The sequence below is a fragment of the Silene latifolia genome, chromosome 3 (genome assembly GCF_048544455.1).
Source record: "Silene latifolia isolate original U9 population chromosome 3, ASM4854445v1, whole genome shotgun sequence".
NCBI classification, from domain to species: domain Eukaryota; kingdom Viridiplantae; phylum Streptophyta; class Magnoliopsida; order Caryophyllales; family Caryophyllaceae; genus Silene; species Silene latifolia.
In genome coordinates, this window is record NC_133528.1 from 29,029,224 (window position 1) to 29,101,312 (window position 72,089).

General features: G+C 41.1%; 4 protein-coding genes across 16 annotated transcripts; 1 reads left to right on the forward strand and 3 right to left on the reverse strand.

Moving 5' to 3' along the window:
* Positions 1–628: 628 nt before the first annotated feature.
* On the reverse strand, positions 629–9,242 carry LOC141647471 (pentatricopeptide repeat-containing protein At1g34160). Of its 13 annotated transcripts, none has more exons than XM_074455671.1 (5): positions 9,039–9,242; positions 4,496–6,605; positions 4,098–4,234; positions 2,891–2,959; positions 629–2,165 (listed from the first exon to the last, which is right to left on the reverse strand). In XM_074455671.1, the coding sequence occupies exon 2, from the start codon at positions 6,433–6,435 to the stop codon at positions 4,591–4,593; it is 1,845 nt and encodes a 614-aa protein (XP_074311772.1). In that variant the 5' UTR covers positions 6,436–6,605; positions 9,039–9,242; the 3' UTR covers positions 629–2,165; positions 2,891–2,959; positions 4,098–4,234; positions 4,496–4,590. The 13 variants fall into 13 exon arrangements, with proteins under 13 accessions (XP_074311772.1, XP_074311774.1, XP_074311769.1 ...); XM_074455673.1 differs by having other exon boundaries at positions 1,000–2,329; XM_074455672.1 differs by having other exon boundaries at positions 1,008–2,297.
* LOC141648884 (cytosolic sulfotransferase 7-like) lies at positions 1,018–1,893 on the forward strand. The gene has a single exon (XM_074457592.1). It carries the CDS (start codon positions 1,018–1,020, stop codon positions 1,891–1,893), a length of 876 nt encoding a protein of 291 aa, XP_074313693.1.
* Positions 9,243–10,195: 953 nt separating the features above from the next.
* On the reverse strand, positions 10,196–11,038 carry LOC141648885 (uncharacterized). Its single transcript, XM_074457593.1, has one exon. The coding sequence runs from the start codon at positions 11,036–11,038 to the stop codon at positions 10,196–10,198; it is 843 nt and encodes a 280-aa protein (XP_074313694.1).
* A 525-nt stretch (positions 11,039–11,563) lies between these two features.
* On the reverse strand, positions 11,564–17,631 carry LOC141647473 (uncharacterized). The gene is made up of 7 exons (XM_074455678.1): positions 17,281–17,631; positions 15,417–15,719; positions 14,308–14,516; positions 14,167–14,215; positions 13,970–14,059; positions 13,658–13,720; positions 11,564–13,337 (listed from the first exon to the last, which is right to left on the reverse strand). Exons 1-7 carry the CDS (start codon positions 17,449–17,451, stop codon positions 11,787–11,789), a joined length of 2,436 nt encoding a protein of 811 aa, XP_074311779.1. The 5' UTR covers positions 17,452–17,631; the 3' UTR covers positions 11,564–11,786.
* Between the last annotated feature and the right edge of the window lie 54,458 nt (positions 17,632–72,089).

Sequence of the window (72,089 nt, forward strand, 5' to 3'; positions counted from 1 at the left end):
TTTACAATGATATTGGTAATAACCATTCAAACTACTCTCCAAGTGAACAATGATTTTACTAATTACTCCCTCCGTCCCGGTTATTTGTTGTCCTTTGGTTTTGGCATAAAGACCAAGAAAATAAGAGGGTAAATGACAAGTGGAATAAATTGAGTGTGAATGATCAAATTAATCATCAAATTCATTCTTAAAATAGAAAAGATTACAAATAATTGAGACACCCTAAAATAAAAAAGGATAACAAATGATCGGGACAAAGGGAGTACTATAGAGTATATACTAACAATGAAGTCTCAATCTATACATTCGAACTACTCTCGCAAACTTAGTCTCAAGTTATGAGATTTTTTTTTTTTCGGGAACGCACCTATAGCGCAAGTTTGCATATTTAGAGAATGCCCAAATTCTTGTTTGAGCAGAGTTATCCGTTTTATAGTTAAAACGGGTCAAGTATTACCTACTTGCATAAATAGGACGAGAATAAACATCTAGGGAATCATAAAAGCTCGTCTCATCTATCTAAATAGTCTTGTACTCGGCCATTTTAGTTATAAAACGAATACCCATGTCTTAAGTTAGACTAACTTGAGGGAATATTGTGATATTAAATGCATAATAGATGATAATAAAGTTATATGTCGGATTGTTACCTCATTACTAAATGTTGTTCGGTATTTATATTGTTTGGCTCACACAGACATTGGATTCATGGAGTCATGGAGCGGTGGAGGGAGTTACGTTTCGCATAATTCGAAACCTATACACAATTCAAGTGAATTTGCTTGGAACTTGTATTTCTGCGAAACAACACCTTACTCTTCATGAATAGCATGAGATATATGAGGCCCCTAGATCTTATGGCCGGACCGAATTAGCAAGTCCAAGTAGAATAATAGGTTTAAGTTCACAATCTGGGTTTTTTGACCCACGCCCTTGTTTCCTGGGTTGGTTTCCCTTGTCCAAGTATAAAAATCCCGTACAGAAGCAATCAAACAACCTTATCTGCACATGCACTAAATGGTACGAGATGTGTACTCCGCTTTCAAAGTTCCAATAGCCATGGCAACAACAGAAAAGGAGCAGAAAGACGATGCACCAAGTTTTATAGATGAACTACCAAAAGTGGGGCCACCCGAGAGGGAAGCAGATCTAGTGAGATGGAAAGGGTTCTGGGTTACTATCACCCTCCTTAATTACCAGTTTCATCCTCTTCCCTCTGATATTATCCTTGCTTCCTTCCCTAAAACCGGCACTACTTGGCTCAAGGCGCTTACTATCACCCTCCTTAATTACCACAATATAAAGCAAGATTTCAACTTACAAATATTTAATCCTTTACAACAACAAAAACAAGGCCTTAGTCCCAAAGTGGATGATCCTTTGCTAACAAAAAACCCACATCAAATTGTACCCTTTCTTGAGCTAGAGTGTTTTGGGGATGACTCCAAGTTTGACACAGACACTATGAAGTCCTCTCTGAGAGTATTCAACACTCATCTTTCATACTCGATGCTTCCTGACAATGTCAAGAAATCCGGATGCAAACTGGTTTACATTGCTCGCAATCCAATGGACACCTTCGTTTCTTGGTGGCACCTTTTCCACAATAAACCCAGTAGTGATATCACCATGAATCAGTCCTTTGATCAATTCTGTCGGGGTGTTGTTCGTGGTGGGCCCTACTTTGACCATGTCCTTGGATATTGGAGAGTTTCTGAAGAGAATAAAGGCGGTGTGCTTTTCCTCACTTATGAGGAGTTGAAGGTGGATTCTTGTAAGCATGTCAAGAGACTTGCTGATTTTCTAGGCTGCTCTCTTAACCCAGATGAGATTGAGCAGGTTGTAGGGAAGTGTACTAGTGTAGTTTTGAAAGGCTTAGTAACTTGGGTGTGAATAAAAAAGACAAGTCCAAACTTCATTGGACAGGGTTGGATTTCAGCACCCTTTTTCGGCGTGTAGTCGATGATTATCAGAATTATCTGACACATGACAAAGTGGAACAAGCTCCAGAAGGTGGTTAGAGAGAAGTGGTCGGGAACTGGTTTGACTACCTGGTTCTCTGCTCTATCCGACCATGTCTCAAAGGCGCCTTCCCATGGAGAGGTAAAGGGGTTCGAGGGACAAAGCTCGTGTTGAAAGCACAGATCGGCTTTTTCGTGATGAACCTTAATAAAATTTGCATCATCAGACTACAACATCACAATACAACTACACAAGCAGCAGTGCCACTGAAGCAAGTCTTTTGTTATATTCCATAGTATTCCCATGTCTCAGAGTAGTGAGTCTTTGCTTTACCTCTGCATGTTTCATGTTATTTTAAGCATTTTTCCTGCTAATTTGAAACCTCCAGGTTTTAATCAAGTCAATAATCTTTGTATGCATTTGGTAAACTAGTAATTATCAATAAAACAAATCATAGTTCCCTCTGGTAAGCAATCCGTCCGTAATTGAACAGTTCATGTTGGTTATTCCAACTCTCTTGGCTATAAGTTGACATGACATATATTGTTCAACAAATATGGTCGTTAGATACACCTGGACCACAAAGATGTGTTCTTACATGGTACTGTAATTTTTTTTCCGCCCTCTCCCGAAAATGGAAACACGTAGACAGCTGTTTTATTAAAAAAAAAAAAATGTAACTTGTAGATTAACAGAAGTACATGAATCACATGGCCCGATACGCCTCTATATATAGCACATGCAGTTTCTTTGGAAAAAGCTTACATTTACCAGAAATGAATAGATATGCCATAAACACTAAATGTGCCTGAGGATTCATCAGCACAACTAAACTAGGGAACATTTTATAAAGCAATTAGGCAGGATATTAAAGATTTATAATGATGCCTACAGTCGATGTGGAAATTAGTAATGGGACTCAAAATACCTGCGATGCAGCATTGCATTTAAAGCACGCCATATTTCCGGCTCTGCCATGGTCCAAGACAGCAAATTTCTGAAGAGAAAAAAAATGATCAGCAACAAAGCATCCCAAATAAAACTGTACATCATGCCATAAACAAGTACACCAATATTAATATAGTCCAAATAATTATTTCAGGTTTCCATCATAATTCACAGAATTCCATCCAGAGGCCATAATGCATAAGTTCTGAAGGTCCGTTGGTTGTCATAGAGAAACTCTCAACTTCTTATTTACTGAACCCATAGTTGTACTGCTTAACATTCAAATCGGAGATGAAATTTGAGTTTAACATGTCTTCCTGGGAAATATAGCTGACAAGAACCCGCCTCTCTTATATCAATACCTTCCCCCAGCTGACAAGCTATTGAGTGCTACTTCACGATTTTCTCATCATATTAGCATTGTCAGTGGATTTCGGAGAATAAATTTTAGATTCATTCAGTCTGATGTCACTGAATGAGCTAAGACATACATTCTATTAATCTATTCTAATACAGTCATACTTATACCACAAGCATACAAAAATGTTACACCTGTCATGTTAAATCCATCTTACTTCACATGAAATTCAGCCCAAATCAAAGTTCAACAGTGATTGGGAGTATTTGATTCCGGACTCAAATGTCTCATACTCTCATATCAGTGGGAACTGGGAAGTTAGTAGGTATTTTCTACATGAACCACCACTAATCTGCCATCTAAAAGTCAACAAAAAATATAGATGACAATTGAGTGTGAACTGTGAACCGGAACCAAAACTGACTTAACCCGAAGAGTAAAGTCCGATCCAAACTATCTTTTTTGTTTTAAATCTACACCTGAACAGCATTTTTAAGAAAATCCAAATTAAATCCAGTACCAATCATTTTAAGCTGGACCTGACCCGATCCAGAACTCAAAATTTTAGCCTTCTGTAAGACTTCTGAAATTTTATTCAAAGAATCTTGAAAAGAAAAATGGGTTTCATACAGCCTTTAGGATAATATTTCAGAACGAGTTCGGATTTATATTACATGAAATTAATCTTGGATCGGGTTTGGGCAGAAGAGTCTTGGTTATGGATTGGGGTTGTATTTGGATCGGTGATCCAATAAGAAATTGGATTGCGTTTGGATCATGCTAAATCCACACTGATCAATTGCCATACCTAAAGAAAAGAAAAGACCACCTGCATATTAGGTTTCTGCTAAGAAGCGCACACTCCCTCGTGTTGCAGATATCGTCAATGTCAATGGCATTACTTTTGGTAATGTTCCACTGACTAAATTCATCTTCAGGGACTTGCAATAAATATCGTCTTCTGCGCTACATTTAGGAGTACCAAAATTAGATTCATATAATGACATGTGCATCATGTTTCTAACTATATGAAAAGAAATAAGGCAATCTTCATTGTAATGTAAAAGTAGCAACTACAAAAGCTCAACGACCAACTAAAACGTGCAGGACAATGTAATCTCTATGAGATCAACCCAGTTACCCGTGTGTAAAAATTAGCCCACAAAACTTTTGACATGCACAAATTGGAAAGGGATTAAAATACTGAACCAAAAAGTTGGGACATACACAAGACATTGCAATAGCAGCCCGATGACGTACACAAGAAATTCCTAGATAGCAGCTGTATCAGTATGAATTCTCCAAGGCTCTTCCACTGAATCTCACCAGTAATCCCTGCAAGAGCAAGTTCCCCCCTTGAATCTATGAAACCTAGCTCTATCCCTAACGATGATTTCACGATCATAAATCTTTGACACAAGCTTAATTACTGCATGACAATCCACACAAATCCGGAGATTTTTTATAACTTGAATTGGAGTTCCCTCACTGGTTTTTAGCAGAGCAAAGGCAACGGCCAATTTTTCGCTATGATGTGATAACACGTTCTCTTTATCCTCCTCTCCTATGTCATGCAATACAAATCTGATCTCAGCCACATGCCCATGCTCTTTTATCCTGAATATGATTTCATCCAACTTAGCATATATCTCTTGGCAACAGGGGTGGTTCTGATCACCATTTATAAATCTGTGGAAAACCCCATTTACTTCAGTGTAGCTAAAACCAGGCACCTTTTTTACATCCGTAGTTTTCATCGCAGTTCTCACCCTTCCTACATCATTCCATCTCCCATAGGTAGCATAAACCTGCGATAAGAGCACAAAATCTCCACAGCTATGTGAACCCAACTCGACAAGTTTGCGTGATGCAATCTCAGCCAACTCAACATTTTCATACGTTTTGCAAGCACCGAGTAAAGTCTGCCAAATAACAACATCAGGCAAAACAGGCATTGAATTGATGATATTGTACGCCTCTGTGAGCTTCCCTGCTCTTCCTAACAAATCAACAACTGCACCATAATGCTTCACATTCCGTGCAATTCCTTTTACCTCCATCATACTAAACAATGCATACCCCTCGTCAACCATACCAGAATGGTTACACGCGCATAGTGCCCCTAGATAGGAAAGCTGATCAGGCCGTACCCCAATTCTTTCCATTTCATCAAGAAGTTGAATCGCTTCCACTCCATGCCCATGCATTCCAAACCCCATAATCATCGAATTCCATGAAATAATACTCTTTTCACACCTCATATTCCTGAATACACCATATGCTTTATCCACTAACCCACATTTGTTATACATATCAATGACAGCATTACACACCGAAATCCCCACATCCAAATCCTCCTCCTTAATATAACCCCAAATCTTGTCCCCTTCCTTTAAAGCCCCCAATTGAGAGCAAGCAGAAAGTGCTCCAAGCACGGTCACATCATTCGCCTTCAACCCCTCCCTACACATCCTATAAAATAACTCCAGCGCCTCACTCGGACAGCTCCCTTGAGCCAACCCACAAATAAGCGCATTCCAAGACGCAACATCTCTTCTCGGCATTTCATCAAACACTTTGTGAGCATCCTTAAACTCCCCTACTTTAGCATAACAGTCCAACAACGTTGTTTGCAGCAACACATCAGTCTTAAACCCACTTCGCACAACAAGGGAGTGAATCAAACGTGCCTCCAGCTTCCTCATTGCACGTGCGCAAGCTTTAAGGGCGAATGAGCATGTGAGTGCATCAGGTTTCTGCGGGGCTCGCAGCATGTAGACCAAGAGGGAGAGGGCAGTATCGGGATTTGCACTCTGTGCGTGCCCTCGAATGAGGACATTCCAGTCATTTCGTAAAGGGTACTTGATGCAATTGAAGAGTTGGGTGGCATAAGAGAGATCGCCGTAGGCGGAAATGGCGGTGACCTCGAGGAGTTTGAAGCGGGAGGAGAAAGAGTGTTGGAAGAGGCCAGTGGTTAGTAGATGAGATTGGATTTGTTTAATGTGAGCGAATGACTTGCATTTTCTGAGTAGCGTGTTGATGAAGGCAACAGTAGTTGATTGGGTAGTCATATAATCATACGGAAGTGTTTGTGCCGGAACTGTTAAATTCCATTGATGTTGGCAGGTTAATCTGATAGGTAAGGTTTTTGCATTTTGGTGCCACATGGTAGGCTATGTGGATCTGTCAGTATATTTCGGCCTCACTAGACACGGGTGCAGCCATGAACTTCATGGCTGGACTTTGTCTTTTATTATGACCGGAACTCTGGTTTGTACGTCGAAGGCAATAGGGTCCGGCTGTATTTTGCTTCTTCTGCGATGGACCACAAATTAATCTGTAATGAATTAAACACACAAAAGAACCCTAAATCAGAAGAGAACCTCAAATTAGTTGCTTGATTCAGACTATCTTATCACACAAAATTGATCTCAGGGTTACTAAAGAACTAAGTGTAACGATGATCTAGATTTCTAGTTAATCTATTCACACGATTGCACCAAAAAATTTGTAAGCTTTCTTTGTATTTATTTAAAGCAATTTTTTAGGTATTTGGAATTACCTTGCTTTAGAACAAGTCAACAAATCAAGGCATTAGCACCACATCCCCTCTCTATGAGATGTATCAACGCTCCAATCACCAAGCATAATCTACTCTTTTTTATCACTATTATTGAATAATCGATTTCTATTTCGCAGAAGCATATAATTATTTAAACTGGCTTATATAACCCTTTTATGACTCTAATACGCAGCGTACTCAACCCTTAATTCACACATCAATACTACTTCACAGCACGCACATAACATCACACCTGAACATTCCAGGTTACAAGAGTCCATTGCAGATCCACCCAGAAAGAAAAGCGGAAAACATAAAAAAAACAACCACCACGCATCAACTAACCCATTGAATAAGATACAATGACAACAAACATAAATAATTTAGAAATAAAGAGTTTTTCCGCACACTTTAATAACTAACACTCTTTTTTACCAACTATCAATATCAAAATCTTTCATAAACTTTCTATATCAATAGCTTTCACAAAATTTCATTAACCCTTTATTTTCTTGTTCTTGTTGACAAAGAGGTAATGGATAACTAAGCCAGACACTTATGTGCGCACCCCGGCCGTCGAAGGAAGTATAAGGACAAAGGCAGAGATTGAACACCAACTTTAAAACATCACGAAGGGTCACAACCTGGCCCATGTTGAGGAGAGGCCTTGAAACATGACCTATGTTACTCCGACTCGACTACAACTATCGTACACGAGGGTGTCGTAGTGTGAGATACAGTAAATTTCTGCAAAGTTTTCAATTTTTGATCTAAAATGAAGCGTCAACGTGTCGTGTCGGATATTTGAAGTGTCTGACAGTCTAACACACGACATGTGACCAAGGTGAAATGTCGAAGACACATTGAAACTGACTACGAGTCACAATCAACTTTTAGAGTGGCACTTAATCAACATTACTAAGGGGGTAGCTGGCGTACTAGCATGAGTGGCCTCAAATACTAAGAGAGTAAGAACTGAAGCCTGACCATTAAAAACTACGAACAGAAGTGCTACCAGGCTACCAGCTCATCAGAGTGGCCATAAAATATCTTAAAGACATCAGCTCTGAAACTTACGCTTTCTGATTTACTTTGTATAAATACATGGTTGTTTTTGAAGCGTATTTGATAATTAGTAGCCTGTTTGATTTACATAAATTTGTCATAAGCTTTTTTTAAATATAAATCATCTCCATAGACGGACTGTCATATGCGTTTATGCAAATAGATAAGTTAAATCTTGCCTTGTTCTTCAAAGTCCCACAATAGCTCAACATGTCAAAATGTATCCAATGAACTTGATTTTTACATAAAATATGATGCTTTGTAATTATATCGAACACTCCCACCCACCAGATTCGCTATAAATATGCCCTTGCCGATTCGTGATTCGCTCTTACAGAATGTGTATTATGTGTATTTTTATTAAGTGACAAGATAGAATTAAGCTCTTAACGATTCGCGGTTCGTAGGGTACCCAAGCAAATCCGGCAACCCTGCTCCTACCTATACCTTTGCTTATACGGAATTCGTGAATAAAAGACTTCATTCAGTCAAACTCACTATGAATAGACATTATAACTCCTGAAAATATAACATTATATCGATCTAATTTAACTAGCATTTATCGATTATTATCAACTAATTTTCACGTCTTCTTTTTCCTTCCGAACTAAATTAACCATTGAAGCTTTCATACTACTACGACATTCTCATCTCATGTACTCATTCTTGTCAACTAGGAATTAATATCACCAACTACTAAAAACTACAATATTCGAATTGACGATGAATCCTCCTCAATCATACGAGAAGTTACTAACATCTTACAACTATAATCATACCAAAATTATCTCAGTTTCGGATTCTCATAAAAAGTCTACTTCATACTTACGAACCCTAACTTGCAATTCAGTAGCTCATTCCTAGGCTAACCCTAGCTAAAATCATCAGTAGAATCAAACTACCAATTCATTCCAGTTCAAACCCTAACTAAAATCTCCCAATTCACTAATTCATCAGCTTCTACTCTAGTTTATATTCTAAAAAATTGAGAATTCAAAAAATTCATATTCGAGGTTCTGTAATCACCAGAATTATAGAATTAGAAGAAAACGGAATATTATGAATTAAAATTGAGAGGACTAAATCATGAAATCAAATTCGAAATTAACGAAATATTATGAATTAAAATTAGGGTACTGATACCTTCAAAGAAATGGAGGAAATGAACCCTGGACACTCGAGACGGTCAATGGAGACGGCGTTAGACTGGAAGTTGCGTCATAGGTGTTTGTATTATTAAATTCTCGTATAAAACAGTTTTATACGAAACGGAATATTAATTAAATAACTTTGCTTTCATATGGGGGCTGTGAACTATTTGTATTTGTATCAACCATCAATAAACTCGTCTTACATAATGTTTATGTAAGACGGTATATTACATGAGAATGACTTGAAGATTAGTGGTCCGTAATTAGTGAAGGCGGATTTGTCGGTCGGAACTCGGAAGTCTAAAAGAGTCGCACACGAGCTAGCTCAGCTTTGACTATTGAGTCGTTGTTGACCTTTTTGGTTATATGTTACCTAGATATGCTGCGGATGTTGCCGCAGTAGATTTAAAAGAAATAAAGTAATCGTGATACGAGATTTTATTAGAAAATTAAATAGTAAATCGGGGTTAAAAGAAATACTATGAATTAAGTAGTACTCTTATTAACATTCACCCAAAATTTAGATGCCGACAGGTTTAAGCCTATTCATTATTCACGTACATCCAAATCTTAAACAGCTCGATCATGGGGAGTCTTCGACTTACAATTACCTTGATTTACATAATGTCATCCATATTAGCATGTAATGCAATGCTCATGGGAAAAAAAAATCAATTATTGTATATCTTAAAAACTCCAACTGAATGATGATATATCATCATATACTGAATGTGATATGAGCGCCTATAGATTTAAGGATGCATTTGGAGTGAGTGCAGGGGCGGTTTTGTCCGGTGATGTTGTAAATATTAACCGACAGATTTCGCAGAAGTATGATTATAACATTACTACAAATCAGTGTAGTGGTAATTGCGATAACTACAAACAAATGGCTTGGAATGCGACAACCAGTATCGGTAGTACGTTTAAATGGTGTATGTTACAAACCGTGCATTATTTTTTTTGCCAATATTATCCTTATGTTAATGTCCCAGAAGAACGTCCATATCATGTCAAAAAAAATTAGATTTGTATTAATTTGTCAAATAAGAGAATTGAATGAATCTACTATGTTTGGTTTTGTCTTCGGAAATTACAAGGAATAATACTTTTTTTTTTTTTTTTTTTGACAGTTGTAAAGAAAAGGTTTTACAATCGCAGGGCTTCCTTAGCCAGCCCATGCGCTAAGCTATTAAGACGTCGCGGAATAAAATTAAGACATAAACAATGAAAGAAACTAAGTCGTTCACGAATATCCTCCAGAATTCCAGCAATTATGTGATCTTCCTTGTCAACTCCTTCAATCTGGTTGATAAGCTGCAAACAATCAGACGATAAATTAATGTGTAGAATCCTCTGCGCTTGTGCCCATACCAGAACCTCTCTAACCCCGAGTGCTTCTGCTTGTAAAGCCGACTCAGCGCTGATGCGCACCTGTCTTCTCTCTATATCCTTCCCCGTATGGTCAAAAACCACCCAGCCGACCGCTGCTTCGAAGTTTCGTACCCAGCTAGCATCCACTTTGACCCGTACCGCAGCACAACTGTTATGTTTTCCTATAAGATTGACGCGGTGACCATTGTGAATGGCCTCTCTGTCCTCATGGTTCGAGCCTTCATCAGAACTTCTCAGCATCAACTGGGGTGGCTTAGTCTGTGAAGAGTTACATAGCATTTGCACCTTCTCCCGAACTGAATTATAGAAGCACCCCATAATCGTATGTGGGTTCAAATCCAACTCTTGAAAGATGACATTGTTCCGTAACGTCCATAAACCCCACAGAAGGGCCACAAAAGTTATCGTTTTGCCTTCGCCCCCCTCACTATTGGACAAGTATCTAATCCAATCATAAATCCATTCCGAAATAGAAATTCCCCCTGCACTTTCCACTCTGATTTCTAATACCGAACCTGCCCAGAGCCTGCTAGCAAGACCACAATCACGAAAAAGATGTTCCGAGGTTTCTAAACTCTTTTGATCGCCTCCACACATACCGCAGAACGGCTCAACATCAATCTTACGTGAGGAATAATACTACATCTCTTCATAATTTTCACAACTAAGAGGTTTCAAAGCTAAACAATAACAGTAGTTAGTAAAAGAAGATTTGTCGGTTGGAACTTGAAAGTCTAATAGAGTTGGACACGGATCTACACTAGTTATTAAAATGAGATTTGTAGGTTGAAACTTGGAAGTCTAATAGAGTTGGACAAGAATTAGCTCAGCTTTGACTATCGACTCGTACTCGACCTTCTTGGTCATACATTACCTAGATATGTTAGAGGACTTTGCCGCTGTAGAATTAATGATAGGACTCAATCCGGATGTGGGGTTTATTAAAAATACGACTTACTGAGGTATGGTACACATATTTTACCATGCTCTGGATCTAACTTGCATATTACATTGAGCATTTCCAACCTCCAACCAAACGTTGTTTAAAGATTTTTATGTCGGTAATTTTTCCATTATAATGCTGTCATAGTAATCGAGATTCGAGAACAGAGAAATTATCGGTGATTTTAAACTACCGTCTATTGAGTAATCCTTCATAATAACAGCATTCAAGTTTGTCAGGTTAGCTCTCTTCCTAAGTTGACATGTATAGTTCAAGAAGGCGGGTTCTCTATCCAGTACATTCACATACACACCGAGCACAAGAACCCCAAAAGTCACAGTATACTCTTTCGCTAGGTAAGCTGATTACTCACTAATATTCTGCTACTAAATCTCATGAAAGTCAGCGAGTGCAGGGCGATGCCTCAGTTATATTCACCAGTCTCCTCCCTCCATTACTACGCCAAACACCACGAACAGAAGCGAGAATTGAGTCTTGACTAGGCCTCACTACCATCAGATCAGAGGGTAAATCCCTGATGTTCAGATTTTGAACCATCGATGCTGAACTTTCACCAAGACGGTTCTTTAGGAACTTGGAGATTTTCTTTACTTTCTTTCCACCTCCACTTGCAGTTGTAACTGGACCATAGTTTGAGATACCACCACCATTTGACGAGCCAACAGCGTCTTTACTAATAGAATATTTCACAAGGGTCTCTCGAATTTCAGTGACAGCTGAATTTTTGGCCATAACTTGACTCTGAGAATCTGAAGCAGGAATCTTAGGCATTTTAGTATTTGCAGAAGTATTGGCTACAACTTTACTCTGAGATTCAGCAGAATTCTTGGATTTCCCTTTGGCTGCCTGATCCACCCCATTTGACGAGGATGGTTCTTTAAAGGGTTTGGCAGTCACCTTCAGCTCCTTCATATGATTCACTATCCCATCTGCTGACGCATCGCTTTTACTGGTCTCAAAATCTTCACATTTTTCCTTTCCTTTCTTTGTACTCTTACGACCACTCTCTCTCGGCAAGCAAGTTTCCATAAACCCGCCAAACCTGGATTTGTATGTTTCCATGAGCTCCTTTCGCTTCTGTTGGTCAGGACAAAGCCTAGCTAAGTCCAAAATGAGATGTTCGAGGCCAAACTGGTTGACATAGGAAAGATACTCTCCCGCCCCAATCTCACCATCAAGATAATCTTTTGAGATTTTTTTGAAGGTAGCAAATTTGTCTACATTGAATTCAAGAGCAGCACGTATATTGTCGACCATTGACTTATTAGCAGCCTGAACATCATCTCTGTTCGATGAAAGCTCACTGCATGCCGAAGGGGCTAGAGATCCTCCGTCAACAAACTCAAAAGCAGCTGATGACGAGTCGACCTGATTAATGCAACTGCTGGATAAATTGTCAGAACTAGCAGAACAGACCCCACTGGACGACGAGTTTAAATGGTTTGAAGGGTTCATAGAGCTGGATGATGGATAGTGACCAACTGTTAGGGGCCCACTTTGAGGTAACACTAGTGGACCAGAATGTGATCCATTTCCAGTATTTAATGACCCTAAAGAATGGGAAGAAGCCCTGGATAATGATGCTGGGTTTTGAAGCAAGTCCAGGGCAGTTTGACCTGCTTTCCGTGGGTTCTTTTTGGGTTTATACCGTCTTCTGTTTGATGAACTTGGAAGTGGAGGAAAACTAGGACCATTCAGAAGTACACCTCTGAAGTCCATAGCATTACCCTGACATCCCAAAGGTGGCACGGAGTTTGCAGATGAACTCATATGAGAAGTCCCAATGTTGCCATGAACATTTGAGCGGGTCTCTTCAGTATAAGAGGAAGTGGCAGAAGAGATTTGAGTACTTGACACCCTTGGACCACTAGTATGCGTTCTTATGCTGTATCCTTCTTCCTCCCTCTCCCCAAAATGAAAACACGTAGGTGGCTGTGATATTAAAAAGTACAATACATTATCACAAGAAATAGAAGTAAATAGCCCGATAAGCCTCTGTACAGGCATACAGTACATGCAGTTTTCTTTAAGAAACGTAAAAAAGTCGTGCGTTGACGAGAAATGAACAGTCAATTCCTCGAAAAACTCGATGCTTCGAAGTCAATCAACAGAATAGCAAAACAAACTTGCAGAAGATCCACCGAAGTGTACGAAAAAACTCCTAAAGCAACTAGGCAGAATAAATACAACCTTTTTTTTTGGTTTTGGGAGGAGGGGGGATTGCCTATTCTATATGGGAGATTCATAAGTACCTGCAAAGAAGCATTGCGTTTTGAGCGAGCCATATTTCCACCATGTTCCAAAGCAGCATGTTCCTGAACCAAAATAAAATAAAATAACAGTGATTAGCTGCAAAACTCAATAATTTAATCCCCAGAAACTTCTAACTAAAACAGAGTGACCATCATGCTGGATCGTGAATACTCATGTGTCAATGTCACACAATCCGTATTCCCAAATCACAAGACTGAAGGATGAATAACTTAAGTAATAAAAAGAATTGAAACAAAGTAAACTAAAAGAAAAAGAAAAGCAGTAAAACACAACATATTAGAGCATGAGACCTTTAAGTCAGCTTCAGTGGCAAAAACAATGAACTTCTTGTCAAGGCATTCATCATCCTCGCAAAGAAAATGAGTCTGGCAAAAGTGAATCTGAAAACAAGCATTTCTCCTTCATTAAATCACAAACAAATTACAACTAAATTAAATTCACTGCAAAACAATGTGGGATGAACATGACATGCAACAAAAGTCGGAACCTCTAAGTCATTGTAGTCTTTGTAGTATTCATACTGTGTAGGATGTTCCCTGAAATTGATGCATATTGGACAAGGGTTGGTTCACTTAAACAGAAAGCAAAAGAAATCATCTGTTTAACAGTATAAAGAATCTGGTTCTACCTCTCACATATGTGGCAAGTATAATGTTCAGTAGACATATGGAAGTAAAGTTCATTATCACCATAAAATGGTGTCTGGCAGAACTCGCAATATGGATGTCCAGAAAACCCACATCTTTCAGATTTACAACCATCAACTTCAGAATCACCATATCGCATATGCTGTCTTAACTGTACTCGGCTATATAGCTTCTGCTCACATATGAAAACCTGATTCACATAGTAGAAAGCATTAAGGTACAATCAATTACAACTAGAACTTTGTTCCATCTTCAAATAAATTAGCATAGGGGTTCATCTGAAAAATATTCACTACAATAGCAATTACAACAACAATGGTTCGTGAACCATTTTGCTCTATTATCACAACTCTAAACAACGAATAGTGAGACATTTGGGGAAAAAAATCATACTAGACTATATCTATAACAAAAAGTCATTATCCAAACTCTACAGTCGATGTGGATTTACCAATCTAGTTGTAGATAAACTTCACTTGCAGCCTCATTTCAAAAGTAAACATAACTAGGAATGGAAATCTGAATTGAAATGACACCACGTAGTCTAAAGTCAACAAATGAACCATAACATACAAACACGGAGACATTCCATAGCAAGTACCGTAAACTTATGAGTCAATTGAAGTCAAGCTAACAGCTTTAGATCTCTGATCATTATAAGAGGCAATACAACAACATTACCCCCAGTGCCTCACTGACTCCACAAATTGCAGGGTGGGGTTGGGTCGGGTGTACACAGCCTTACCGTTGCGTTGACAACACAAAGAGACTGTTTTCGAATGACCCAAGATGAAAATTGGGTCAAAAACCGCATCGAAGGACCTTCACTTCACAAGAGAAAGAAGCGCAACCACTTTAGTTAGCCATTTTGATTTATTTCATCATAATCCAGAACCAATGTACCTACCGAGTCTTTGGCTGATTGGCTCCATTGGAAATATGGAATTATTATAAAATGACAATAACTAAAAAATTTCAATTCGTTTTTACCCTTTTCGACCCATTTGTAGTCTCATACTTGTCAATTTACAAATATATAACAAAGCGAGCATAGCATGACAAACATACAAGTTACTATAATATTTATCACCTTCTTATTGGCTAGACAGAGGCTGCAAAAGAAAAGCTCATGCCGGCGAGTCAAATGCTCCTTAAGCTGCTCAATGTTCTTAATTTTGTTTGTTTTCTTGGAAGTCTGTTTGCCTTCTGCCTCTGATTTATCGCAGACAGTGCATGAAAGCCTACACATATCTTTGACAATCTTGTATGCATCGAAATCGTCAAAGTAAGCTTGTATGCCTTCAAGAAACCAGTATGAGCCCAATTTACCATCTTTTAAATGAGCTGGAAGAACTGAGAAGTCATTTATCACACGTGTGAGGGATCCTAATGCCTGTTATAGGAAGAAGCAGAGTCACAATTAGAAGATAAAAAATAAATACCACATCAAAATATTATCAAAGTCTCTCTTTGTTCCCAACTCCTAATCAACATTAAAGAGATTCAACACATAAGGTTCCCAGCCTTCTGTTAGTTTACTGGCTCAGTTACAAATGGTCTATCACAACAGTCCGAGATACTATAAACTGATGAAATTTGTGAGGAAGTGCATATTTACACGAAAAACTATAAATCAAAGCTCGTAAGCATTTATTCACAAATTTGAAAAGGAATGTGGGAAAATTAGCTGACATATCACCCTCTTTCATCTCCTTATCTAATTTCAAATGCACCTGTAAAGCTTCTTAGGCATGTTAGCTGGTCCGTCAAGCTTACAATCTCAACGCTCCAGCCAACTTCTCATTTTCTCCCTGGATCACATAACTTGGATACCGATCCATGTGTATCTACATTCACTCGCGCATATGAAATCTCTACTCAACATTCCCCTACAAAGAAGTAAGCCACTTCTCTAATCGTCCTAACTCCAAATATGGGTTTCATGCTTTGGATTTCAGCTTTTCCCTACTTATTGCTACAGAATTAGATTTCTAAAGCCAAATATCATCCCTAAGCTCTACATCCCACAGTCGTATTATTCCGCCCTGCCTCCATGCCCGTGATAAACTGCTTTAACAGGACCCAATGATAAAAGCATCCAACATTTCAAGGTTTCAATCATCTACAAAATCCAGCATACCCATAAGTCCATAACACACTCCATCAGCTTAACTTAAACATTTTGCCTTCACAATTGTCCTCAAATTTCGCCAACATAAAATCCCAACAATTACCCTGATTCCCACAACATAAATTAAAGTCTATGCAAATACTACAGCATATAATTTTTACATTGTCCGACAACACAACAAAATTGGTAGCAACATTTTAGCACAGCAACTAATCGGTGTTAAATTCCCGACAATTACCCTAATTTTCCCTAAATAATTCCAAAATCGGATGCAATTCACCAGAGACTAAATTTTAGGGTTCAAAATCTTGCCAACTTTTTCGTCGAATTCAACTCAAGAATCCTCCTTTACCGATTACATGATTTACATCAAACTTAATATTCCCCAATTATTTATATAAACAAAGTAATTTTTTCCGCCATATAATCCAAGAATCGAAGATGCATGCAATTTCCGACAAGGCAAATTACCAAGATACCCCTAAATAATCGAAAATCCACATAAAGATTCTAGAAACATACGGCATAAAATGCGTCAATTTGGTCCCCATCACCAAAATTAAAATAAATAAATAAATAAATTAGACCGACAATTAATGACAAAAATCGCGTGTTTCTCTAATTCAGACCGAAAACATTCTCATTTTTCGCTAAATTTAAGGAAGATTAAATTTTATTGTAAAATAAAATAATAATGAATGAAAAAAATCAGGTCTTTCTTAGAAGGAAACCTAAAATATTGGCGAACAAATTAAATAAACAGTGACGGAGCAAGGGGGTTACAATAAATCCGCAAGAAAAGGTAAAGGGGAAAAGAAGAGACCTTAGTGACGAAGACGAAAGGGGAAAGAGACTTGCAAATGCAGCAATGGCGATCAGCGCAAACGAATCTAAGGCGAGCGATGCAGATGGCACAGACGTCGAGGTGTCCGCAATCGCCGTACGCGACCCAGTTAACCGTTTCCGCACACACAACGCATGTCACCACCTCCATTTTTGTTGTTATTTTGTGTTGTTGATTTATGAGTTGTTGTGAAACTGACGAAATCAGGAGATGGTGGTGGGGGGGTTATAAAGTGGAGTGAGTAAGTGGAGTGATGATGTGTGTGAGAGTTACGGAGTATGTGTTTATGAGAGAGGAGAAATGTGTTTGACTATTTATTGACAAAACTATGACAAATTGACAAGTGTGTTACTGTGTTTAAGGTAAGTAAGGTGGTTCATGGTTCAATACTTCTTCTAGTGGGCCTTTGTTGCGTTATTAGGCCATTTAAACGGGTTAATCTGATCGGATTTGAGCGTGGTCGTTTCGGGTAGAATAAATTCAAATTGCAAGAGTTTGGGTTAGATGGGGCTTAGTTGTATCATTTTTAGCAATTAGGATACTCTCCATTTCATTTCTCTCCATTTCCTCTCACAAATCCATTTAATAATATTATCTTCTCTATATTCTATTAACCTTATATTTTTATGCATAAATCGTGAACCGTTCGATGTTGATAGAACACAATCTCGTCCGTCGAAAGGAAATGGCCTCTCCATTTCTTTTGAGGAAATGGAGAGGATTTTGACACTCCATTTTTAGATGTGTTGTTATCAAGTTACTAGAGATAAATAATTAATACGCGATGATAGGCATTTTTTTTTTGTTACAAGAAGCGGATTTTAAGCCCTAAAGTAAACGGAAATTAACTAAAAACAACGAAAAAGCATAAAACAGGACCATCCTAGACCACGAAACGCTCAAATCAAGTCGGTTTGGTCGGGTTTATCTACCATTGACAATAGTGAAAGTGTGAAACATTTCTTACTTGTGAACTTGTGGGGGCTCTTACGAAAAGGTAAAAGGTCAGCAAAAAGTTTACTTCATTCACTCGAACAAAGATTGAACTTATGTCCTCGCGATAAGGTGAACACACACTAAGGCCCTGTTCTTTTGGATTGAAAATGTCTGAACTGAACTGAACTGAACTTAATAGAACTGAACTGAACTTAATGGATCTGAACTGAACTGAACTGAAATAATAATAAAAAGATTACACTACTACTAATAATAATACCAATAATAATAATAAATATTATAATACCAATAGTAATAATAATAATAAATATTATAATAATATTATTCATTAATAATAATAATATATTAATATAATCTAATTATAATAATAATAATAATCTAATAAGATATATAAAAAATAAAATAATAAAATAATAATAAATATAATAATAATAATCATATATTAGTAATATAAATGATAAAATTAATAATAATAATATAATATATTAACAATAATAACTAATAAATAAATAATATAATAATAAAAACAACAGGTCTAATATAGCAACTTATTAATATAATAATATTAAATAATAATAATAATAATAATAAATATGTGATTAACAATATTAATAATAATGAATACAATATAATAACTTATTAATATAATAATATTAAATATAATAATAATAGTAATAATAATAATAAATATTTTATGAATAATATTCATTATAATGAATATATTAATAAAATAATAAATAAAATATAATAATAATAATAATAATAAATATATTAAATATAAATATAATAATATAAATAATATCAATTAATTATTAATAAATATAATAGTAATATAATAAATAAAAATAATATAATAATAATATTAATATCAATAAGAATATAAAATAAGAATAATAATATTAATGTTGAAATAAACTAATATGAACTGAACTGGACTGAAATGATTTGAACTGAATGGAGCTGAACTGAATTTAATGAAGCTGAACTGAACTGAACTGAACTTATTAAAATTGAAATTAAGTATAAAAAAAACGGGCCTAAACTAAACCAACTTATAAAGCAAAAACCTTTGTTTTGCATGGAGTCACTACTCCTAAAATATTACTTCAACCGGCGATAAAACTTTTTTTAAAATCCAAGTTGCTTAAAGCTCAGAAAAACAGAATGCTGCAGGTCGATCGTATTCTCCAATTGCAAGCGGCTTAGTTTGATAGTTTATAAATACTCCAATGATTCCATTTTTTTTCAGCCGTAAAATTATAGGTTAATTACAAGTCTATTGCTGAATCTAGGGGGGCTAGCAGGGGCAGTCGCCCTCGCTGGGGATCGGAAATTTCAAAGTTTTTAGTTAAAAATTTTCAACTTTTTCCGAGTTTCCCTTAAACGATTAACCATTCTCTCCCGTTAAGATTTTTCACCCCCGCTGGGATCAATTTCTTGCTCCGCCACGACTATTGCACTTTTAGCGAGATTATGGGCCACCTTATTTAAATTGTGGGGAATAAAACTAAAGCATATACAATACAATGGAAGGAGGAGAGTAGACAAGCAATATCCTTGAGAATATCATTAGTCTTATGATGAGATTTCTCCATACCCGCTATTTTAAGGAGGATCTGGAGGCAGTCGGAGGAAATGTCAAAGTGAATAAAATTGGAACTAATAGCCCACTAAAGTAGATTCCTTATTCCAATCGCTTCTGCTTGTAGAGAAGTTTCCGCCAAAAACACATGCGGCATGCTGTTAATACATACCCCTTTATAATTGTAGACTACCCAACCGCACGAAGCTTGGAACGATTGCATCCAACTTGCATCTATCTTAACCTGGATAGCTTGAGAATTACCCCCCTCCCCAACATAAAATAAGAAATAATTCCTTCGTCCCGGTCAACTGTTGTCCTTTTGTTTTGGCACAAAGACCAAGGAAAGAGGAGAGGACCAATAACTAAATGACAAGTGGAACAAATTGAATAAGAATGATCAAATTGCTCATTAAGTTCATTCTTAAAATAGAAAAGACAACAAATGAGTAAGACACCTAAAAATGAAAAAGGACAACAAATGATCGGGACAGAGGGAGTACTATTTTTAATATTATCAATAAGAAGGAAAGTAGGATCAAGTTCACCCTTCAGTCTACCTTATGTTATATTGTTCCTCAAATCCAGAGTCAAAATAGCAGTTTGCGCAGGATTAATTAGTTTTCAGGTTCAAGAAATGATTTGTAGAGAAATCAGTGTCCCTTCAAAAGAGCATGATTCCTAAAACGCCAAATGCTCCGTAAGATGGAAGAAAAGAAATAATAGGAATAGAAGAATTATCCATCGAAAGAGAAATATGAACACCACTTGATGATCCAATCACTAATGTCCGCATTTTCCAGATGATTCGCATTAATATCGAGTGAAGAAGAAGCCCATAATCTTTTACACAAATTCTCATTTGTGACGGACGTTATCCGTCACAAGGGAGAGACGGAGCGAATAGTGCTGTATTCCTAGGAAATGGGGCGGGTTAAATGCAAGTGGGACGAGTTGTTTAATGATTATTGTTTATAGGATTATTGTTTATTGTATATAGGTTTGTTGGTAGGGTATTATTTTATTGGCAAAATACAAATCCTACCTCAACATATCACATTTCATTTTGACGTGAGTCACTTCCTCCATCAGAATGCTTTTTTTGTTAAAAAATGCTCAACCTCCAAATATTCATCTTCATCTTCATCTTAATCTTAATTAAAGATATTTCATGTAAAATTCAAACAACAATCCACATCTAAAATTGCACAAATATTATTCACTAAAAAAAATGTCAGAGGAACAACAATCTACGTCTAAGATCTCGAGTGCTTGGTGGTAATTAATTATTGTGTTGGTTTTTTATTTATGTAAAAAGTTTCAATCTTTATGTCATTTGTTACTAAAAGTTGATAATTTTATTAGGTTTTTGTTTGATTTATGTTAAAAAGTTTGAATCTTTAGTGTGTTGATGTGTAGATCCGGGGTTGTTTTTTTATTTATGTAAAAAGATTCAATCTTTATGTCATGTTTTACTCGAAATATTGGATTTTTGATTGATTTATGTGAAAAAGTTTGAATTTTTTGTGTTTTGATGTCTAGATCTGGGGTTGTTATGGCCAAAAAATGAGGTTTCTATCCAAATCAATTTAGAGGAGGAATTTGCTTGAATATTAGTATGATGGATTATTTCGAAAATGGTATGTTGTTCGTTCCTTCCCACTGTTCAATTTTAATTCAATTTCGTCATTTGTTTATTACGGAACATCATATGTTTAAGAATTCGTCTTTTGTTTTAAGAAAACCATGTACCCATGTGTGGTTTACAAAATGGGCAAACTTACTGTTTCTACGATGAATTCATGACTAAAGTAATTGTTTTACATACTGTTTAATTTGGTAAATAAAATGTGTTGCGAAAATAAGCAATTTTCGTCTTTGATCGAAAAACTGAGAACCACATGTATAAGAGACATTTTATAATGAGAACCAGTCAAAATGTTACCATTTCACTTCATTATGTCACCAGTTTAACAAGAAGAGCAAGAAACAGACATCTCCGCTAGACGGTATGCGTGTAATCTGTAATATACTTGTCTTGAACATGGAACATGTAGCATTTGAAGGGCTGATAATGTGACCATATTAGCTGAGTAATGTGCCTATGAAGGGCTGATAATGTGACAATAGCTAATTCAAAATTGATGTTACTTTGATTTTAATACGAACTAACATTTATGTGTAATCATTGTGACATATGTAATATGTGACTATTGTAACTGAGATATGTATCAATGTTTGTTATTTTTTGAAGATTATAAAAATGTTTGTTTTGGTAACATAAATGTGTAGATACCTCATTTCTGCACCTCCCGCAAACCACCCGGTGATGATTGGGCCGCATGTTTGATACGCGGAACGATTTGTGACAGTTCGTAAGTTTAACATCAAGTGATCACTCAAATACTTGTGTCTACCTCTTAATTGTCATCTACGCACCGATACGGTCGTTTTGGCAGTAATTAGAGTACATTTGGAGTCCGGGCCTAAAACCGTCTTCATTTTCTAATAACCGTTAAAATGCCGACTCAGAATGTTCTGAAATGTTCCGGATATTTCTATTCCATATTTTGAAATCTTTTAATCTTTGGTAAAGTATTTCCCGTAATATTCACACAAAATATTAAGGAAAACAAGATTAATCCGTTATTTCACAAACAAAACACGGAAATCTTTCTTCCGCAGGAGGAAACCACTTGGGAAAGGACGCAGCAAGTGCTGCGCCTCTTCCAAGAGACGCAGTGCCTGCTCCGCCTCTTCCCAAGTCCTTTTCTGCGTATTTTTCGTATCTTTTCATATCTTTTCAAGATTCACTTCCAAAGTTTCTCCGAAAACCCTACTTCCTTCGTGTGATTAGTATAAATAGAGACCTTCGGTCTCACATATTTCTCACGCGAGTGTCCGCCCTTCTCTTCTCCTTTTGCATTCTAGACCACGCTCTTACTTTTTGGCGTCTACGTGCTTGAACTTTCGACAAAGTAAGCTCGGATATTTCTGAGTACCAGCCTCGTTTTGCACGACCGACCAATTTGACCAACTCCACAATTAATCAACTTTAAATCTAGTTCGTTTTCCTCCTAGAGGGCACTTTCGTCGTACATTCGAGTCGAGCATCACTAAACGTTAACTTAGTTCATCTCGTTTCGTCAAACATGTAAGTCTGAGGGTGTAAAATCGTTCTTTTGTTTATTGTTCTTTATTTTTGTAACCACAATTGTAAGATTTATGTCGAAAGTACACTTAAAACCGATTTGTAAAACCTTGTTTTAAAACCCTTTTTACGGATTATCAGAAGGCAAACGTCGAGAAAGGACGCAGCAACTGCTGCACCTCTTCGAAGGGACGCAACACCTGCTGCGCCTCTTCGTGAGGCTGCCGCAGTTCCTGCTTCCTTTCTTCTTCCTTCGTCTTTTGTTAATTCGTTTGTTTTTATTTTGTTTTCATTCGTTCTTTGATTCTTTAATATAACGATCTGAACATAATAATTTGACATGTAAATTATTTATCATTATTAGTATTTAATTCGTCATTAAATCCCGACTTAAATCCCAAGTAATTCATACTTGCGGGTTTTCGTCATTAAAATCAATTCGGGTTTTAGAGGTTCGATTCATCCATATTGAATCTCTGGAATTCATCCTTTGATATATTTGCATCTGTTATTCATCATCACCATCGTTAGTTCGTCATTAATTACTTGTTTAACCTAATTAATTTTGTTTAGTTTGTTTAAATCATTAATTAACTGTGTATCTTGTATTTAATTCGTATTAATTAGTTTCGTTCATGTTTTGCTGTTTTATCACCTTAATCATATGTAAATAACATGTTAATCACTTTCATCTGAGTCAATCATTCATAATCGAGCATTAAATCACCAACGAATATTAACAATTTGCAATTAAAACTCACAAATTTAATCGAGCCAAGGAATAGACACACGATCTGCTGCGCCTCTTCCAAAGGACGCGACTCTGCTGCGCTGTTGTTCTGGTTGAGTTAAATCTCACGAACTTCCGTTTTTGCCTTGACCTAGTTTATTAATTACGTATTAATTAACTATTATTCGTTTTATCACCCTTAATATGTTCGTTTATTTATTTATTCTTTCTTTTCTAAAAATCATCCGTTTTAAATGTATTTTCGACATAAATCAATAAATCCAATGTAATTATTGTAATTTTCTTTATTGTATATTTATTGTATTTCTTTTATCGTATTATTTGTATGCCTTCACATGTAATCAATTTAAATTTCTACCTTGACATTAATTGTATGCTAAATTAATTGTTCACCGACTTAGTATTAATTCTCACATGTTACGATTAAAACGTTGGATGTTGCATTGCATGCATATAATCGACAATATATCGAGTATAGACAATTTCCCTAATCATTAGTAGAGGCCGCTATCGAGGCGGGCGAGATTAGGTGTTCGATCAAAAGAGCTTCCTAATACGTACCTTCACCCCTTACTCCAAATCTCTGTGAACATCTGTGTTCATTGGCATCCACGAGAGTCATTCTAGACATAGAATGCTAAGGGTAACGAGTGCTTGGTGTTCATGTCACTATTTTGTGTCTTGACATGACACGAGGTATTCGAACGGTTTCCAATTTTCCACAATAAATTGGTGGCGACTCCACAATGCTCAAAAGCTTGCTCGCTTTTCGCCCCCGTGGGCCCGCGTCCACAGTTTGGCGACTCCACTGGGGATAATACACTTACTTGTAGCCAAAAGAGTGAAACTTGAACAAGGTTAGGGAATAGTTTGTACAAGACAATTGTCGGTTTTCATAACTCGGTTTTCCTAGATCGTTTATTTCGGCCTTCCTAGGCCCAACCCAACCCATTCGACCAATCGTCCCGTCTAAACGGTCCTAATTCTTATTTGGGCCCAAGGATGGATAGCGATTGACGTCATCCATACCATGGTACTTACTCTTGTTTGTATCAAGGTCTTTCACTACTTGAGGAAATGGACTAGGAATCAGCCTTACTCTTGTTTGGTACGAGCCTCTCCACAGACTTCGGGTTTGATTGTTCGGTGTGGCAACCCACCCTTTAAACCAAAACCCTTCTAAATGCACTCAGCATCCCGTTATAATGCCTGTATAAATGCTTGTACCATATGTGATCACCATTTCTAAACAAAACCATGACGATTTTTGTAAAATCAAAATCCCTTTTAAAATGTAAAATTTCGAAATATAGGCCTAATATTAGCACAAAACAAGTCGAAACTCTGTCCAATTCTCGAGTCAAACTTCGGGCCTAGGCCCATTTCAAATCTCACTTCGAGTCCACTCCTACAACTACACTACAGTTGACTAGGACCAACATTTTCAAAATCTGTCCTTTCTTCAAAGCTCACTTGACACAAGTGGCACACACCCACTTCACAAGTCAAAACGTTTTCTTAGTGAGTGAGCTAGAATGGTCGATCGTGTTTTGATTCGTCGTCGATCTCTTATTCAGTTTCCCAAGATGCCTGAAACAAGCGACTTGAGCAACGACCAACCCCAGAATGGTAATAATCAAATCCTAGCCGCACTAGCTCGTCTCTAAGTCACTCAAGACCAAGTGTATGATCGCCTTGACACAATCGAAGGCCGAATATATGCCGTAGAAATGAGGATGCCTCCTCGAGAAAGTGAAGTGTCCGATGACTTTGTGAACAACTTCGGGGAAGAAAACCCTCCCATAGGTATGACTGCAGCTGAGAAACGACTTCAATATTTGGAGGAACAATTGATGTATCTCAAAGGAGATGATATTTATAGGGAAAATAATCGCAAATATGAAGCCGTGAGCTCCAAGTTGCCAACCAACTTCAACATGACGGATATCCCTAAATTCAAGGGGCATGAAAACCCTTTGAATCATATCCGTGCTTTCAAAGATTACATGTCTATCAAAGGCATTAAACCCGAGATGTTCTTAAGGATCTTTCCTTCATCTCTTGACACCATCCCGAGACAATGGTTCTATTCTCTAGAGCATAAGAAGATCGCTACCTGGGACGATGCCGCAATTGAGTTTGCCAAACAATATGCGGATAATGCTGAAATCCAAGTCAACATGCGCACTTTAGAGGTTCTTACCCAAAATGACAAGAAGGTTTCACCGACTTCCTAAGTAGGTGGAGGAAGACTAGTACCCAACTTGTTGAACGTCCAGATGAAGCTACCCTCGTAGAGAAATTCGTGAACAATCTAAAGCCCATCTATGCGAGTCATTTGAGGTACCAAAACATCAAGACCTTCAAGGACTTAACTGTACTAGGAACGAGGATCGAAAATGACATCCGTAAAGGGCTCTTGTCCAAAACGGTAGGTCGCGGATATAAAGGCTTAACAAGTCGTTCTTACGGCTCTACTAGCAAGACTGTTGAAGTTAACCTTCTCGAGCCATCTAAGAAGAGTACCCCACCAAGGAAATTCACAAATCTTGGGGACACATACTCCAATGCTTTAAAAAGGTTGATGAAAATAGGCAAGCTTCAACCCATAGGCCCTACACCCGAACCAGAAAAGAAATCCAAGTTCTAGGATGAGAATTCTTACTGCGAATATCATAGAGGTAAGGGACATGACACAAAAAAATGCTACAAATTGAAAAATGTGCTTCAAGATATGATCGAAGACGGTCGCCTAACAATACCGCCGGGAGGTAAGCCTAACAACACTCAGAATCCTCTTGGAATTCTAGTGATTACAAGTGAAGAATCTACCATAGATTGTTCACACCTCATTTCTCCACTCGAAGATGAAATTCATGCAATAGAGAACTACTCCACCATTTCCAACCATCACCGATTTCATCGCATGGGCAAGAAGTGTGAATAGGCAAATCATGGAACTAGAGAGTGTAGTGGCAACCCTACGTGACCCCAATGCAACACTTAAAGAATGTACGCCACTAATTTTCTCTCAACATGCTACCATGCAAGAAGTAGTAGCCATGGTTGATGAGCTAATCGACCAAATTATCCAAGTAGAGGCTGAGATCATAAGAATGAAGGAACTTGCTACTGTCAATGGAGTATGGGCCGATGATGATGAAGACGAGTATCTCATTGAACACCATCTAGTCAAAGAAATAGTCCAAAATGGCGAAGATCAAGATGTGGACCACCTTACTCGTTCGGGGCGTCCATATCAAAGCACTCCTCAAAATAGTCCAACCAACATTGTCACACCAAATGATAATGAAGATGACTTCACTGACCATTTGCTAAAGCAACTATAGAAGACAAAGGCTGATCTTTCAGTCTGACAACTAGTGGCGAGCTCATTCCCACATTTCCAAGCTTTACTGCAAGCCTTGGCCAAACTAAATGTGGCACATAACTCCACGCCCGACGACGTAGTCAACTTGGTCTTCCAAGAATCACCAAAGTTAAGTAATCCTATTACTTTCTCAGATGAAGATTTGCCACCCTTCGGTGCAAGTCATAACTTGGCTCTTTATATTGTTGGAGTATTTGTCCTCCACAATAGTGCGAGATAATATTATTAAATCTCATTAAGGAATATGCATGGGATATTCATTGGCAATACTAGTCAACTGATCAACGTATATCGGTAACGGTTGGCCAGCTAGGGTTTGACGTTACTGTCGTGAGACGGCGGTGTTCAGCTGATCCCTTTCGGTCACACCTAAAGGAACGAGCCCCAACACGAAAGCTAATTAATTGTATGAGATACAGTTTAAATTAGTCCCTTGATTAAATTGACTAAGAGTTAGTCAATTAAATTGATTTAGAGAGATATCGAGTTGTGAACTCGAGGTGCGGAAATTATTATTTAATTATGCGATAATTGAATAATAAATTATTTGAGACGTGAATTAATGATTAAGTAGTTAATTATTAAATTAGTACTAGTTGACTAATGTGATTAGTATTAGTACGTAATATATATGTGTAGCGGTATACGTATATTTACGGAGTGTTTTGGACGAAATTAATGCATTTAAACATAAAACGATGTTTAAATAAAATTTACACGTATTTGTGCGACAAATATAAGAACCAAAATGGACCCGTAAATGGGACATTGGACCATGTAAATGGAGTGTAGTGGATGATCATAATTGTTTCACTTTGTTTATTTTTCTTCCATAAGTTGTCATATGTTCATTATGCATGTCATAATGGATTGGACAAAAATAAGAAAATCACTCCCTCACTCCACATACTCCCTCTAACCGTCCTCCCACTTCCTACAACACTTTTGTGTTGTTTATTTTTATACATTACTTCATTTGTGCTTTTTCATGTGAAATGGTTGTTGGTCTTTTCTCTCTAAAATAATAAAAACCCATAATTTACTATGATGTTAGTAAACAAAATTATTACTAAGATTGTTAGTAATATTTACATATTATCAAGGGTAATCTTATTAATATCTAGTTAATATTAGTAAGGTTGTTGGGTAAGTTCTTAGGTGGATAAGGAAGGAGACCTTCTATTTTGGAGGTTGGTTTTTGGAGGATCTTCCATATTCATATAGCTCAAGAACAAACTAGATAGGTGATCTAGTTTGTGCCCATTTTTACCATCAATATCAATGTAAGGACATTGTTTTTCCTTAAACTTTCATTTTTATGCTTTTATATTTGCATGCAAATTACAAACCTGGCTCTGATACCACTTAAAAGATCATAGTTCCTAATTAGACACTCTAATTAAATGTCAAATTATCTCATAACTTGAGTTTATGTGATCTATGTAACATGCATGCAATATAAAAGCATATTAGATAGCCTTAATAGCCTTAATGACTCCATATGAGATATGGGTAGGGAGGGTCCCTAACTTGTCATTATTATACATTTGGGACCATAAATGTTTATGTTCAGAACCAATTTATGTATTTGTGAGGGTTATCCAAAATTGAACCACTTGGTTTTTACTCCTCCAAAACGAGAACAAAGAGTTTGTGGCTCGTAATGCTGTCTTTCCAGAAAGATTTTCATTTTCTGGAAGACAGAGTGGGAGAAATTTTGAACTTACGGAAGTCCAAGACCCACAAACTGAGTACAATGCAAGAAGACGTTCTTTATTGAGGCTCAGTGGTGAGTACAATGCAATAAGATGTTCTTTATTGTGGCTCAGTGGTTATAAGGAGATAATTTTGCGATAATATTGCGTTACTTTTCAAAAGTGACGAATCTTAAACCCTCATCAAAGGCTTTTCTATAGCATGAACTCTATGTGATGACGTGTCACCATGCAATTTGAATTGGTTTCCTTACACAAGATGTGATAAGGAAGGAAACACGGGATGTTTTCGAGACTTGATTTAAGGTGAATACTTTGGTAGGTTACCTTGATCTTGTCATAAAGGTTACATAAGATGTTTAAAATTTGGGTTGGTTATAGAGAGTTTGTTGATACGGTCGTTTCTGTACCAAAAATAAATACCTAAGTACAACTAACAGAAGTCAGCGGTAAGTAGGGTCGATCTCCACAGGGAGGCGGTCACTATCTACTTGTCTATTCAGTCAGTCTACGGTCACAAGGTGGGGAGTTTTAAATATTTGAACTAAACTAATAAGATTAAGGAAAGAGAAAAATTAATAAGAGAAATTAACAGAAGAAAGAGGAAACTAGGATATCGGCTCATCAATGAATGTTAGTCAATTGCAGTCAAGGTCACATATTAGTCGATGTGTCGGTCTAAGGGGCAATGAATATCTCCTTTCGGTCTCAATTTGCCCTAAAATGCTATTAGCTTAACTTTCGCCCTCACTAAAGCATCCTATTGTTCACTGCGAGTCTCACCCATTCCAACCTTTCGGTCCAGGTCAAAGGTTACCAAAATTAAAAAGCTAATCGCATCGATTCAACTAGCAGGATACAATTAAAGCGGTGATTAACAACATAGACTAAAACAACAACGACAATCTATGAACCTAATTAGCAATTAACATTCATTCATTGAATCACCTAATCCTAGCAGAGATAATTAGCTAAACATAATAAAAGAAAGAACAGAAATAAAAGGGAGAGAAATAAACATTAAATAAAATGAGAAAAAAAGGAAAAAGAAAGAATTACAGTTGATCCGGAAATAAAGAGAAGAAAGTAACAGAAGAAAAAGTAGCCTTCGATCCAGTATTCGATGATAAGAGGTGAAGACCGGAGAGCTAAATGACGTCTCCCCTTCCTATTTATAAGAAAAATAGGATTTTATTTAACCTAATGACGGATTAAAGCTAAAAAGCCCGAGCCCATAAGAGAAACCACTCGATCGAATAGAAAATCTACTCGATCGAGTAAATCCTAAAATGCAACTACTCGATCGAGTACTTTCCAGCGCACAATTTCCTGCTTTGCGCACTGAACTTCAAATGGCTGCCATTTCTTCGTTACTTGGGCAAATAGGGCGATTCCAGTGGCATTGGAAAGCTAAGAGGACAAGCTTTTATCTTCAATTGGAATCACCTAAATATCAGTTGTAGAACTCGAGTTATTGATCTTCAAATTAAGCACTAGCAATTTGAAGTTCTTCCTTTGCTCGCCTAGCTATCTTTCTTCTTTGCGCATCTCAAAATAGCTACATTCCCGCTCCAAATTCACTCTTCCTCCAAATGCATGCTAAACGGACGGTAAAAGGCTCGATTTCACTACTTTCTGGTTCATTCCTGCAAATAAGACAAAACAAACCAAAGTAGCATATTCGGGGCATTTCGTAGCATAAAACTATGATAATAACATAGAAATACGTGCATAAAAAGACCTAAAAGGACTATATAAAATGCACGTATCAAATTTCCCCAAACCAAACCTTTACTCGTCCTCGAGTAAACTAAATGCAAACTAATGGAATGGAAAAGAAACTCAGAGCTAGCTATAACTTGTCTACTTAAACCAGTTTAATGCAAACTAAAATCAACAGTTACAGCTACAACGGTCATTACGTAAACGAAAATCGGACTCTCACGTGGTCACTCTTCTCTCATGAAGCAAAGGGTGAAAGTATATGTATAAGAGAGAAAGAGAAAACAGTCACTCACCTAGACTGCGACCTACATAACATGCATGCAACAAAAATGATAGACGATTCAAGTACTACACATACATTCCAACCAACAATGTCCGTCACAGCTGAGGGCTTACAAATGATATGGGAAAGTGAGGTTCAGGTGAGAAAAGGCAAAACAAATTATGGAAATGTGAAGGTAAAGCGTCAAGCTAGTTCCTAAACAGGACCATATAAGACCATCAGATATTCATCATTTTTGAGAGAAGTGTGGGAGGGACTAATGATTTTAATGATGTGTAGTGCTTTAACTTAGTGTGGGGATAGCAATTGCCTAGGCTATTCATGCCTTTGTAGTGCCCCTACAATGAAGAACACGGGATTTGAAGAATGAAAATGACACGGGTTATGCAAGTGCACGGATGTACCTGAATCCGGGTAGACCAGGTGGAATCCGAGCGACTTCTGGATAATCCGCTCGTCTTATAGGAATCCGAGCGTCTGTGGAGGAATCCGTCCGTCCAAATGAGCTGCAAAATCAAAAATTTTGGTCTGTAAGAGAATCCGAGCGTCCCAGCTGAGAAGACGCTCGTCTGAAACTGGCCGCTCGTCTTTGTAAAAAGACGCTCGTCTTTTTGCCAGTGCAGATTAAGAAAAGTTCCTGTAAGAGAATCCGCTCGTCTTTGAGGAAATCCGCTCGTCCTGAATTGCAGGATCCGCTCGTCTTCACAGAAAGACGCTCGTCTTTAGGCGAGTTTTCCTGAAACCAAATTGAGCAGAATCCGAGCATCCCGACGGGAATCCGCTCGTCTTCCCCCTGCAGTTTTGAATTTTTCGGGTGTTTTAATACCCCTTCCCACATTCATTTCATTCATTCACTCATTCAAACACTACCCATAAACCCCAAAACCCTCATCCTCTCCATCACCAAAAACAAAATTTCCTCAACCAAATTCAACAAAATCAAATCCAAACTTCCTTACAAGAACAATTAATCACTCCTTTTGCAATAATAATCAATCAAAGCACCAAAATATTCAACCTTTGAGTCGATTTTTGAAATACAAAGACGAATCCTTTCATCTTAAATCGATTTTGGTATAATTAGAAATTGAAGATTTTCAATCTTTTCTTGGTGTAATCAACAATGGCAAGAACAAAAAGAGCAACAAAGGCACTCAAGGCAAAGACACTTTTGAAAAGGCAACAAAGCCTTCAAGCAAAGAAAGCTTCAATGGCTATGGTGGTTTCTAATGCAAAATTGGAAGTTCAACAACAACAAGATCCTCCCTTGGAAGCAACAACATCAACAACTCCAGAAATCGCTCAATTATCAAACTATCCGGAGGTAATTTTCATTTCTAGCTCCCATAGGGATACATTTTCCAAGTATGCTAAGAAAGCCTTTTTGCCCACCAAATTCATTTGTGAAGATGCCTTGAACAAATTGGGTGTCCTTGAACAAACAAAAGCCTTCTTTGAAGCCATGGGGTTGGGTAAATTGTTCACTCCAAGAGAATTGACATACCTCTCCCTTACCTTGGAATTCTTAAGTTCATTGAAAGTGACTAAGGTAGAGACTAGAGAATACATCAAGTTTCGCCTTGAGAATGTGAATAGGCGCATCACCTTTGATGTTTTGAGTAAGGTATTAGGCCTTAGTGATACACCATATTATCACAAGATGCCCGAAAAGTATGACCCCGCTCCTCTTTGGGAGGCGATTTCCGGGAAGAAATTTGTGAGCTTTCATGCTTTTCGCGCTCTATTAGTCCACCATCCGGGTATTAGAGTGTGGCACAAGGTCATCGAGAATACTATAATAGCAAGAAAAGGCACTAATCACTTTACAAAGCTCGATTGTGTTCTACTTGAGTCGGCCTTAAATGTCGGAAGGGAATTCACTAAGCCCTACAATGCTCTAAGGCTTTTGATGGAAAGATGGCTTAATGTTGATTGTGGTAAGGAAGGCACCGCTCATATTGTAAATGGAGGTCTAGTTACTCTCTTGGCCAAGCACTTTGACGCAAATTTCAACAAGGATAACACCTATGTGGCGATCAAAGGGGGTCATCTCATTGACATGGACGCCATGATTTACAAGTACAAGTGGGTCAAGCATAATTCTCTTGACACCAACTATGGGTGGCTAACTAATGATGCTAGATCTTTCACTTTGCCTTCCAAGATTTGCCGGTTAAGTGCCCATCGAACAAACTACCTTCTTCCACTCTCCAAGGACGCTGAGTAAATCATCCGTCAACCAAGGGGCGAGATTGAAGAGCCCTCCTCCTCCATTGTCACACCACCCTATCCATTCAAATATCACGAGTTCAAACCCAAAGATGTTGAAGTGGGAAATGACTACATGACTCTCCTCATGAGAGAGATGCACAAACAAGCTTATAATGATCTAGTAGATGCATACTTGGCCCAATATCCACCCCTCCTTCATTTAGCTAGGCAAGGACTACTTGATCCATCATGTCCTTTGCCTAGTAGGGCGGATAGGGAAGTATTGTTTCCAAGCACATCTAGGGGCCGGGTGAAAGACCGGGTGAAGATGAGAATGTCGATGATGAGGTTGTTGATAATGAGGGTGTTGATGAAGTGGTAGATGAAGAAGAAGAGGGTAATAAAGATGATGAAGGAAGTGAGCAAGATCAAGGAAGTGAAGAGGGGAGTAGAGATGATTCCGCTTCTATGGAGGAAAATGATGACAATGATGATATGATGGAGGACTAGCAAACTTTGGAGGCTCCTACCCTCTTGAGGTTTGTCTACTTCTTTCTTTGTTTTCTTTATTTTTATCTTGATCATAGTATGGAAAGTCCTAGCAACACGGGGACTAACACCTTGGCCCCATTGAGGTGTTCTTTTTATTGTTCCCACTTGGAAAAATCCAAAATGACAATATATAGTTTCATGCATTGCATTTTGTGTGCATGAACTACCCCAAAATTTAAGACACTAGAAATAATGTCTATCTCGGTTTGGGGAAGTACATGCATACGCAACGGGAGGTAATCTAAATTACGCTCTCCGTCATAAACAAAACCCATGCATCATGTAGTGTAGCTTAGTATAGCTTGCATTTAGTATAGAAATCATGCATCATACTTGCATAATTTCCTATCATAATGGCCATTGAGGACAATGCCCATATTAGTGTGGGGATGAGAAATTCTAACTTAACTTTTATTCAAAAAAAAAAAATAAAAAAAAATCAAAAATTTCGAAAAAATCAAAAAAAATTGAAAAATTGAAAATCCAAAAACATGTTCATTTCCTTTATAGTGTAGTCTTGTATATATTGTTTTGTATATATTATGTTTGTCTATCCTTGTTCACATTGATCGACTACGCCACATCCGAGACATGAGGATATTGAAGACCGCATGGTATAATCTTTCCAATCTCCTTTTTCCTCTTTATGTTAATGACTATGTGGCTTTATTTTGATTGATGCGGTACAAACAATGTGAATTTAGGACTTGCATTTAGATTATTTGGCATTTTAGTTGGTAGAATCTGTTCCGGGTGTAGATTCCGGAGCAGTCTTGTTTACCACGTAAGCTTGGTGAATGGAAGTCCTTCCTTGCTTTGACTCTTCCTCTTGGTCTCTCCTGAAACGATGAACAAACTGAGGGCTCGGCTTTGCACCGAGCGTACTCACTCCGACGCTCAAGTCAGTGAACTTAAAGGGATTAAGTTGTATGTTACTTGACAAAGTATATTGTAGAGAGATAAGGGAGTTTATACCAGATGAATAGTGAGTTTTAGGTTAGATTGTGGATCCCCTTCTCAATGAGAGAAGTGGAGTATTTATAGACCTTCACCTTTTGTCACGTAGTGGCCAAGTGGCCAAGTGGCTAGCAGGTGGAAAGACTGTTCTACCCTCGGCCGAGGGACCCATGGCAGGCCGGCTGACTCCATGTCGAGGGGTCTTGGATATGAGTACGCGGATATGTCTCCCGGCTGGCTGATTGCCCAGCCGAGACCCAAGTGACCGGCCGACAGGCTGCGTCGGTTAGGCGGTCTAACATGTTGACTTGCTGTCTCTTGATCCTTGACCTTGCTCAATATGTTGACTCGGTCAGGGGGTGCAGAATATGCCCCATCAGAAAAGATAGGTGATGGGTAAAAAATGCAAGGATTCATAGGCTCGCATTTCATCAAACGTAACATGTGCATAAATCGAGATCACAACAAGCAAGCAAATAAACTATGAAAACATATTAAATTAAGCATGAATCATCCCCCATGTTGGTTTCCCCTAATTACCCATTAACCCTAGCTAAGAAAACTACTCACTCATTATCATGTTGAACATGATAGCAAGGTTGTCAATCATACCAACAAAGTAAAACATGATGAATAAATGAAAATGATTAACAATAATTGAAAAGGGATTAAGAGAATTATACCTACTAATGATTCCAATAATAAAGCAAAGAATAATAGAAGTACTTGATGATTGATTGAAAGGTTGTCAATCTCCCAATAATAACCCAAATAATCTTCAATTACCCAAAATGAAATATGAACAAAAGAGAGATTAAGGAAATGAGATTTGTATTAAGACTTGATTAAAAGTTGATTACAAGATTTAAAGAGAGATTAGAATGATATAAACTACACTAAAGATTGATAAGAAGAACATGATAATCTAATTAGACTAATGGGGTATTTATAGTGGGGATTAGGTACACAAATTAGGGTTTACTAAGGGCTTAAATGATGATTAAGTCCTTGAGGAATCGCTCCTCTCAGAAAAATTTGCGAGTCTCCTTTTTGCTAGTCTTTCCCGAGGTATGCGCATCCTTCGTAGAACAAGTAGAAGACGGGATAGCTGTCACACAATCCGAGCGTCCAGGGCACGGGACGAGCGGATTGTGGGTCTTTTGGACGAGCGGATTTGTGGGGTGGACGGGCGGATTGTGGTGGTTTTGGACGAGCGTCCCTCTGAGGAAGACGCTCGGATTCCTTCTCTTGGACGGGCGGATTGTGGGCAATCCGCTCGGATTCTGAGTCAGCTTCCTCCTTTATTCTTTTCTTCCTTTTTCTTCATACAATCCTTGAGGATTTCGTCGGGGATGCAAGAATCTTTTCTCATAATTGCCCATCGACTACAATATGTACAAAGGCCTTCTAGTCTTGTCTTCTCTTTGATGCTTGGTCATTAAATTCAATCAATTTAGCTCCATTTTGCCATGAAAATGCAAGGTTTGCACTCCTTTCCTACCAAGGGATCAAAACCTCAAAGAATATGCAAAACAAAGGACTAAAGACAATAAATGACCCAAATATGCACTAAAAAGCATGGGAACAAGGCTAATTCGGGGACTAAATATGCTCAAATAATGGTCACATCAAATATCCCCAAACCAAACCTTTGCTCGTCCCGAGTAAAGAGGTGACAAAGACTAGGACCATTTTTTAAACTAACCTAATAGCATAGCCGACATGAGACAATTAACGGGTCTCACTCCGCCCCTTCAACTCACAACAAGACAACCATGAGGTAGGATGCCTTCTTGCAAGGCAAAGTGGGTCTTGCCAAAATGGCGACACATCCAAGCATTAAAGCACACAAAATCAAGTAATGTATGCATCTACAAAAGAATAGCCACTTTCCTCATCTAAGTGGCGGAAATTATCTACAAGGGAAGCAATTCAAGGGTACACACTCCTTCATAGATACAATTTCTTCAAACTACTAAGCCTAGAAGGATACCAATAAATCACCTCCAAGTTGTGTCAAGCTAGGGTACCTTTGTCCTCAATCGTTAAATGCTTTTGTCAAGAGTAGACTCCCTATGGTGTTAGAAACACTGAATTCCCCCTCTTGCCTAGACAAGAAGAAGGGTCATCCCCTCTCTACCAAGCACAAAAATGGATACGATGGATAAAGGGATCGATAGTATTTGAGTTTCATTTGGGAGTTTGCTTTTGTTGTTGTTTTTCCCCCCAATTTCTTGTGGCATTTGACATTTGAGAACACTTTCTTTTGCCATTTCTTTTAATTTTTGGCAATTCAACACTTGACAACTTTCAACTTTTTGCATTTTTCTTTTGAACATTTTCAAAGTCACCCCATATGTAGTGAGGGTGCCTTATAATTAAAGCTTTAGGAGTCTATTTTTGCTCCTCTTTTCATTTGATGCATTTTGCAAACTTTCTTTCACTTTTCATTTCATTTCTTGAACTCAAATCAATTTCTTTTTGTGCCCATTCCCTTTGATGAAAAAATGTGGTAGAACATGGATGAATGATGGTTGCATGGTGACCCTATGCATGGTTTCAAGGGTCACCTTGGAATAAGCGGTAGCCAAGGAGTTATCACACCACAAGGTACTCTTGACTAGGCCTTAATCCATGGGTCAAAGGATACTAGCATGACACATCCTAGGGTGTTTTACAAGTATTCTAACAAGCAAAGTCTTAAGAAGAAAAAGCATCTACTAGGGCCTATATACACTTGTCAAGCTTCCCAAGTAGACGGTTTCGCAAAAATTTTCTCTAACATGCAAACTACATGCCATGATGCAACTAACATATATTCATCCTAATGCATACGATTCTAGCGCCGTCTGTGGGAATAAGATACTAGAAGCTAGTCAAATCCCTTACAAAAAAAAAACACAAAACCCACCCAACAAGCTAAGAAAATGTCAAAGCAACAAGAAATAGTTGTGACTGACGAAACCGAATTCTGCCAGGATGATACAGTCCACAATTCTGGGATTGGGCAGTCCCCCACCGGCCGAGTAATTCAGCCGGCGTACGGGATGCCAATAATACCAGAAACACCGTTGCCCGCCGGCCATGTCACTATCATGGGACATGTGGTCGATGCAGCAAAGCTGAAGCTACTCCTGGACCTGATGGGTAATACGCCGATCACCCCCGCCGCAACGCCGGTGACGGCAGCACACCCGCAGGTGACCAGGGCCCATAAAGTGACCCCGAACAACTTGTCCGAGGCAATGCAAAGAGTGGAGCATACTAGGACGCCGACGGTGCCCGTGGTGTCAGTGGCCGACCAAAGTCCTTCCCCCACGCGAGGGAGGACAGCGTCGCCGCGGCATCAAAGAGGCCACCCCCGAAGAAATGAAGACAGAAGTCCGACTCTCCAAAGTCGGACAACAAGAAGCCCTTCCCGCCACGGGGAGAGAAGCCGGACTAGGGCCGCGAGGAGCCGATCGCCACGTGCCACTCGGCACGTGGTCAGACAGCCCCTCAGCACCTACGTCCTCGAGGTTCCGGTGCCGAGTAAACTAAAGCTTCCACCCCTATCCTACAAAGGGGACAGCGACCCGACCGACCACGCCGAGGCTTTCGAGTCTTACATGTCGATGTGGGAGCAACCTGATGAGGTTTGGTGCCGAATCTTCCCAACAACCCTTCATGGGATGGCCCAAAGTTGGTACAAGGGGCTACCCAATGGCTCGGTGTATTACTACGCCGACCTAAGAGACAACTTCATAGCCCAGTACTCTTGCAACAAGAGAAGGGCCGTGGAGACATCCGATCTCCTCACTATCCGAAAGGGGGAGGACGAGTCCCTCCGGAGCTACGTGAAGAGGTTCGACGCGAAAGCTCAGCAGATTCGGGAGCTGAATGCCGAGCTGGCGGCCTTCGCACTGATGAAGGGCCTCCCGAAAGGCGAGCTCAAAGATGAGCTGATCAAGTGCGGGGACCTCAACCTGGACTCCGCCAGAAGGATGGCTGACCAAGCCATAAAGGTAGAGGACTACCACAAGACCTGAGTCAGCCACAGTGAATCTGAGCACTCAGGAAGGAGGAGCTGCCGAGACAATGAGGATGAAGGACGCCGTGACAGAAATAGGTCACGGCCGGAAAGATCCAGCAGGAAGCAAAACTCGGCGGACGCTGGGGGGAGTTCGGGACCATACACCCATAAGCGGTACAGCGGTCCCACCCCTCTAGTCAAAACACCGGCCGAGGTCTTCGCCCTGAGCAAGAGCGAAGGGCGAAGTGGACAAGACCCCCAAGATGAAGAGGGAAGGCGACGCAAGCCAATTTTGCGATTATCACGGCAGGCCGGCCATAAGACCGACGATCGTAAGAATCAAGAACGCCATTGAGGAGCGATCCAAAAGGGGGCCCTCAGCAAGTACGTAGCTGGGAACCCAGAATCCAGCTCCGGCGGGGAAAAGAGGAAATCAGTATTCCACAGGATGGGAGTGATCCACGTTGTCATCGGCGGGAACGAGAATGGTGGGTCCGCTAATGGGCACAAACGGCACCTAAACGAGCTTTACCAAGCCATCAACTTTGTGCCCACCACAGCGACCCCCGCTCACACCGTCCCCGATATAACCATCGGAAGAAAAGACTACGAAGGAGTCGTAGCCCCCACACGACGACCCGCCGGTGGTCCACCTAGACATAGCCAACCACTTGGTGAAGAGGTGCCTAATTGATACAGGCGCCTATACCAACATCATGTTCAGGGAATGCTTTCTCAATCTCGGCTACCGAAGATTGAGGACCGAGCCCCGCACCAACCCATCGTACGGCTTCTCCGGGGCCGGCCTGGTACCCCCGGGGTCTATCGGGATCCGGTGATGTTTGGCCAAGCCGATGCGGCCAAGAATGTTTTATCTGAGTTCGTGGTCATCGACGGTTCGTCTGCCTACAACGTCCTCATAGGGCGAGTCACCTTGAGTGAGGCCGATGCTGTAATGTCCATCCGGGCCCTGACATTGATGTATGTCTCGGACCGGGGGGAAGTGCAAAAGCTCGTCTCAAAGGACGAGAGGGACGAAGTTGTCAATGTCCAGATATCTACCAGAGGGTGCAACATGCAGTCCCTCAAAGTGGCGAAAAAGTCAGAGAAAGGGAAGAGCCCATCCTTACAACAGGAGGGTGATCCGATGAGCACCTACCACGTCGGCGTGGTCGAAGGAGCTGAGACCGAGCAGATAGAGATTGACCCGGGGCGCACCGTAACTATCGGTGTCGGCCTGGAGCCAAAGTTCAGAGCAGATCTCCTAGACCTGCTGAGGAAGAACAAAGACATCTTCGCGTACTCAGCCGCCGAGATGCCAGGCGTGAGCCGAGAGGTTATCGTTCACAAGCTGAACGTACTCCCCAGCGCTCGCCCTGTGAAGCAGAAGATGAGGAACTCCTCGGCCGAGAAAGATGATGCCATCAAGGTCGAGGTAGATAAGTTGTTAGAGGCGGGCTTTATCATGCCTTGTACTTACCCTGCGTGGCTAGCTAACGTTGTAATGGTGAAGAAGTCATCAGGGGGGTGGAGGATGTGTGTTGATTTTACAAATCTTAATAAAGCATGCCCTAAAGATTGCTATCCCTTGCCTCGAATAGATAGCTTAATAGACGCAACGGCAGCTACACTATCCGAGCCTGCTCGACGCCTTTTCTGGGTACCATCAGGTATTCATGGCCGAATAAGACATGCCTAAGTGCGCATTCATCACCATACACGGCACATACATGTACAAAATGATGCCGTTCGGTTTGAAAAACGCTGGCGCAACTTACACTAGGCTAGTAGACAAAGTGTTTCAAGACCAAAAAGGGCGAAATATCGAGGCTTACGTCGACGATGCCATCGTAAAGAGCAAGTTTGACGGCGAGCACCTGGCCGACTTGAGCGAAACATTTTGTTCACTAAGGAAATACAAGATGAAACTCAACCCAATGAAATGCAACTTCGGTGTCCGGGCCGGCAAGTTCCTCGGCGTGCTTGTCAACGCCAGGGGAATTGACGCCAATCCAGAGAAAATCAAAGCAATTCTAGACCTACCGGAGCCGAGGAATCGCAAAGAGGTTATGATGCTGACCGGGAGGATGGCGGCTCTTGCCCGCTTTATCTCTCGGTCAGCCGACAAGAGCACCCCATTCTTCAAAGTGTTGAAGGGGAATAAAGACTTTTCTTTGGGGGGAGGAACAGAGCACACTTTCGTGCAACCGAAAGCTCATCTACAAACTCTCCGACCCTGTCGAGGCACCGACGCCGGGGAAACTCTATATCTATACTTAGCGAGTTACCTCGGCCACGGTCGGTCTAATGTAATCGTCGAGAGAAGAAAACAAGCAAAGAAGACCAATCTACTTCATCGCCACACATTTGTTGCCCGCCGAAAGAAATTACCCACCGATTGAAAAAGCAGCCCTTTGTCGTCGTTGCCGCAAGGAAACTAAAACCTTACTTCGACGCACATCCCATAACGGTCTTAACCGACCAGCCATTGGAGAAAGCATTGGAAAAATTTGAACAATCCGGCAGGCTCATCAAATGGGCAGTAGAGCTATCCGGCTTCGGCATTCAATACAGGCCGAGGCCCTCGATAAAGGGGCAAGCACTTGCAGACTTCCTTGCCGAGTGCACATACCAAGAAGAATCACACCCCGGTGTATGGGAGGTATACACCGACGGGTCCTCCACGACGAACAGCTCAGGAGCCGGCATCCTTATCATCAGCCCAAACGGGGACGAATTTGAGTACGCCTTGAAGTTTACCTTCTCGGCCTCAAACAACGAATCCGAATACGAGGCGGTGATAACCGGAGTCGAGTTAGCTAGAGCAGCCGGGGCAGAACACATTGTGTTGAAGACGGACTCACTATTGGTTACTAACCAAATCAGAGGAGAGTATGAGGCTCTAGACGACGGGATGGTAAGGTACCTGGAAAAGGTAAAGGCTGACACAGCAAAATTGAAATCTTTCCAAATCCAATGCATCCCCAGGTCCGAGAACAACCGAGCCGACGCTCTCTCAAAACTTGCCAGTTCAACCATCAAGAATGTCAGTCGAACCATGCTGGTGGATATCAGGAATGCTAAAAGCATCACTGAGACCGTTGGCATGGTGGGCGACACAGAAGCCGAGACGACGTGGATGACTCCGATAATGAAATACAAACTTACAAAAGAGTTGCCGGAGAACCGCAGTCTCTCCCAGAAGATAAAAAGGATCGCCGCAAGGTACCTGGTGTTCGAAGGAGAACTATACAGAAGGTTTGTGATAAGACCACTTTTGAAATGTGTCGGCCTAGCCGACGCGGAGCTCATTCTGACAGAGATTCACGAAGGCATCTGCGGACACCACATAGGGGCAAGAACGTTAGCCCACAAAGCTCTCCGAGCCGGCTACTTCTGGCCTACCATGCTGGAAGATTCCATAACTAAGACCAAAAAGTGCAAGAACTATCAGATGCATGCTCCGGTGATACATGCACCTTCCCGAGACCTGCAACCAGTACTCAGTCCGTTACCATTTGCACAATGGGGTATGGATTTACTGGGGCCATTTCCGACGGCCTCCGGAGGAAGAAAGTACCTAATTGTCGCTGTTGACTACTTCACCAAATGGGTCGAAGCTGTCGCAGTACCTGCCAAGACCACGGCGGCTGTAAGAAAGGTAATCTGGGAGAACATCATAACTCGTTTTGGGTTACCCCAAGTTATGGTATTTGATCACGGCCGAGAGTTTTGGAGTGACTTGGTGATGAACTGGCTAGAAGAGCTCGGTATCAAGTTCGCATACTCCTCCGTCTGCCACCCTCAGAGTAACGGGCAGGCGGAGGCAGCTAACAAGACTATTTTGAACGGATTGAAAAAGAAGGTTGAAGATCTAAAGGGAAGATGGGCTGATGAACTACCCGGCGTCCTATGGTCACTACGAACCACGGAGAAAGAAGCAACGGGGTACAGTCCATTCCACCTTGTCTATGGGTCTGAGGCCGTCCTGCCAATTGAAGCAACGGTGCCGACATTCAGAACGCAAACCTTTAACCCAGTCCAAAATGAGGAAGGCCTGAGAGCCTCCCTAGACCTGGTTGAAGAAAGTCGAGATACGGCACGGCTCAACTTGGCCGTTTACCAAAACAGAATGAGAAGAGCATACAACCGAAGGGTCCACAAAAGGGACTTAAAAGTAAGAGATCTAGTCCTAAGAAAGTCGGCCGCCACCAACAAAAGAAACATCCATGGCAAAATGACGGCCAACTGGGAAGGACCCTACAAAGTGGTTGAGGAAATGAGGCCGGGTACATACCGGCTAACCGACATGGAGGGAGTGCCTCTAATGAGCCACTGGAACACAGACAACCTCAGAAAATACTTCATATAGCGGCGGAGGTGTCCGGGACCGTTGTGGGCACCCCAATGCATGATTATTTCTAATGAAGAGTGTTCCAAGTTTTCCATCAAAATGGAGTGTCCCTCCCATAGTCCTACAAAAGAAGACATATGTACACAGCAGACAGCGCCAAAACCTCGATCACCTCGGCCGCTAACCGGGAGTGACGGGGGAACGAGCCAAAATGCTAACATATATACAACAGCAGTCAAAACGTTAACTCAGTTGCCCCGGCCAAAGCCGGGAAGAAACGAGGGAACCATGACTTGCCCTCGGCTAATTAAGACCGAGCTTAAGAACGTATAAGTACCGTTGAGACACAAATCTGACACCTCGGCAAATTAAGACCGGGCGTGGACGAGGACGCGATCAATAATCGTCTATAGATACGAACGCTGTTGCGCCGTAACCCCAATTCCCTCGGCCAAGGCCGGGAAGCAGCGGGGACACAATGACCGATACGCTAACATGTTCACAGCGGCGGTTGGGACATGCAAATCTGACCGCCTCGGGCGGTGGAGGAAGCGACCGACATGCCAACATGTTTAAAAATGTTAAGTACAGTTGAGATACGCATTTTAACTGCCCCGGCAAAGCCGAAGGTAGAAACAGAAAAGAAGCGCTCAATTAATAACGTAAGAAGACAACTCAGACAAAAATGAGAAAAAGACCTCGGCCAAGCCAGAGGCAAAGTAAACAAACTCTTATTAAAAATGTTTACAAGTTACAAGGAAGAAGTCGACGGCCGTCCCCATAGGGATAGCCTAAACACTACCTACCAAAGTTTACAAAAAAAGAAGTAACAGCAAAAGGGTACAGACATAAAACTTTGAAGTGCCAAAAGATGGCAGGGAGGAAAGGCTCAATAGTTGGTCCCCAAACAGCTAAAGCTATCCGAGATGCCGGGTGAGTCTGGTAACGGCCGCCCGTCTCCCTATGCCAGTTGTTGCTCACCACTGGTGGCCGCAGCAGCATCATCTTTGATAGGCGACCCAGAAGGAGATCCGGCAGCTTCACGTGCCCTTGCCCTCTCGGCCTCTTCTTTGGCCTCCTTCGCCTTGGCTTCTTCGGCCAGGTCCCGGTATTGGGCTCCCCGATCACTTCCCTGGTGGCTTCTTCGGCCAGGTCCCGGTATTGGGCGCACATGTTAGGAAGAATGACGCTTTGGAGCGTCTCAATGTCCAACTCCCTCTGGGCGATGATAGCCTTCTTATTCCGAAGCGCCTTCCCCTGGGCCTTAAACATGGACTTCCATTCATCCCTCTTCTCAGCAGTGAAGTTGACGACAGCCTGAAGCTTGTTATGCTCCTCCAGCAGCTTAGCGGCTTCGGCCCCGCAGACCTCAACCTTGGCTCTCTCAAAGAAGAAGCGCCTTTTCAGCGTCCTCCCTAAGTTTTCGCTCAGCAAGGACCGCCTTTTCAGCCTCAGCCTTGGCCCTCTCAGCTTCCTTCTTCGCAGCGGCAAGCTCAAGCCTGAGCCGCTCAAGCTGTGGGGCAACTTCAGCCATGACCTTTTCTTGCTCCACAATATGAGCACCGGCCACATCAGCCCACTTCGCCAGCATCCTGGACAAACTTAGGCCCTCCGACCTAATCTGGGCGGGGGTAGGCTTCGGGAAGGAGGAGACGACGGTGGCATCTTTACCACCCGTCTGCGCAGGTCGCTTCTCAGGATGCCGTTCGATGGGGACCGGTGAGACGGCGGCGGTTGATCTACAAAAAATTCAATCAAAGCATCCATGTCAACATTCATGGACATACCAGAGAGCCTGTCATCAGAAACGCCTAATGAACCGGCTAAGTCTGAGCCACAGGTTAGATCTGTACCAGGCTTGGCCTTCTTGGCCGGAGGACCCATTTTTTTGCCGGCCTCGGTAGCAGTAGCAGCAGTAGTAGCAGCAGCAGCAGCAGTCTCTTTTCTCTTGCGTACGAGAGGAGATTCCTCTGCCAAGGTGACCTCCTCCTCGGTAATATCGACGATCTCCACAGTCTCCTTTTGGACTGCGGGGATTGGAGGTGGAACTGAGGTTGACGCCGTCGCCACCGAAGACATTGCTTTTCGCTTTCGGCGCGGTATGTTACCGGCAACCTTCGCCTGGGCCGCCGTCACATCTAGGACCTTCAACTGCTGGTCCATGAGGTCGTTTGGCGCCGGTCTGCGATCACGCGTGCCGGCCTTCGGATGCATCTCAACAACGTTCTTGTCTATGTCAAGTCCCATCTTCTTGAGGACTTCCTCAGACAGATCCGGGCCAAAACGGTCTGTAAAAGAAACGAAGCAAGAGTTAAACAAAAGAAATAAATCAAAGTTCAAAAAACAGAAACATTAAAAGCAGAGATGGGCCTTACACCGACCCCACTCACCCTGTGCTAGGGCCGGTATGAGGCCGACGTGGTAGAGCGGCTCATCTTGAAGAATGATCTGCGTCGGGGGCATCCATCCCTTCGGCGACCCATCCTTCTCAGTCTCAAACAGCTTCATTGCCCGCCGTTCGTCCGCATTAAGAGGGACCTTCAAAGCGTTCATCTTAAGCTTGCCCCGGGAGACATATTTCTCACGCTCCCCTTTGCTCTCACACCGCAAATTGACTTGGTGCTGGAAGGACCGAGGCAGTGGATAATCCCTTGGAACCTCAACGTACACCCACCGTGTCTTCCAGTCCTTGCAGGAAGTAAGCTTAGAGACGGTGATATAACCTGGCTCGGTCTGTATGCTATACCACCCCCTGCCACCTTGGACATTCAGTCGAAGGTGATGAAGCCGGCGGAATAGGTTCACCGTTGGGGCCTCCCCCTTAAACTGGCATAGCCACACAAAGCCAACAAGCGTCCTGATGGCCAACGGATGCAGCTGCGCCACAGCGACGTTCATTGCCTTAATTATGGCAGCAACGTATGCATTGAGAGGAAACCGGAGCCCATACTCCAGGTGTCTCATGTATACAACGATACAACCCGGGGGAGGGCAACAGACGGCCTGACCCTCTCTAGGAATAACAATCTTATACTCCCTGCCGAAGGAGAAATGATGTTCGAAAAAGTCAGGACCAGAACAACTGGCGAACTTATGGGTCCAAGCACGATCAGGGCCGATCTTACAGGCGTCGCCGTGGTCCAGGATTTGCGGCCTCTCCTCATCAGGATGAGTCCTTTCCTCATCATCACCATCATCATCACCGTCATCATCACCATCGTCATCATCCGAGAAACCATCCAAATACTGATCATGAACCTCAGGAGAAGGAGACCTAGGGCCCCCAGACCTTATCGGGATGGCGGCCAGTGCCTCCTCCTCATCGAGGCGCGACGGGGAACCCCCCGGCGTAGGATTACTAGGACCGGCATCAGCAGAAGACATGTTCACAACAAAAACTTAACGAGTAAAAGTTGGAAAATTTGTTTGTTTACCTTGGGAAGAGTGTTACGCCGAGTAACGCTTCGAAGACTAGAGAAAGGTTTCGTCAAAGAAAACTAAGCGAAAAGAAGAAAATTTTTGAGAGAATGAATTTGGAAGGCCAAATTCAGGGGCTAACTGCCCTATTTATAGGGCAAAGCCCACTCAATCCGACCAATCAGGGCAAAGCCCATGAAGCGTCAACCAATTAACAACGAGACGCGTGTCAAGCATGCAGCCACGGAATGTCAATCGTCACAACAGTTACCAAACTTCTTTGACACGCTATTTGGCGGAATGCCAAACGACGCATCTTCTTCAACACGCTCCTTGTTATCTACTTGCCAAACGGCCCGCTGATCAACCAAGCTTGGCAGCACCGGCCGGGGGCAATCAAAGCATCCGGCACTCTCAACCTTGGACCCGCCGGCCAGAGACATCTTCTTTTCCACATTTGATGTCCATTACACATCCATGTGGAGGGGGGATATGGTACGGCCTGAACAGAAGCAAGCCGAGGAAGAGGAAGCCGGGGAAGAAAATTCAACTTGCGCAGAATACGCTCAACACTCATCGAAGGTCCATACCACGGCATAGACTACGCTGGGGGCAAATTGATGGGGCATATTCTGCACCCCCTGATCGAGTCAACATATTGAGCAAGGTCAAGGATCAAGAGACAGCAAGTCAACATGTTAGACCGCCTAACCGACGCAGCCTGTCGGCCGGTCACTTGGGTCTCGGCTGGGCAATCAGCCAGCCGGGAGACATATCCGCGTACTCATATCCAAGACCCCTCGGCATGGAGTCAGCCGGCCTGCCATGGGTCCCTCGGCCGAGGGTAGAACAGTCTTTCCACCTGCTAGCCACTTGGCCACTTGGCCACTACGTGACAAAAGGTGAAGGTCTATAAATACTCCACTTCTCTCATTGAGAAGGGGATCCACAATCTAACCTAAAACTCACTATTCATCTGGTATAAACTCCCTTATCTCTCTACAATATACTTTGTCAAGTAACATACAACTTAATCCCTTTAAGTTCACTGACTTGAGCGTCGGAGTGAGTACGCTCGGTGCAAAGCCGAGCCCTCAGTTTGTTCATCGTTTCAGGAGAGACCGAGAGGAAGAGTCAAAGCAAGGAAGGACTTCCATTCACCAAGCTTACGTGGTAAACAAGACTGCTCCGGAATCTACACCCGGAACATTTTCAATGAGACTTGTAAGACATAAACCAACTCGAGTCTCATTAGACCATGCATATAGTTGAGTAGAGAAGATTAAGTCGACTTGTAGGTGTTGTAAAATCTAATCGATTCGGCTCCGGGACCCAAACTTTCCTAGGATTGTAAGATATATACCAACTCGATCCATCACAACAATAATTGCTTGCCTATAATTTGAGAATATGTTTGTATGATCAATTCCCATGAATCTCCTATGACCCCATGACACCCTAGTGCCTTTTATCAATTGTTTACATCCCTTTTTAATCATCTTGCTTGTTTACTTTCATTGCTATTTAGTTTAGTGATCTTCTATTCCAACCCCAAATTGTGACACCCCTAGACACCGCTAGTTACAATTGAAAATCTCACTTCAATACCCGTCCCTTGGGATACGACCTTTACTTGCCTCTTTACTAATAGTAGAGTTGTTTGTGGAGTTATAAATATTGTTTTGGTCTAGGTCCTCCTAACGACAAGTACCGAAAACTAAACCTCTCAAGAGGGCTCGGCCATGATGTTTGTGTCAAAAGTGAACTTGGGGATAATGGGGCACAAGAATAGCTTGATTGGGCTTGACAAGGAACATTAGTGGTATGTTCCATAATGAATTTTCAGAAAACCACACAAATTTTTGAGAATTTTTTTCATTGAGGTATTTTATCAAACACTTAGTATGCACAATTCCAAGAGTGTAATAACTAAGTATTTCATAAATAATACTCACTCAAATCATTTGCAAACAACAAGACAACACCAACAATAGTTTTAATTAATCAAAATCTCAAAATTAGAGACTAATTTTCGGATTTTAGACTATGAAATTCACAAAGATAAGTGTAAGGTGTTTATACCTCCCTTTGACCCTTGAAACTTGTTGTTTGTTGTTGTAGAAGTGTAATAGATGCCCAAATGAAGCTCCTTGACCCAATTAAATGCTTGTAGACTCCAATTTTCAAATCTTGAAAGGTAGGGTTTAGGTTTTCAATTTGGGGTTTGTAATTGATTAGTAAGTGTGGACATAGCCACCTGCGACGCCCAGCCGATCTGTGGGCATGGCAACGGTTTTTTGAAAGTCACGCTCGGCGGCGTAAAGATGCTTTCGACCGGATTGTTTTAGATCGGTCGGTTTCGTCTTAGCAAGGGTCTCAAAACGATGTAAGAGATGTTCGGAGTCACCACCAAGCATTTGTGAGATGCTTGGAACCCGTTCGAATCCACTTTATACTTAGGTCAACCAAGGCAAAAAGTGGTGTTTGACATAGGTACTAAAGATAAGGAATCGTCCCTCTTTAGCATCCTATCTCTAGAATGACTCTCATACGCCCTGGATAAGGTCGTCCACTATCCAAAGTTTCTGAGTAAGAGGTGAAGGTACGTATTGGGAAGCTCTTTAATCGGACACCCAATCCCACCCGCGGTAGCAGCCTCTACTGATCAATCATGGTTGGTTAAATGCAAAAGTTGATAAAACGGGTAAATGCATGAATGCACATCCACGAGTTTGAACCTAACATGTGAGCTTTCTATGTCGATTGTTTAATCCAAGTATCAAGTATTTGATGTCGAGTTGGATTTAATGTTGATTTCCATGCAAGACGGAAATTAAACATCCATTTACCGAGTAAGGTTTATCGTGCATAACGTGATCCGATAGTCTTAGTAAGGCATTTTGCAAATATGATGTAAAATAGACCAATTTGTCATCTGATCCGTCTTGTATTCGGGTTAACCAAAGTCGGGATCGTCTTAGACAAGTGCTGGAAGGAAAAAGACCCTGCATCAGGCAGCCAGTATTGGCGCGAGCTTGTAGGCGATGCAAGTGGGTCTGCCCTGGATTGAAAAATGAAAAAATGAGTATCCTGTTTAGGAGCGGGTCAATAGACGATGGAAGAACATGTTATCCCCTATAAAATCTAGTGAAAAATAGTAGCGGAAACACTGTCGAATGGGATTAAATACACAAAGCTAAAAATTCTATCTGTTATAAATTGAGAATGTATAAAATTCTCAAGGATAAAATAAAAACAAATGGTCAAGTCTAAACAATTGACACTTTTATAAAAAGGGCGAAAATAAAATTTCTCAAAGTGTTCAAACTAAAACCATAAAAGAAAGCAGAAAAATAGAGTAGGATCCGCAAACTACTCGCTAGCTCACACAGAAATCCCAGCAAAGCTAACACATGTCATGTTATAAACATAACAGCCACAATTAGTGGGGAGTAACTCGACGTTCTCCCAGCCATATCACATGATATAAATGTTACAGATGCAAATAATATATCAAAGTAAATTGAAATGTTATAAAACATAAGTAACAAAAAATGATTACCAAATCATGTTAAAACAAACGTATTGCATGCTTAAAAGCAAAATATTCAATAGACAGAATGGAAATAATTTAATCCAGGCTAGATTTTCACTTTGGCTATACTCCTTGATATCGCAGCATCTTACACTAGTTTTGGGAACCCAGCGTCACGGAAAAGTGACCAACTCCAAGTCCACTCACTAGACACAAACTATAATAGGACTCGTCCTACCACGCAGTGCGTAGTCCCAGTCTAAGTACATGTACATGACTCTACAACAATCTGTACCTCCCACAAGGGTACCCAATCACATACCTGTATAAGAACTTGTATGCCTTAGTTCATTATTCTTTACCCTTACTTTAATTATTCCAAACTTAAAAATATCCCAAGGATAGTATATTATTCATTGTATACCATTCAAATGTCCGTAAGTGAACCACACTTTTATTTCTTTAAAAAAAAAAAAAAAAACTTAAACTTCACTTCCAAAAGTATAAAATTAATTCAAGGACTTTAAAAAAGATAAGTCACTGTAATTAAAACATAAAACTACCAAATGACTTAAAATACTTTAGTAAAGATATATTATTTAGGCCTTAATGAGACGGAGTTCTAAAACAGTTTTAAAAAAGAACAACATCACTGTAAAATTCCTAATTAAATATAGAAAAATCAAAATGACGCAAGGCCAATTTTTCTGGTTTCCTGCAGTTCTTAGCTACAACTTTCATTTTATAACCAACTTCAAAAGACGAAAGTATCAAGGGTCTAAAAATTCACTTCTCAAAACTGTCAGAAAACGTCACCCATAAAGTTTCAGTTCAGAAATCTACTTTTAGAAAATATTTTAAGGCAAGAAATTTTTTTAAACATAACTAGACATTACAAAGTTTATGTAGGTAAAATATTAGTCACTGGATCATAAGAGAAACTTAGTTTACGAGTTATTCTTTTAACTGATGACAGATTCGCAGTTTACAGGCGAGCTGTTGATAAATAATTTAATCTGAAGAAACTGTAAATCGTAAATTTATGAAAAGTTTTGTGCAGACTCTATGCTTGAATATAACAGGAGTCTAGTTTTAATATTTTTGCAAATTAGAAATAAATAAGGCGATATAATTTTTACAAACAGACTATAAATTTCACTAAAATAAACGAACAATTTCGCAAAATTTTAAAATCAATCAAAAATACGAAACACGTGATTTAGTTCCATAATTTCAAATGTAAACATCCTAAATCAAGTCCATAATGTGAAAATTTCATAAAAAAGAGTCTTAGCTATTTTTAGGATTTGTTTCGCAACAAAAACTAGTGAAAAACCGTTTTGTCGCAAAAGCGATTAAATCAGTAAAATTTTGTTTAAGGCATTATAAAATTTCGAAAATTATAATATCATTCCAGAATATATAATCAACCTCAAAAATATTTTTTCAACCTAAATTCTTCAGGGGTTTTTCTAACGTGTGCCCTTAGGGCACACTTTAATAAATCAAATATGGCAAGATTCATAGAATATTCTCACTAATTATGGTAAAACTAAGTTTATAATTATAATTATCGTGAGAATATATTGTGAATCTTACGATATTTTGTTTATTAATGTGTGCCCTAAGGGCACACATTAGAAAAACCCATTTTTCAGATTTAATACTTTAGTCAAAAACGCTATTTTAATCGCGTAGAACGAATATTTCATTCCGTCACCAAATCGGTCCATTAAAAATCTCGAAAAATTTATATAATTATTTTTCAACATAAATACCAATTTTTTGACAGAAACATATGAGAAAAATCACAATTTTTGAGCTTAGTCAAATATCCACAAGCAAACAGTATTCACTTCGACAAGACAGAAAATAGTGAAAACCGCAATTTTTAACATGTGACTATTCCGAAAACAGAAAAATAAAATAAAAACTGAAATGCAACAATAATAATTACGTCTCAGCCAGTAATGAATTTTATGAAGCATAATACAAATTTTTTTATAAATAACATGCCATAGATAAAAATCATCAACGATAAATATGTATAGCAAAATCGTCAAAATGACTAAAACCCGAGACATCTCTAATAGATAATCTCGGCCAGCAGTAAGTTTTCACAACACCTCAAATACGTTTCTAGTACATACAACTACAACATAATATCGCGTAATACCGAGTAACGTCGAAGTTACATTATTTGTCAAGATCTGAATAAAACTCGTCCTCGTCTGGATCGTCACAAAATCGTAAAAAATATTTACGTAATGGAAACAATAAGCAATTAATCATGTAACCACAATGAGACGGAATAATTGTGGCGATGAAGCAATATCACGTCGATATGTGCAGTAGTTTGATGAACGAAAATTTATGGTCGATGCACTATTTATGATACACGAATATTGAGAGAGTAAAAGAGAGTTTTTTTCTTAGATTTTTGCAAAAGCTAAATTGAAGTAAGTATGAGAGACGTAGAAGAGTTTGTGATATGATCTATGAAGCAACGGCCAAGTGAATAAAATTACAATATCCTCCATGTTTTGCTCGGTCAAATGAGGAGAAATAGGAAGTAGTTTTTAACAATTTGACTAAGTAATGACCAAAAAGATGTAGATGAAATATTGGCAACATGCAACATATTAATGTTCACGGTATATAAAAATAATATAACAATTTTATAACTGGAGCTCGAGAATTCAATTAATGAACATTCCTTCTAAAATAGCATATAAAAATAATATAGCAATTTTATGCTCGTAAAATAATTGGCAGTACGAGTCAGGTCGTAACAATTAGCATTACGAGCCAGGCGCGAGCCTGGTTGCTATAGAAGCAGCCCTTGCCTCAACCAATAATCAGGATTTTGGCTGCTTTATCCCATATTCGGACCATGTTATGCATGTTTTTAGCATGTTATAGTCATGAAACAAAGAAAAAAATAATAGAAGATGATTTTTACACCCTCTTACTTACATGCTTGGCTTTAGACGAGAAATCGACGAAAGTGTATCAACTTGTTTGGTCGGAAAACTCGGTTTGAAAACCGTTTTAGCAATGTAAAAGAGTGTTTTAAGTTTAGTGATGGTGTAGTGGTCGAGATGGTCGGTCAAGTGGTTTAATACACGATGACGGTACCAAAAAATGTGTAAGGCTTGTGTTTTCAATCGGTAGGTCGGAAACACGTGTCGGTTTGTGACTTGAGAAGTCGAGTCTAGAATTTTAAGGGACAGATGAGAGGGGACACTCGCGTAACTCTCAAATGGTGCCATTTGAGGGGTATTTATAGGAAAATGGGTGGTTGTGTGCGTTTTGAGCGATGTGGCCACATGGACTGCTCAATGAAGCGCGAGCCATTTCGCGGGTCTTCGAGGTGTCTTGTCACTATCGCGCAAATGTAATCATGATTTGTTCTATCCTAAATTTTGGATGAACTTGATTTGTACTTGACCACTAAGGATTCCGGGAAACCCTTTACATGGAAGTATTTGAAAATTTTGTTTTTTGTGTTTGACTTGATTTGACTCGTTGTTGGAGTCAGGATTTGAATTTTCGAGTCGGTTTTTGGTCCGGTGTCAGTTTTTACTCTAATTAGTGTCATTGCGACCCCGTCGCCATGCATTAAACACTCTAGGTACTTTTGAAAAGTTTTGAAATGTTTTATTTTCGAAATCATTTTAAGTTTTCTGACGTATAGTTGTACAAAAATGTCGATCAAACGTTGCGATTCCTAAGCACGTTGTAGTCCGATAATTATCGGGTATTTGTTGGAGACTCAAAAAATATTGGGTATCTACAGAGCCCCACTTTGACCGAGGCTTGGATAGGGCAAAAGTCAAAGTATAACCCCCGGGTCAATCAAAGCTTACAACCTGGAGACCAAAGCGACGTCGAGGCGGCTCGAAAATATTCGAGCCAAGGACCTGCCGCCAGGAAGGGCGACGCCAAGGCGAATCGAGGGTACAAGCCAAGGACCTGTCATCGAGAATAGTTTAGAGTCTGTCGACTGTCTGTGCAGGTCGTTTAACGTCCGTTAGACTACGTATAAAGGCTCGCCAGCCATAAGAAAGAGTCATACCCGAGGCATCTTTTGGATATGTCCTTGAGTCGTTTCTTGTTTGCGGACAAAGGCTCGCCAGTCATGTTGCGGATATGAAGGGGGTCTCTAGCCGCGATGCGTATATGAAAGGGGCTCGCCAGCCACGGTGCGTATACAAAAGGGGCTCGCCAGCCGCGGTGCGTTGTGAGGCTCGCCTGCCATGTGCGTTGTGAGGCTCGTTAGCCATATGCGTTGTGAGGCTCGCCGACCATGTGCGTTGGGAGACTCGCCAGCCATGTGCGTTGTGAGGCTCGCCAGCCATGTGCGTTGTGAGGCTCGCCAGCCATGTGCGTTGTGAGGCTTGCTAGCCATGTGCGTTGTGAGGCTCACTAGCCATATCGAATTTTGTGAAATATCCATATTGGATGGGCCGATTTCGGAAAGTTGTTTGAATTAGCGGGCTCCTTGAGGAAGCCTCCGATATCATGTTAGGGAATTTTGGTGTTTGTATTGAATATTCGTGGCGCCGGAAAGGGATAGGTTTGTGATCTTGGCCCCCGTGGTCGGCGGTGATTTTGAATTTTGAAGAGAGATAACGGTTTTTATTGCCGCTTGTTTTGTAGGAAAAGAACATATGCATATTCTGTCGTCTGATGTGTGTTTAGGGAGGATGATTTTAATTTCTCCTTCCCATGATTTGAGATTTGATGAAGGATAGTAAATTTCACTATCCCTTTTTTTTGAACATTTGACGGTTTTTAATGTTGTTCTTTTGAGATTTGTGAATGTTGTTGCTGAAAAATTTGTTAGAATAGCGAATTTAAATTACGCTATTGATTTTGTTTTTGACAGATACGGCTTTTAATGCCGTCATCGAAATTTGTGAAAATACTAAATCTGAATTTCACTATTTTGCATTTGTGGAAATGACGGTTTTTAATTCTGTCGTTTTGAAAAATAGTGAATTTGGATTTAACTATTATTTTTTTTGAATGACGGTTCTTATTACCGTCGTGGAAATTTTGAGAAAATAGTGAATTTTGAATTTCACTATTATTGTGTTTTTGTATTTGAAATGACAGTTTTTATTGCCGTAGTTGAATTTTGAAAAAATAGTGAATTTTTAATTTCACTATTATTGTGTTTTTGTATTAGAAATGACGGTTTTTATTGCCGCCGTCAAAATTTGAAATTGGTGTGAGAAATTGGGTCATAGCCCAAAATCTCGCTGAATGAGTCAAGGAGCGCCTCATTGAGGCGCAATCCTTGCTGCGAAGTAAGGAAGCTCCCCTAATTTTGTAGAAAAGACGCGAGAAGCAGGACGACCCTCTTCACTTCATCTTCCTTGATACATAAACCAAAAGACATCGACAAATCGCCATTTTTTATCTCGTCTCTTACTTGGATTCGTGATCTTATCATCATGTCATCTCAAGGTACGTAAATCCTCTTGAATCCATTTGAATTTATTTGTCTTTTTGTTAATTGAATTAGGGTGAAACCCTAAACTTAATTAAAAAAAATTGAATTGGGCGTTTTTGATTAGGCCATTATCGAGTGAAATTGAAGATTACATTAGGTTAGAAACCTATTTAGGAGTATAGGGGTGCTTTTAGTTTGCATTTTGGTCCCCGTTCCCGCTCCATATGCTCGAAAAACGTGATTGAGACGGTAAAACCGTCTTATTTCACAATGTCAAGTTTGTTTGCTTGAGTTGTGTGCCCTACTAGGTTGTATTGTAGTCGGGGAAGACCGTGTTTGCCATATTGAACCTTTGTTGGGGTATTGTGGGCAAAATTGAATTTTTTGTCTTTTTGCGACGGTCTTTTGTCTGACGAAACAAGCGTCTGTTTGAGCTCAAATTGAGTCAGTTTGTTTTAAAATGGACCTTATTTGTAGTTTGGGTCGCTTTGAGATGTGATTAAATCACGTTGCTTTGTCGTGGTCGTATTTTAAAATTTTGACCTGTTTGTGTTCGAATTAGCGCAAAATTGCCTTTTCGAGATGTGGAAAATACCCCATTGTGTCAGAAATATATTGTTTTGGTTGTTGGCGAACCTTGTGTACATCTTGAGGCGCTGGGGTTTTTATTTTGAAATTTTTTTTGTTGTTTTGACTCGTCTTTTGCTTGAAAAGAAGGGCTAGTCGTTTTTGTGCTTCTGTGAAGTGTTTTGTTTTTTTGTTTGGTTGGGTTTGGGCGGGATTGCCCTTGTTCTATCCTGATTGTAGGGGATTGTTCTGGGCCAACCAGTTCCGTTGCTGAGACTTTGGAGGACCTGTTTGGGACTAGGCCAGTTAATACTCTTGGTAGTGCATCTGAGGTGGTATTAGAGGACGCTTTTGAGGAGGAGAAGCCCAAGGAGGAGGTTGCCAGAGGTGAGGGAGTTGTTGAGGTTCAAGAGGGGACCGTAGTTGGGGCTGTTGGTGCTGAGGGAGCCACTAGGGCTCCAAAGGATCCCTTTGTTGAGCCGCTGGTGTTGGGAGAGCTTAGTTAGGGTCTGGGGCTGGTACCTCTGGGAGGAGGGTTAGTTCCTTTAGGAGGAGGGGTCCTCGGCCGACTATACGGAGGGTGCAGACTGTTGAAGGCGACGCTCATGTCGAGGGTTGGGAGGCTAGATGGGTTACAGCTCCGCGGGGGTTGAACCTGCGGGCGGCGCCTGTTTGGGCTGAGGGTTTCGACGGTAGCCAGTTGTTGCTGCGGTTAAACACTCACCTCCCCTACCGTGCACACGAGGGTCAGGTACTTTTTACCGCTTCGTCAAGTTTTTGTTATTTTTTATATTTTAGACCTGAATAGGTGTTCTGACGTTGTTTGCTTCCCAGTTTCAGGAGATTTCTACCATGAGGACTTTCTCAGTATTCTCGACTTATTTGGGTTTCTACGACGTTCTCCGGGCCGGTAGGAGGGCGTTGTTATTGAGGTCGGCTTTGGGGTTGTTGGTGGCTGCTTGGCGGGATATTCACTGGGCTTTAATTAGGTCGAACCTGTGTCTGATCCGCGCCATGTTGGACCGTTACTCGGACACCACGTCCTCGTTCCACATGGCGTTTAGGAAGGTGGGTGTGACCTTAGAGGACTTTGCCATGATATGGGGCCTCCCTTGGGGTGAGACGCCCGTTGAGTTCCCGGAGACGCCGGAGAGAGTGTATGCACCCTCTAACAGCACTCCTTACTTAATTGCGAACACGTATGTGACGGATCACTTCTGGGGGAGAGCGGCGGGCTACGCTCCGGCGCCGTTGGCGAGTCCGGAGGCTGAGGCTGACGCGCATGAGGCACGGTTTTGGTTGTGGTACTTCTTGGGTACCACGTACTTTGGTGACAAGGGTGAGCGCTTGTCGACTAAAGTACTTCCTCTTCTTGCTGACCTAGACACATTGGGTCAGTTTGACTGGGTTACGCTGGCTTTGGCGAGTTTTACCCGGTACTTGCACGCTGCGGTGCGTTCGGAGGTGATGGGGGATGGTAGTTCTCCCGCTTTGGTTGGTCCCGGCCTTACCTTGGAGGTACGCGCATTTTTGTTGATTTTGATTTTGATTTTGATTTTGATTTGTGGTTTGATTTTGGCAATTTTTTTTGAAAAATTGGCTGATTTATGGTTGCTGTGTTTTGTTATAGGCTTGGTTGTACGCTTACTTCACCCCTCTGCGTCCGGGGACTACTGGTGGCGGTCCTTCGACTAAGCCTGCCGTGAGGGCTTGGACGGTGGCTCGGAAGAAGTCGACCAAGTCGACTTACGAGGACTGCAGGCGTCGAGTGAACGTCCTCCGAGTTGCTGACGTAAGTTGTTGTCTATTACCTCTTTTGTTTTGTAGAAACAAATAGAGATAGGACGACTAGGTAGCCTAGAAATCCCCCACTTAGTTGATTAGTCCATCCTTGAGTGCAGTTTGTCGGGTGGCCTTGAGAGCACTACACAGACGTGTCAGCCCCTGTGAGGGAGCGTTTGCGACCTTGCAGCTCCCAACGTTTGTATCTCGAGATGGCGATCGAGCCGGTTTGGTACCTGGGCGAGCGTTTAGCTCGTCAGTGCTTTAATGAGACCTTCGTGGTACCGGTCGATCCGCCTAGGATGTTGTTCCAGGAGTCGACGCTCGACGAGGTTGAGGAGCACCTTTACGGACACGGAGGTGAGGAGCTGTTGTTACGGGAGGCTGACTACGACACCTTCCGGTTGTCGAGGCTCGCCTAGTACCCGATTGAGGTATGTTTTTCCTTTGTTCCTCGTTTTCATTGCCTTTTGATAAAAGGGTTTGTTACCTTCGATGTGGATCCGTATTGTAGGGGTCGATGTGTTGATGAGGACCCAACCCCTAGTATTTCCGACACAGACCACCTTTCAGGGGCCGGGTGGTGAGGAGCTACAGCTGCACCTGCTAGAGCTTGCGGTCGCTGAGGTGACCGACGCTGGTATGGAGTGGAGGTTGATGGTTCTGAGTGTGAGTTCCTGATTTTAAAGCTCCTCCTCATTTATATTTTGCCTTGCATTTTATTGAAGGACCTTCCAGGTTGTAGGTGTCGACCGCTAGTCATCAGGCTTTGTGGCAGATGGCTAACCGGTGGAGGGCACTTGCTGGTGACCTGGTTGCGAGAAAGTCTCGGCTCGCACAGGTACTTTTTGTAGATTGTTTTTGTGTATTTTTGTGTTGTATTTCATGTTTTTAGATCTCAATGATCTGTATTTTGTTTTGCAGGGTACTGCGGATCTGACAAAGCTTGCTCGGGTTCGTGCTGAGTTGGACACATCGAGGTCGGTGATCCAGGGGCAGGAGATGGGGATCATCAGTCGGGACCAGGAGCTGAGGCATCGCGAGAACGGGTTGCGGAGATTGCCTCTCTCAATGCTCAGCTAGCAGCGGCGGAGGAGCTTCGCGTCACGATGGAGCACGAGGCGTTGGAGAGTTCTCCGGAGAGGAGGCCCGAGCAGGAGGTGGTGTTTGCCTTGGCTGCGACTCCTCGTGAGACCGAGATTGGTCCACCGGGAGGTGTTGAGTAGCTGTAGTTGTATGTCCGTGTTTTGGACACTTGTTTGTATATATTTACATTTTCGCGTGAGGCGGTTTGTATATATGTGTTTTTGAATTGTGGTTTATTTGTGTTTTTTTGGCTTTTTTATGGTGTTTCGGAGACGCGTTGTCAGCTGCTAGTTCCCCATTTGCTTCACGCATGTTCCTGCAGCGTTGGTGTAGAAAACAGGCAACAGGTAGCACGTATGCACAAATGTATACACGTAAAAGCACTTGATGGAAACAAAATAACTACGATGACTTGAAGTTAAAATTGATATTTAAAATAATATTTTTAAAATTCCGCGACATGTCGTCACGTTTGGATTTCTCAAAAAGAAAATGATTTGAAATTTTGCGGAATTAACTCTTGTTTGAATTAATTTGCATCGAATTTTGCTGGAGTCAATTTGTAACTCGAAAAAATTGAAACTCAAACTGTCACGGGTGAATTTTAAAATAGATTCTTGCGAGTGTATTTGATTTGATTTTTGTGAGATCAAGACTCAGATTTGTGAGAGCTTGAACTTTTGGGAACAATTGCCGTCGTGTTATCAATTTTGAATTTTCTGGAAAATTCTAAACAAATTTCGGAGTTTTCGACTGACATGAAAACGAAACGTCGCAGAACGGGGCGACTTGCCCTTCCCCCCTAATAAAAGAAGAGAAAAAAACCGTATGTTTAAAGCTGCGTCATGGAAACCGTGTCGGATTTCGTAAACGCGAAAATAAGGAAATGTGAGTGTGAGAAAACACAAAAAATCCTGGATAGGCCCGAAGAGGCGTGAGTCTGGTTGCGGGAGGTTTGAGGTGTCAGGAAGAAACACAACTTGAAAGGGACAATTCAAGGTGAGGATCCTTAGGAGGAGCCTAAAGAGGCGCGAGGCCGCCGACGATGGAAGTCAGCTTCCCCTTTTTTCGGAAAAAAGCGCTGATTGTTTTTTATAAATAGGGACGTTTGTGCTTCAATGTTTCATCATCCGAAACACGAAAAACATCTCTACAAAAACCTTTATTTTTCTTCCAAAAAATCATCCACAGATGCTTTCGAAAATAGGTTGCGGCATTGGTGTTGGATTTGTCACCTCCCGAAAAGTATCAACTCGTTGTTATGGGAGGTGGTCAATTGTTGGTGCTTCGTCAAGTCAAGGTGCAATCCTCGTTTCTTGAAGCATGCTCTCGGTTTTGGGATTCGAAACATCACATTTTCGTTTTCCCGAAAGGTGAAATTTATCCTCTTGCCGAAGAAGTAGGTGCCAATAATAATGGTGGGTGGCCGGGATGTGTTCCGGTGCTTCCCCCGACTCGGTTGTGTTATAAGGAGAAGTTCCGCTAAATGTTGGGTTTATCAACAAGTCAAGTCAACTTTCTCCTTGTTTCTCATGGTGTGGATATGTTGGCTCTTATCTACATTTTCTCAAACCGGTTGGATGTCAATGTCTCGGAGGTGGCTAGGAGAAGGACTCTTGCCTTTTGCCTAGTGTATGTATACCTCTTTCTTGACGCCTTGAATAAGGAGGGGTCAAAATGTTATGGTAGTATGACCCTTGTGCATGTGGTTGAGCAAATGGAGCATGGTAGGGATCCATCATGGTTGGTGCTTGGCGAGATCATCCAAGCTTTGAACAAGAAGGGCTCTTATGGAGAAGCTCCTTCGTTTGGATCACCAAGGGTCCTCAAAATATAGCTATTGGAGAGGCTAAGGTATGTAGAGCCTCCGACCGATTCTTCTTCTTATTCCTTCCGTCACCTTACCATGAGGAAGAAATTGTACTCGGATAGTTTTGCATCAACCGGTTCACGGTGTCCCCATATCCGTTGGGTGGTGCCATAGTGGCACTTGAGGTCCTTTACGGGGTTGCCCGCTTCGGTTGCTAGTTATTTCTCTTTGATGGTGGTGGGTTTGAAGGTTGCTCCCTTCATTTATCCCGAAAGGCTCATGAGGTAAATGGGGCGTCAACAAAAGGTGCCTGCTCAAGATACTCTCGTCCAAGAGAGTGTTTTTCGAAACTCCGAGCTTGTGGAGGTCTTCGAAAGATGGTGGGCCACTCGGATGCTTTGGGAGGTACCAAACCCCATTGCCACGATATGGGTGACTCCCGCTTATGTCAAGTGTTCAAGAGCTCAAACCTTGGAGGAAAGGTCCAAATCTCGTAAGGACGAGGTTGTTGATTTGAAGTATAGAGAGGTTGGAAAGGCCAACCGTGCCTCTTTGACGACTTTGTTGATGGAGCTAGCCCGGATGTGATTAGGCCACCAAAGAGGAGAAGCTCGGGTCCCAAAGATGTAGTAGGCCGTGTATGGGCTCACCTTGGACCAAGTATGGGGTCATGCAAGAGACCGAAGGCTGTCGTCGTTGTAGATCTGTTGAGGATCCGTTCCGAAGAGGAAGTCAATGCTAGGCGGGCCAACAAGAAGAATAAGGGGAAGATGTACCCCGAGGGAAAAGGCTAAGATAGAATGGAAGAATGAAGATCTCCATTACCCATCTTATTATTATGTTGTATTTGTCTTGTGATTTTTATTATGTTGTACTAGCCATGTATTGTGTGTTTTGTGCTAGTTTTTCTATGTGAGGTGTCTTAGTCGACACCTTAGCTTTGACAAGTTGTAGAGTTGGCGAGCTTTATTTGTTGTCGAATTTGTAATCCTTCTCATTATTACTTAAATAAGAGGGATTGTTTATGTTAAAAGAGTTGTAAACGTTTCTTCCATCCATTTTGTAAAGGCAATTCGGCTTGAATTATTCTAATCATTGCACTTGGAAAGTGGGATTTTTGTGGGAAGAGGAAAGGCTTCCCTTTTTTTGTGGAAAAGGTAATATTTTTCTGTGGGGATGGTTGTATCCTTCTTATGTAAGAAAGGACTGCATACGCATCCACCTGAAAAGGTGAAATCAAACCATGATCGTAGTTCGAAATATTTTGTGAATTTATTTGGGTTTTGTGGTTTATCTCTCTTGTGTAAGAAAGGACTGCCTACGTATCCACCTAAAAAGGTGAAATCAAACCATGCTCATAGTTTAGGTCTTTTGGTTTGAGTAAAAATAGATGTTGCCTTTAACAGATCAAAGGACATTTGAAACGGGCAAGGTGCCGCCACTTAGACTCGATAAAACATGCAATTTTAATTCAGGACGCGTTGAGGAACTTAACTTGAAAGGGATAAGGCGGTCGCTAGTTGTAAACCTAGGGTGAGGTTTGTTGGTTACCAGGGTTCAAGGGTAGTATTTCTTGAGTTGGTCTAGGTTTTTCGGGTTTGTAAAAGCCTCCCCGTCTAGGTCACTCAGTCTCACTGTGCCCCCCGAAAGTATTTTCTTGACCAGATATGGTTCGGCCTAATTGGGTTTGAATTTCCCCCTCGGATGGACGGGTAACGGTGCTCGAACCTACTTGAGGACCAACTCGCCTTTTTTGATATTCCTGGGTTTAACCTTTTTGTTGAATGCCCGTTGTATACGTCGTTGGTATAGTTGGACGTTGTGCAAGGCGTTGAGTCGTCGTTCGTCTAGAAGCGTGAGTTGTTCGAACCTTCGACGGGTCCATTCCGCCTCAGGAACTTGAATCTCCAGTAGGATGCTGATACGGTCGTTCTGTACCAAAAATAAATACCTAAGTTACTGCTAACAGAAGTCAGCGGCAAGTAGGGTCGATCTCCACAGGGAGGCTAAGTTGCTAATTATCTGTCTAATTCGGTCTGTCAGGGTGTCACAGGAATAGGGGTTTTGAATTGATTCAACTAAACTAAAAATTAAGGCAAGGGAAAAGAATTAACAGTAAGAGAAAGGAAGTATGCTAGGAGTCGGTCCACCGCGGCAGCTATAAGATCTTATACTATCATGAATATTAAGGCGATTAGACTATTGATAAGAAGAGCTATGGTCGTCACCTTTCGGTCCTTAAACCGCCCTAGAGCGTAAACAGCTTAACTTTCGCCCTCACTGCGATACCCTATTGTAACTAAGCAAGCCTTCCCTTCCAATCTTTCGATCTAGGTCGGGGTTAACTAGAATTATGGGTCTCCTGCATGCATACATTCGACCAGATAACAATTAAATTGCCTAATACAATTCCTATCGCAGGTCTAATCTATTTAATACAATTAAAGCATTGCTACCACGGCTTCCCTAATCCTAACATACTACGGGAATTAGCTACGCATAATTAAAGGAAGAACAAGAAATAAAGAAGAAACAATAAATAACATTAAGAAATTAAGGAGAAAAAGGGAGAGAAATTACTGAATTAAATAGTCCGGAAATAAGGAAGAACAAAAATAACAGTGAAAGTAACAGAGGAAAAGTAACGTCCAAAGGGTCCCCCCGGATAAAAGGAGATGATCACAAATGACGTCCCTAACTCCTATTTATAAGAAATTAGAAGTAGGGTTAAACCTAATTAACGAATTAAAGCTTAAAAGCCCAACCCGTCATCAATATCCACTCGATCGAGTAGAGAAATCACTCGATCGAGCAAACTCAGCCAGAAAACAACTCGATCGACCATGTATAGTGCTCGATCGACCGATTACACATAAGGGACTGGTCGATCGACTAAGGAAGCAACTCGATCGACTATGTATTGCACCTAAAACCACTCGATCGAGTAATAAATCACTCGATCAGGTGGGTCTTGACTTCAGCAGCTACAATTCTCGTTAGTTGACTTTGACTTGTCCTTTTAATGCCCGAAACACCTTCACGCATCCCAAGACAGCAATATTTCCCGCTCCAAATCTACTCTTCCTTCAAATGCATGCAAAACGGACGGTAAATGACTTGATTCTACTACTTTCTGGTTCATTCCTGCAATTAAGACAAAATATACCAAAGTAGCATATTCGGGCATTTCGTAGCAATAAACTACGATAAAAGCATAGAAATACGTGCATAAAATAGGCTAAAAAGACTATATAAAATGCACGTATCAAATCTCCCCAAACCAAACCTTTACTCGTCCCCGAGTAAACTAAAATGCAACTAAAGGAACGGAAAAAGATAACTCAGAGCTAGCTACAAATGCCCACTTAAGCCAATTTAATGCAAGCAAACTAACACTTATAGCTAAACAGTCAAATGCAAACGGGTTATAGGATGTTTATAAATAAAGCTGAACCGTCGACCTTGCAAGACCTTTAATAATGGACTCTCACGGGTCACTCTTTCTCTCATGAAGCAAAGGGCAAGCATATATATGTAAGAGAGGAAGAAAAATAGTCGCTCACCTAAACTACGACCCACATAAACATGCATGCTACTAATATGATAGACAATTCTAGCTACCGTACACACATTCCAACCAAACAAGGTCCTGTCACAGCCGAGGGCTTACAAAAATATGGTAAAGTGAGGCAATGGGTAAGAAAAGGCAAAACAATTATGGGAATGTGGAGGTATAGGTGATCAAGCTAGTACCTAAACAGAACCATATGAGACATATCCATTTCCAACTCAATTATGAACTAAATACAATGCCCTTCACTTGGCATAAAATCTCACCAAACCAAACTAAACATACTCCTCATATGAAATAAGATAGAACAAAGGAGCAGAAACCGTCAACCAAACAACATCTTTTTTTTTTTTTTTTTTTCTTTCTTTCTTTTTCTATTTCTATTTTTTTTCATTTTTCCTTTTTTTTCGATTCTTTTTTTCTTTTCTTTTTTTTTTCATCACGTTTTTTCAACTCCTTTTCTTCATAAATACCAACTCCAAAACAATAGATACAAGCCAAACTTGATACAATGAAATATATACCGCAAAACAACAATCTAGACTAGCTTGACAAGGCAGGCTAAATTTGGATGTAGCTAAAGGGTCAACTGGCAAATTTGGCTGATGTGGAGTTAGATGGGTAAAAATGAAAGAAAGGGAATGTAAGCACCTCCCTGCATGTGACACCAACCACTAACCCGAATGTATGACGGCAAAAAGCAATTGAATTTCATATACGTGCAAATTAATGATACATGCTATGCAAGGAGTAACTACTCACAATCCTACATGAAACTGGTCATAAATGACACCAGTTTATAAGGCTCTAATTCCTTAGAAATTATAAGTAGGTTGCCAAAATTTCAGGTCAAGTCTATTCGTTCAGTTAAATTAAACATTAACTCGTAGATATGCAAAGAGACAAAGCTAATAAGATAACAGTTTATTGCAAGGCTTAAGCAAAAAGACAGTTGTAGTGCAATATCATCATGGAAATCTACCGTTCCGACTCAACCTATATGCTAAATAAACGTGAAATTTTTTTGAATTTTAACAATTTTTTAATTTTTTATGGAGTTTGATTTTTTTGAAATAAAAAACAATGCAAACAGAAAATTAAACGTGATAACTGAAATGCAAATAAAAACAATATGCAGACACAGATATGGATGCATAACCTCCCCAAACCAAACCGTACAATGCCCCCATTGTACCAAAACATGGAAAGGAAATGCAAACTGAAGGAGAAAAAAGAGTAAATGCGGAAAACTCACAAGATTGCGCGAATAAGGGGACCTCCCCAAACCGACCATGAAATGGGAGGTTGCTAAAGGCCCGGAAAACCGTCTCAGGAAGCTAATCCAAGTCGATACGTGAATGGGCATGCAAAAACTGCTCGATCGACAGGAATATGGGTCGATCGAGTGGTTTCTCATTCTGCAGGGGGTCGATCGAGTGAATCCTTCAGCTACAGTGCTCGATCGAGTAGAAAAAACCACTCGATCGAGTGATGCTCGATGAATTCCTGCAAAATGCAAATGAAAACAGCCCGCAAACTAACAAGACAAGCACACTGAGATAGTTTTATGGTATAAAACCATTTATTACAACTGAAATTGAGATAAAAACAAAATAAAATCGCCGGGTTGCCTCCCGGGTAGCGCTAGCTTCAGTCAGGTCCCAGCTCGACCTTCTTTACTTCGAGCCACTCAAACTAATCACCATCAAAACAGCTCAAAGCGCGCAGCAACCTGTCAAATAGCTGCGCATGTGCTACACAACAGCATAAGTAGCACCAAAGTGGATTACAGAAATAGGAAATAAAAATATGTAAACATTTAAGTCTAACAAATTTCCTATGGGCGCTCCTAAATTTGTCCACAAAATATAGGAGTGCGGGAGCAGTCGTCAATGAAATAGGGTATCGTCTCAGATTAATGAACTTGAAATGACAAGGACGGTGAAAAATCTTTAAATTAATCGACCACATGAGAGGAGGTAAAGCATTAAAAGGACATGCATGAATCAGACGAGGTAATATACAAACAATAATAAAATTACCGTTTACTACCTCAGGTTGGTTGCTCTCAACCCCGGAATCACTGACAAAAGAATGTGATACCTCATCCGGGCTAGGAGCAATTACCGCCTCAACTGCTTCTTCATCTACCTCCTCAGTGGAATCTGCCCCGTAGATCGCAGCTTCAAGTGTATCCGACTCGGCTGTGAATAGGGGAGGTTCACCGTAATCATCGTCAGAGTCGTCATCCATATCAAACCAAAATGACGAACCAAAGCTCCCAATGGCCATTTCAGTCGATCGAGCAGAGTAATCACTCGATCGACCACTTTCCTCCCGCATCTCACTCGATCGAGTGACAAAACCATTCGATCGAACATCATCCTCCTGCAATTCACTCGATCGAGTAAGAAGACTACTCGATCGAGGACTGTCTTCTGGAAATTCACTCGATCGACCATTGTAAGTCACTCGATCGAGTGATTCTTCCTGTACAGCGCTGGTATCCTTGCATGCATTCTGAAAATACGATAGAAAGTCTTCATCTGAAATATGGAAATCATTTTCAGCATCGGGCAACGCGGGTTCTTCATGGGAAAAACCACTCTCGGTCAAGCACACCTCTTCCGGTTGCCGATCATCCACCCCAGCTGTTAACCGAGCAATTTCAGATTGCAACTCAGCAATCTCAGTGACTTGAGCACTCATATGTCTACCAAATTCCAGAACGAAGGATCTCAGCTCCGCGATTTCTTTTTTCTCTACATCACGAGGATCCTGTTGCGGTGGCCATTGATGAGGTGGATGTGGCGGCACAACTACGGCTGCATTGTGCTCAGCAGCACCACATCCCCAAGATTTCTTCCTTTCCCAACTAGCAGGTGACTCAGCTTGGGCTTCGAACTGAGCAATCAGTCGGGAGACAGATGTCATCTTGGCAAGAGGGATCGAAGGTACTCAATCCTTCCCTTCGATAATCTCCCTCAGTAGCCTGTCTAATAAACCTGTAAGCCTATCAAAACAGCACTAAAAGAGAAAGATAAGAACAGCCTCAAGGTACTTAGTCTTCCCTTGAGGCGAAAGGACAAACAAAATAAAACAGATAAAAAGCGTCGCCTCCCCGGCAACGGCGCCAAAATTTGATACGGTCGTTCTGTACCAAAAATAAATACCTAAGTTACTGCTAACAGAAGTCAGCGGCAAGTAGGGTCGATCTCCACAGGGAGGCTAAGTTGCTAATTATCTGTCTAATTCGGTCTGTCAGGGTGTCACAGGAATAGGGGTTTTGAATTGATTCAACTAAACTAAAAATTAAGGCAAGGGAAAAGAATTAACAGTAAGAGAAAGGAAGTATGCTAGGAGTCGGTCCACCGCGGCAGCTATAAGATCTTATACTATCATGAATATTAAGGCGATTAGACTATTGATAAGAAGAGCTATGGTCGTCACCTTTCGGTCCTTAAACCGCCCTAGAGCGTAAACAGCTTAACTTTCGCCCTCACTGCGATACCCTATTGTAACTAAGCAAGCCTTCCCTTCCAATCTTTCGATCTAGGTCAGGGTTAACTAGAATTATGGGTCTCCTGCATGCATACATTCGACCAGATAACAATTAAATTGCCTAATACAATTCCTATCGCAGGTCTAATCTATTTAATACAATTAAAGCATTGCTACCACGGCTTCCCTAATCCTAACATACTACGGGAATTAGCTACGCATAATTAAAGGAAGAACAAGAAATAAAGAAGAAACAATAAATAACATTAAGAAATTAAGGAGAAAAAGGGAGAGAAATTACTGAATTAAATAGTCCGGAAATAAGGAAGAACAAAAATAACAGTGAAAGTAACAGAGGAAAAGTAACGTCCAAAGGGTCCCCCCGGATAAAAGGAGATGATCACAAATGACGTCCCTAACTCCTATTTATAAGAAATTAGAAGTAGGGTTAAACCTAATTAACGAATTAAAGCTTAAAAGCCCAACCCGTCATCAATATCCACTCGATCGAGTAGAGAAATCACTCGATCGAGCAAACTCAGCCAGAAAACAACTCGATCGACCATGTATAGTGCTCGATCGACCGATTACACATAAGGGACTGGTCGATCGACTAAGGAAGCAACTCGATCGACTATGTATTGCACCTAAAACCACTCGATCGAGTAATAAATCACTCGATCAGGTGGGTCTTGACTTCAGCAGCTACAATTCTCGTTAGTTGACTTTGACTTGTCCTTTTAATGCCCGAAACACCTTCACGCATCCCAAGACAGCAATATTTCCCGCTCCAAATCTACTCTTCCTTCAAATGCATGCAAAACGGACGGTAAATGACTTGATTCTACTACTTTCTGGTTCATTCCTGCAATTAAGACAAAATATACCAAAGTAGCATATTCGGGCATTTCGTAGCAATAAACTACGATAAAAGCATAGAAATACGTGCATAAAATAGGCTAAAAAGACTATATAAAATGCACGTATCAGATGCGTAGAGATTGGACTTCCAACTCTACCGGTCGAGCTGCCTCCATGCCGTATGCTAGGTAGAAGGGTGTGGTGCCCGTGGGTGTTCGAATGGAGGTCCGGTATTCCCAAAGTGTGAATGGGAGTTTGCTCGGCCAATCGCGGTAGTTATCTTGTATTTTCTTGATGATGATGACAAGAGTTTTGTCTGCTGCCTCTATCGCTCCGTTGGTTTGGGGACGTTAGGGGGATGATCGATGTCGTTTGATCTTGTATTTGTCCAGCAAGGCCTGTGTTTCCACCCGAAAGTGAGAGCCTTGATCGCTGATGATCTCATGGGTTACCCCATATCTGCAGATGATGTTGTCCTGAATGAACTTGGCCACTTACTTGGTGGTCAAGACTACATAGGACTGTGCTTCTACCCATTTGATGAAGTAGTCAATGGCGATGAGGATGAAGCAATGCCCTTTAGTGCCTATCTGGTTGACTTTACCGATGATGGCGATGCCACTGCTCGAGAATGGCCAGGGTGATGTCATGGTGTATAAAAGGGATAGTGGTATGTGTTGTATGTTGACGAAGATTTGGAAATTGTGGCAATGTTTGACGTAGTTGAGGCAATCGGCTACCATGGTGGTCCAGTAGTAGCCTAACCGCATGATTTTCCGGGCCAGCATCATTGCGCACATGTGAGGGCCACATTCTCCGTCGTGGACCTCTCGCATGATCTTTTTGGCTTTGTGATGGTCAATGTAAAGGAGAATAATCCCATGGAGTGTTCTTTTGTATAGTTGTTCTTGGTTTATCACGAATTGTGATGCTAGTAAACGGATGGCTCTTTGTTCTCTCGTATAGGAGTTGAGAGGGAATTCGTTTTTTGTTTTGTAGTTGAGGATGGCTTGGTACCAAGGTTCGACATGGTTTTCCTCGTCGTTGTTGATCGCGCAGATGTGAGCTGGCTCGCTTCTTCTCTCGACACATAGGAGCATCGATGTCACGTCGTCAGGTATGTTGACGAGCGCGACAAGTTTTGCCAGGGCATCCGCAAATTGATTTTCCTCTTGTGGCAAGTGGAAGTAGCTGACTTGGTCAAAGAACTCGGCCTCTTGATTGATCTTTGCTTGGTAGGGTTCTAAGTTATCGCTTCGGATTTTGCATGATCCGAACACCTGAATGATGATGAGCAGAATCGCCGTGGACCCTCAGTCTCATGATGCCAAGTGTTATGGCTGTTTGTAGGCCTATGAGGCATGCTTCATATTCGGCGGCATTGTTGGTGATGGCGAAGTCTAGTTTGACTGAGATCGGAACATGTTCTACTTCCGGTGATATAAGAAGGACTCCTACCCGGAAGCCTCTCAGATTCGATGCACCATCGAATTATTGGTCCCATGCGTCGGAGTCGGCACAAAGGATGTCCTCGTCAGGAAGTGACCATGTGTCGGTCATTGGATCCTCGATGACGGGATTTTCTGCTAGGAAATCGGCGACTGCCCTTCCTTTGATAACCTTGAGGGTTACGAACTTCAGATCAAATTCGGTTTGCAAGAGCGTCCATCTAGACAGCTTTCCGTTTAGTATGGGTTTTTCGAAGATGTATTTGACCGGGTCGATCTTGGAGTAGATGTGAACCGTGTAGCTGAGCATGTAGTGCCGCAGCTTCTTCGTTGACCACACTAGAGCAAGGCATGTCTTTTCCAGTTAGGTGTACTTTGTCTCATAATCGATGAACTTTTTGCTGATGTAATAGATGGCTCATTCTTCGCTGTCGACTGTTTGTGCTAGCATTGCTCCCATGGGTGTGTCGGTGACAGTGAGGTATAGGGATAAGGGGATTCCTTGTTGAGGTGGCTTGATGACAGGAGGTTTGGATAGGATTTCTTTTATCCGGTCGAAGGCCTTTTGACAGTCGTCGTCTCAATCGGTGTGATCGGAGGCGCGAAGCTTCTTGAAGATTGGTTCAAAAATCATGGTGAGCTTGGCTATGAAGCGGCTGATGTATTGAACTTGACCGAGAAATCCCCGAATCTCCTTCTCGTTCTTAGGCCGAGGCATTTGTTGGAGGGCTTTGATTTTGGTTGGATCAATCTCAATGTCTCTCTTGCTGACGACGTGTCTCAGGAGTTTTCCAGAGGTCACCCGAATGCACACTTCTAAGGATTTAGTCTCATGTTATATTTCCGCAGACGAGCGAAAAATTTCCGAAGGGCGTCGATATGGCCATCCCGTTCTTTTGATTTGACGGTCATGTCATCGACATATAACTCTACCTCCTTGTGCATCATATCATGTAGGAGAGTGGTAGTAGTTCTTTGATAGGTTGCTACGGCGTTTATTAGACCGTAGGGCATGACCGTGTAGCAGTATGTAGCCCACCGTGTAGTGAATACAGTTTTGTGCATGTCTTCCTCAGCCATTTTGATCTGGTTGTACCCGACATACTCATCCATGAATGACAGGAGAGCGTGCTCGGCGGTATTGTCCACCAGGATGTCCATATGTGGCAGAGGGAAGTCGTCCTTTGGACTTGCTTTGTTCAGATCCCTGAAGTCGACGCAAACCCGAATTCTTCCGTCTTTCTTTTGTACAGGAATAATGTTTTCCACCCAGTCAGAGTATTCGGACACTTTGATGAACCTAGCCTTGAACTGTTTGTCCACCTCTTCCTTGATTTTCAGAGCCAATTCAGGGCGCATCCGGCACAACTTTTGCTTTACGAGTTTAGGTCCCGGTTTAATGGGTATCTTGTGCTCCGCGATCTCCATGTCGATCCCAGGCATGTCTCTGTAAGACCAGGCGAATACGTCCTTATATTCGTTTAGGAGGTCAATGAACTGTTGTCTTTCCGAGAGGTCAAGGGTTGTCCATATCCTAAGTTCTTGAGGCGTGTTGTCGGTCTTTACATTAATAGGTTCGGTCTCCTCGATGATGAGGGTCTTAGTTTCTCATTTGTCAAGTTATTTGGCAAGGTGAGGTGGGTAGTCACTCAAGTCAAATTCCTTATAGTCGTTCAGAATTTCTTTGCAGTTAAATTGTGACGAGTCATAAGCAAACTTAGCGTTCATTATGTCGACTAGAGCGAAAAGCTCAGATAGGACAGACATCTCGTAGACAGTCAGAGGCGACACAGTAGAGGAGGTGGCCCTTGGAACAAGCTTCAGGTTGCCACTTTTCATGAGAGTGGGGGTGGCCCTAGTTGATTCAGCCTTTGAAGCAACCATAAGTTTGTGATAAAACAGTGGGAAGGGGACTCTGATTGGGACATCGGGAGTGCTAGGAGCTGAGACAGACTCTGACGCCGACTCAGACTCAGACTCTTCTTGACTTCCCTCTTTGATCATAGGGACTTCTTCAGTTGTAATCTTGAGAATGCGGCCTTGGCGATCGGTCTATTTGACAGTTTTCCTCCAGCCTTGTATGGGTTTCTCCGGGTCAGTATCAGAGA

Excerpts from the sequence above, each read along its gene's own strand:
- LOC141647471 (XM_074455671.1), bottom strand. The coding sequence starts at position 6,435 with ATGTGGCACCAAAATGCAAAAACCTTACCTATCAGATTAACCTGCCAA.
- LOC141648885 (XM_074457593.1), bottom strand. The coding sequence starts at position 11,038 with ATGTGTGGAGGCGATCAAAAGAGTTTAGAAACCTCGGAACATCTTTTT.
- LOC141648884 (XM_074457592.1), top strand. The coding sequence starts at position 1,018 with ATGGTACGAGATGTGTACTCCGCTTTCAAAGTTCCAATAGCCATGGCA.
- LOC141647473 (XM_074455678.1), bottom strand. The coding sequence starts at position 17,451 with ATGGAGGTGGTGACATGCGTTGTGTGTGCGGAAACGGTTAACTGGGTC. Across the intron at positions 15,720-17,280 it reads CTTTCGTCTTCGTCACTAAG|GCATTAGGATCCCTCACACG; the intron begins GTCTCTTCTTTT and ends TTCCTATAACAG. Across the intron at positions 14,060-14,166 it reads AAGACTACAATGACTTAGAG|ATTCACTTTTGCCAGACTCA; the intron begins GTTCCGACTTTT and ends GCTTGTTTTCAG.